The following is a 72089-nucleotide window of genomic DNA, read 5'->3' as shown; positions in this document are numbered from 1 at the left end:
CTTCAAACACTCTTTTCCTCTGGTGGCCGAAGGCTGCACTGGCGCACTGGAGGCGGTGTTGAATCTCCGCATCAACATCTGCTTTTGCTGATAAGAGGCTCCTGAGGTAAGGGAAATGGTCCAGGTTGTCGGGGGCCGCGCCATGGAACTTGATGACTGGGGGACAGTGCTTTGTGGCAAGGAGGGCGTTTATCTACCACCAAGCTCATGCTCTACAGGGCTGTAGTGATACCCTCCAGTCTGGCTTAGGGGCATGGACGATGTACAGAAGACACCTCAATTCGCTGGAGATATATCACCAACGATGTCTCCGGAAGATCCGACAAATCCACTTGGAGGACAGGTGCACCAACATTAGCGTCCACGTCCAGGCTAACATTCCCAGCACTGAAGTACTGATCACACTCGGTCAGCTTCGCTGGGCTGGCCACATAGTTTGCATGTCAGACACGAGATTCATTCAGCAAGTGAACTATGCGGAGCTCCTTCACGGCAAATGAGCCAAAGGTGGGCAGCGGAAACGGTGCAAGGACACCCTCAAAGCCTCCCTAATAAAGTGCGACATCATCACTGACCCCTGGGAGTCCCTGGCCAAAGACCGCCCTCAGTGAAGAAAGTTCATCAGGAGGGTGATGAGCACCTCGAGTCTCAACGCCAAGAGCATGCGGAAATCAAGCGCAGACAGCGGAAAGAGCATGCGGCAAACCAGGCCCACCCAGACTTCCCCTCAATGACTATCTGTCCCACCTGTGACAGAGTCTGTGGCTCTCTTATTGGACTACTCAGCCACCAAAGTACTCACTTCAGGAGTGGACGAACGTCTTCCTCTATTCCGAGGGACTGCCGATGATGATGATGTCCACCCTGGCCAAATGTGGCAGCAAGAGTGTCACCCCGTCGTTCAAGCACCAATGGGAAGCAACACGTCAACTTGACAGAGGGACCCAGGAGGGGGTCCCAGACTGAAGAAATACCCGACTACTGTCATACAGTCTGTCTGTAGACATGCTGACTTGCCCCTCACCGAGTCTGAAAGTGTACACTGTCCTATTGTACCATTCACACCCCGAGACTGCTGATCACTGCTCGGGGAGGTGGAGCTTGACAGGGTATCAAAGGTTACTGTCCTGCATTCCCGGTCCTTATCGGGAATGATGGGCTAGCATGGTGCAAAGGACATTACGGTCCGGATAAAGCCTTGGAAAGGCTAATGGAGGTGAATGATTACATCGGATTACAGCACAGACACAGGCCATTCGGCCCAACCAGTCCATGCTAGCATTTATACTCCACTCGAGCCTTGCCCTGTCTCCCCTCATCTAACTCTCAGGATAACCCTCTATTCACTTCTCCCTTATATGCTCCTCAATCAAACATAATAGGCAGTTCCTCGAAACGAGGATGACTTGATTCCACAACAAAAAAGGATGCGTTCACAGGTGTTTCAATGAAGAACTCGAACTATATCCTCAAGGGTGAATGATGCCTCTGCAGGGATGTTTTTAACATCTGGTGGCCGCTGCACACCAGCCACCACACGGGCTCGACAGAGCTAGGTCTTGTCCAATGGCAAGGGTTAACCAAGACGACTGGAGTCCAGCTCTGCTGCACGGACCTAGTGCGCACACATATCTCATCTAGCCTCCCCTTAAATACATCGATACTATTTGCCTCAACTACTTCTTGTGGGTAGTGAGTTCCACATCTCACCATTCTCTGGGTAAAGAAGTTCCTTCTGAATTCCTAATTGATTTGTGGGTGACTATCTTATATTGATGCCCTCTAGTTATGCTCTACTAGTGAAAACATTCTCTCTGTATCTATTCTATCAAAACCTTTCATCATTTTAAAGACCTATATTGGTTACCCCTCAGCCTTCTTTTATCACGCAAAAAGAGACCCAGCCTGTTCATCCCTTTCTGATAGGTTTACCCTCGCATTTCAATATCATCCTTGTAAGTCTTCTCTGCACCCGCTCCAGTGCCTCTATATCCTTTCTGTAATATGGTGACCAGAATTGTACGCAGTGCTCCAAGTGTGGTCTAACCAAGGTTCGATACAAGTTTAGCATAACTTCGCTACTTTTCAATTCTGCCCCTGAAGAAATAAACCCCAGTGCCTGGTTTGCTTATTTTATGGCCTTGTTACCCTGTGTCACTACTTTCATCAATTGGTGTATTTGTACTCCGAGATCCCTTTGTTCCTCTACCCCACCCAGACTCGCATGATCCAAATAATAAGTGACCTCCTTATTCTTCCGACCAAAATGTAATACCTCACATTTTTCTGTGTTGAAATTCATTTGCCAATTATATGCCCATTCTGCAAGTTTATTAATGTCCTCCTTTATAATTTGTTGCGGTCCTCCTCAGTATTGACTACCCTCCAGTTTATTGTCATCGGCAAATTTAGAAATTGTGTTTTTGATTCCAAAGTCTAAATCATTAATATAAATTGTGACCAACATTGGTCCCAGCACTGACCCTTGTAGAACACCACTCCCCACATTCTGCTACTGTCAATAGCTACCCTTTACCCCGACTCTCTGCTTTCTGTCTTGAGGCCAGCCAGCTATCCAATCTGTTTCTTGTCTCCTGACTCCACCTTCTCTGATCTTATATTTTAGTCTATTTTGTGGTACCTTATTGAAGGCTTTTTGAAAATCTAGTTAAATCACATCTACTGCATTCCCCTTATCTACTCTCTCTGTTACCTTTTCAATGAGGCTGGTCAAGCAAGACATTTCCTTTTGAAATCCAGGCTGCTATTCATTATTATATTTTTGTTTTCTAGATGTGCTTCTATTTTCTCCTTTAGTAGGGATTGCATTATTTTTCCTACCCCCGATGTTAAGCTGACTGATCTATAGTTCCCTGGACATGTTTCATCTCCCTCCTTAAATATAAGAAAGGATTGGTGATGGTGAGTGGAAGGGGCCTATAGATGGGGTGGGCTACAACATCGAGAGGAGGAAGGTTTAGAAACAAGTAGCTTTACATTTCCCGGGCTTAGGTCACCCACATTCTGGCGGTTTCCATACAGCCGGAGCCATGCTCGGAGCACCACCTGGTGTGGGCAGAGCTCGCTCCGCTCCGTGAATGGGTGTGGGGTCTGCGCATTGGCATTTTTAAAACCTGCTGCTTGAGGGTGAGCGGTTTTGGGATTCATTCCATCAATTCTGGGAATGATGAAGGTTCTGCTGCAGCACCTCCTTGGGTCATGGAGCCTCATGTTGCATGGCCAAGCCCATTGGTGATGCAAGACCCACTGGATGATAGACCTTGCTCCTACATTGAGGGCACACACACAGCTTGTTGCTGCAGTAGATGCTCTCTGAAGGTGGTCCTCACTCTGACAGGGATTGCTCCCTCAACTCACCTGCGAAGCATTAGACTGCTGGTCAGTAAAGCCGGCCCCAGTGATGGTGGGGAATTCGGGACATGCACCAAACCCTGCAGACCAGGACTAGTTTCACTGGGCAGTGAACTTCCTTCTGATACCTTCTCGACTGAAGTTCACCAGATAACAGTAAACTGCAAGGTGTGAAAGCAGGGTCGGGGAGACACTATGGATGCTGTCTACCTTGGCCTTAACTGAAGGGTGCACATTAAGTCTACCCGAACTGCCCTGGAAATTGGTCAGATAAATACAGCAACAGCCTGAGTAAACCCCAAGTAAAGACTCAACCCCCAAGTGAAGGGACTTCTGGAACCCACAGTTTCAGACTCCTCACCCTTGTGTTAAATACATGAAAAAGCCCAAACGACTGGAGGTTCTGGTCCGACTCAGGCTCCCAGCTTGGCTTCCGAAGGTGGGATGCCTCCGGGTATCTTCCTTGGCCTGAACTGAGAAGGAAAGTTGAGAGTGAGGCCCTGGGAACAGAGATGAGGGCCTCACTATCAACCTTCCCTGTCGGTTCAGCCCGAGGAAGCTTCTTGGAGGCATCCCGCCTTTGGAAACGATTAGCTAAGAGCTCATGAATATGAAGGCCGATTGAGTTCGACCCTCCAGACATGAGCCCCAGCATCTTGGGGGAGGTGCCACTGAGGCACACATCGCCCCTCCCTGGGAGTGACAGCCCTTGGAACCTAGATGTCCCTCAGGAATTGGGAGAGATCCTGTCACCAGTCGGCACGGACTCCTCCGAGCCAGCTGGTGCCAGGGGACGACACTTTCTCTTAATTCTGGGAAGTCTCAGGGCAACAACCAGAGCGTCCCTTCTTGAGACTTTCCTGTTTAGTCCTGAGGTGGACCCCTGGCCGGCACTGGTTGGAGCAGACTGGGCTTTACCCGGTGCAATGCACTTAACCCCGAGCAGTGCCGGACTGAGCCTGGAGTTGGAGCAGGGTTGGTGCTTGATGCCAATGCAGGGACATGAGGGCTAGATGGATCTTGGTGAGGTGGGGAGGAAGGGGAGGGGGGTTATTGGGCGACAAATTAAAAGAAATTAAAAGATGTGGAGTAGGCACTGAGAAATGGATGGGACACAGAGGGATGGCGTGAGGAGAATTTCAGTTGCAGCGCTCCCTCCTTTTGTGCCATCTCTGCTGACATTGATTTAATTTCTGTCGCGATGTGCTCTCTCTCTTGTGTGTCTGATCCACTTGTCCTCGTGGTTTAGTTACTCACAACTTTCATCTGTAGGTAGTTTGATCAAACCGCCTGTTTCCTCTCTGTCATCCTGACCCCATCCGTCTACCTCGAGCAGAAGAAGAAATTACAGATTTAAAAAATCACTGAATCGCAACAAGACAACTACAGATACTATCGAGCTACCCTTGTATAGTAAACCATTTAAGCTGTAAATGCTTAATGCAGATTCTGGGTGTAAAACATATCGACTAGTTTCTTTTCATGTAATGTTACTGGCCACACATTCTGATGCCAGCTGAGTATTAAAGGTTCTGGATCTTCGAACACTCTCTTCGTCAGGTAGCTGAAGGCTGTGCTGCCAAACTGGAGGCAGAGTTGAGCCTTCAGCCGCCTGAGGAAGAGAGTGTTCGAAGATCAGGCCCTCAAATATGGCACCAAGCTCATGGTCTACAGGGCTGTAGTAATAGCCACCCTCCTGTATGGCTCGGAGACATGGACCATATACAGTAGATTCCTCAAGTCGCTGGAGAAATACCACCAACGATGTCTCCACAAGATCCTACAAATCCTCTGGGAGGACAGAAGCAGCAACATCAGTGTCTTCGATCAGGCCAACATCCCCAGCATCGAAGCACTGACCACACTCGACCAGCTCCGTTGCGTGGGTGACATTGTTCGCATGTCTGACACAAGACTCCCAAAACAAGTGCTCTACTCAGAACTCCCAGACGGCAAGCGAGCCCCAGGTGGGCAGAGGAAACATTTCAAGGTCATCCTCAAAGCCTCTTTGATAAAATACAACATCCCCACCGACACCTGGGAGTCTCTGGCCAAAGAGCAACCTAAGTGGAGGAAGAGCATCCGGGAGGGCACAGAGCACCTCGAGTCTCATCGTCAAGAGCATGCAGACAGCAAGCACAGGCAGTGGAAGGAGCGTGCGGCAAACCAGTCCCACCCACCCTTTCCTTCAACCACTGTCTGTCCTACCTTTGACAGAGACTGTAATTCCCGTATTGAACTGTTCAGTCACCTGAGAACTCACTTTTAGAGTGGCAGCAAGTCTTTCTCTATTTCGAGGGCTGCTCATGATGGTGAAAGATTCTGGAGTTGGGCAATGTACACCTTCTTCAGAATCAGAGAGATGGTCCAGAATGGCTGCAATGCCATCAGGTGAACCAGGATCACTGGCAAAAAGAGCTACTCTGACATAATCGGAGGGATTTTGGTGGCAGTACCTGAGCCAGCTGACACCTGGGAGGAGGTCCTTGGCAAGCACCCAGGGATTGGCTCGGTCAGAGGGCACCAGTAACACCTGGGACAAGAGTTTCTCACCGACTCCTTGTCCCACAGATTATCCCAGGGTCCAGGACCGTCTGATCAGAACAACTTGCGTTTACTGAACTGTTCTCAGTTTCCAGGATTTGAGCATTGATGTCTGCATGGTCACTGCTGTTCCCCACTCTGGCTCTCACGGGCAATTATACAAGCTGGAATAAACAAACCTCTACAGCAACACCCTTCCGACTGTCATAGAAACATAGAAACATAGAAACATAGAAAATAGGTGCAGGAGTAGGCCATTCGGCCCTTCGAGCCTGCACCACCATGCAATATGATCATGGCTGAACATACAACTTCATTCCTGCTTTCTCTCCATACCCCTTGATCCCTTTAGTCGGACTGGCCTCAACAGCTTTCTGTGGTCGAGAATTCCACAGGTTCACAATTCTCTGAGTGAAGAAGTTGCTCCTCATCTTGGTCCTTAATGGATTGTCCCTTATCCTTAGAGTGTGACCCCTGGTTCTGGACTTCCCCAACATCGGACACATTCTTCCTGCATCGAACCTGTCCAATCCCCTCAGAATTTTCTATGTTTCTATGAGATCCCCTCTCATTCTTCTAAATTCCAGTAAATATAAGCCTAATCGATCCAGTCTTTCTTCATATGTCAGTACTGCCATTCTGGGAATCAGTCTGGTGAACCTTCGCTGCACTCCCTCAATAGCAAAAATGTCCTTCCTCAGATTAGGAGACCAAAACTGTGCACAATATTCAAGGTGTGACCTCACCAAGGCCCTGAACAACTGCAGTAAGACCTCCCTGCTCCTATACTCAAATCCTCTCGCTATGAAGGCCAACATGCCATTTGCCTTATTCACCGCCTGCTGTATCTGCAGGCCAACTTTCAAAAACTGACACCCAAGTCTCGTTGCACCTCCCCTTTTCCTAATCTGTCACCATTCAGATAATATTCTGCCTTCCTGTTTTTGCCACCAAAGTGGATAACCTCACATTTATCCACATTATACTGCATCTGCCATGCATTTGTCCACTCATCTAACCTGTCCAAGTCATCCTGCAGCCTCTTCGCATCCTCCTCACAGCTCACACTGCCACCCAGCTTAGTATCATCTGCAAACTTGGAGATATTACATTCAATTCCTTCGTCAAATCATTATAGTCTATTGTAAATAGCTGGGGTCCCAGCACTGAACCTTGCGGTATCTCACGAGCCACTGCCTGCTATTCTGAAAAGGAACCATTTATTCCGACTATTTGCTTCCTGTCTGCCAACCAGTTCTCTATCCACGTGAATACATTACCCCCAATACCATGTGTGCTAATTTTGCACAATAATCTATTGTGTGGGATCTTGTCAAAAGCCTTTTGAAATTCCAAATATACCACATCCACTGGTTCTCGCTTGTCCACTCTCCTAGCTACCTCCTCAAAAAATTCTATAAGATTTGTCAAGCATAATTTCCCTTTCATAAATCCATCTGATCCTGTCACTGCTTTACAAATTTGCTGCTATTACATCTTTAATAATTTATTCCAACATTTTCCCCATTACCGATGTCAGGCTAACCGGTCTATAATTTCCTGTTTTCGCTCTCCCATATTTTTTAAAAAGTGGGGTTACATTAGCTACCCCTGTCCACAGGAATTGATCCAGAGTCTATAGAATGTTGGAAAATGACCACCAATGTACCACTATTTCTAGGGCCACTTCCTTAAGTACTCTGGGATGCAGACTATTAGGCCCTGGGGATTTATTGGCCTTCAATCCCATCAATTTCCCTAACACAATTTCCTGACTAATAAGGATTTCCTTCAGTTCCTCCTTCTCGCTAGGCCCTCGGTCTCCGAGTATTTCCGGAAGGTTATTTGTGTCTTCCTTCGTGGGGACAGAACCAAAGTATATGTTCAATTGGTCTGCCATTTCTTTGCTCCCCATTATAAATTCACCTGATTCTGACTACATTTGTCTTCACTCATCTTTTTTTCTTCACATATTTATAGAAGCTTTTGCAGTCAGTTTTTATGTTCCCTGCAAAGCTTATTGTCATTCTCTATTTTCTCACTCCTAATTAAACCCTTAGTCCTCCTCTGCTGAATTCTAAATTTCTCCCAGTCCTCAGGTTTGCTGCTTTTTCTGGCCAATTTATATGCCTCTTCCTGGGATTTAACTTAATTTCCCTTGTTAGCCACGGTTGAGCCACCTTTCTCATTTTATTTTTACGCCAGACAGGGATGTACAATTGTTGAAGTTCATCCATGTGATCTTTAAATTTCTGCCATTGCCTATTTACCGTCAACCCTTTGAGTATCATTTGCCAGTCCATCCTAGGCTATTCACGTCTCATACCATCGAAGTTTCCTTTCTTTAAAAGTTCAGGACTCTAGTCTCTGAATTAACTGTGTCACTCTCTATCTTAATGAAGAATTCTACCATATTATGGTCACTCCTCCCCAAAGGGCCATGCACAACAAGATTGCTAATTAATCCTCTCTCATTACACAACACCCAGTCTAGGATGGCCAGCTCTCTAATTGGTTCCTCAACATATTGGTCTTGTAAACCATCCCTTATACACTCCAGGAATTCCTCCTCCACCGTATTGCTACCAGTTTGGTTATCCTACTCTATAAGTAGATTAAAGTCACCCATGATAATTGCTGTAACTTTATTGCACACATTTCCTGTTTGATGCCATCCCCAACTTCACGACTACTGTTTGGTGGTCTGTACACAACTCCCATGAGCGTTTTCTGCCCCTTGGTGTTCCGCAGCTCTACCCATACAGATTCCACATCATCCAAGCTAATGTCCTTCCTTGCTATTGTGTTAATCTTCTCTTTAAGCAGTAACGTTACCCCACCTCCTTTTCCTTTCTGTCTATCCTTCCTGAATATTGAATATCCCTGGATGTTGAGTTCCCAGCCTTGGTCACCCTGGAGCCATGTCTCCATAATTCCAATTACATCATATCCGTTAACAGCTATCAGCGCAGATAATTCATACATTTTATTACGAATGCTCCTCGCATTGAGACACAGAACCTTCAGGCTTGTTTATTTAACACTCTTTGTCCTTTTAGAATTATGTTGTAATGTGGCCCTTTTTGATTTTTGCCCTTGATTTTTCTGCCCTCCACTTTTCCTTATCTCCTTTCTAACTTTTGCTTCTGGCCCCATTTTACTTCCCTCTGTCTCCCTGCATAGATTCCCATCTCCCTGCCTGATTTGTTTAAACCCTCCCCAACAGCACTCGCAAACACTCGCCCTAGGACATCAGTTCCGGTCCTGCCCAGGTGCAGACTGTCCGGTTTGTACTGCTCCCACCTCCCACAGAACCAGTTCCAATGTCCCAGAAATTTGAATCCCTCCCTCTTGCACCATTCCTCAAGCCACATATTCATCTGAGCTATCTTGCTATTTCTACTCTGACTAACACGTGGCACTGATAGCAATCCTGAGATTACTACCTTTGAGGTCCTACTTTGTAATTTAACTCCTAGCTCCCTAAATTCAGCTTGTAAGACTTCATCCCGTTTTTTACCGATACTTTTGGTACCTATATGCACCACAATAACTGGCTGTTCGCCCTCCTTCTCCAGACTGCCGTGCAGCCACTCTGAGACATCCTTAACCATTGCACCAGGGAGGCAACATACTTTCCTGGAGTCTCGATTGCGGCTGCAGAAACGCCGATCTACTTGCCTTACAAGAGAATCCCCGACCACTATAGCTCTCTCACTCTTTTTCCTGCGTTCCTGTGCAGCAGGACCACCCATGGTGCCATGAACTTGGCTGCTGCTGCCTTCTCCTAATGAGCCATCTTCCCCAACAGTATTCAATCTGTTTTGGAGGGAGATGACAGCAGGGGACCCCTGCACGACCTTCCTTCTCCTGCTCTGACTGATGGTCACCCATTCCCTATCTGCCTTTGTAACCTTTATCTGTGGTGTGACCAACTCATTAAACGTGCTATTCATGACATCCTCAGCATCGTGGATGCTCCAGAGTGAATCCATGCGCAGCTCCAGTGCCGCAATGCGCTGCCGGAGCTGCAGCTGGACACACTTCCTGCACACATAGTAGTCAGGGACACTGGAAGTGTCTCTGATTTCCCACATAGCACAGGAGGAACATGACATGACATGGGTGTGGGCTCTCCTACCATGACTTAACCCGAAAATTAACTTAATTTGGCAACAATGCCGACCGAGAGGAAAAAGAAAAACACTCACCAATCCACCAGCCAATCACTTACCCGCTTGTTTGTGACGCACACTTTGATTTTGATTATTGTCAAACTTTTTGTCCCTGCTCCTGTGGCTCCTCCGACTCTCGGCTCTCGGGTCCCTTTTCTGAGCCTCTCGATCCTCCCGCTCCTGCTCCTGTGGCTCCTCCGACTCTTGGGCTCCTGATATGGGCCTCACATTCTTCCCGCTCCTGCTCCTGTGGCTCCTCCGACTCTCGGGCCCCTTTTCTGAGACTCTCGATCCTCCCGCTCCTGCTCCTGTGGCTCCTCCAAATCACGGACCCTTTTATTGGCCTCTCATTCCTCCCGCTTCTGCTCCTGTGGCTCCTCCGACTCTTGGGCTCCTGATTTGGGCCTCACATTCCTCCCGCCCCTGCTCCTGTGGCTCCTCCGAGTCTCGGGCCCCTTTTATGGGTAGCTGGGTAGCGATGATTCTATTGTTCACGCTCTGTTTATCAGGTTTTCTAGCCGACCACATTCACTCCTAGAGAGATCAGCCAGTTAGTTCACAGTCACCTTTCCTTCACTTAAACTGGTTGTCCAGCATCCTGCCTCAAATTGAGCCAGATTACAAACCTATTGTGATGTCTAATTTCACAGTGATGAGTTGTGAGAGGGTCAGGTTTGCAATGTGATGTCATGGTTTGAGCTGTCCAGTTAAAGGGGCCTCACCTTGATGCAATTGTGTTCTGCCAAAATCCCTTGGGCCCTAGTTTTCAATGACTGGATATGCTAGAATACAACAACAGGTTTCCACGTGGTTATAAACTAGAGAATTGTGTGTGCGGGCGATGGGCAGAGATGGCATTGTTTGCCTTCTCCGTGCCCCCTTCTCTCAGCGGGGCCCAGTTACATTTGTGACTATTGCTCACCCTGCAGACTGTCCTGAGCAATGGGTGATCTACCTGTGATAAATAGTTGTCTACATTTACAGAACAGGGAGTGAGCACCAAACTCAAGGGCTGGGAGGAGCTGGTCAGTGAGGGACCAGAGCGTGAGGCTCAGAAACCATCTGTAAGCAGGCTGCAGGCCCCAGACTACCTATTAACAACACCATGGAAGACCTACCAATAACAAAATGAACTATTCCACCCTCCTGTATATCAGTATCACTGTATCTGTTTTATCCAGCAAGGATTCTGACCTCTTGTGCATCCCCGATTTTAATCACTCCAACACTGGCGACCTTGCCTTCAGCTGGTGCAGTCCTAAGCTCTGGAATTCTTTCCTTAAACCTCTCTGCCCATCTATCTCTCTCTCCCCCTTGAAGACCCTCCTTAAAACCTGCCTTTTTACCCAAGGTATGGGTCATCTGTCCTCATGTCCCCTTATGTGGCTCAGTGTCAAATTTTGCTTGATAACACTCCTGTGAAGGGACATTTTATCACATTAAAGGCGCTATATAAATCCAAGTTAGTGTTGTTGATTCAAGGTCTTGTGGAGAGGAGAGGAGGTGAAATGATTGGTGAGAAATAAAAATATTGATATTGTTGATAATTCAAAAGCACTTGCGTCAAAAGAAAGCGTTGCTGTCCGTGAGTTACTCGTGAACTTCTCCCGAGAGAGCAGGAGAATGGACAGCCTCCACCAATGTTGTCGGGAAAATGGCAGCAAGGAGGTGCTCCAGAGCATGATGTATTCCATCCGTCTTTCCCCTTCTCCCTGTGTGGAAGGTGGGATCGGGCCTGTTTGCAGCACATCTCCTCGCCCTCTTCCCAAGTACTGCCGCTGAGATGGAATGGAAGTAATGTGTGAATCCTGACCTTGACCCCCAGACCCACTTCTCTCAGGTGCTGTGTTTTGGGGCCACCATGGTTTATGGTTTTACAATTTATTTTTGCCGAAACCTCAAAGGAAAAAATAACATATCTGTCCAAATCAAAATGGGATGGAGAAGTGTTTAGGCAGAATACTGACATTTCAGTGCACTGTATGGTTGCAGATGCAGATCCCAACTAGCCAAGGAGCACTCAAGATAGGCTCAGAGTGTTTAATACTGTGTCAGGTTCGTTAACATATATTAGCATGGATAGTGGATTGGCTAACTAATAGAAAACAGAGAATCGGGATAAATGGGTCATTATCAGGCTGGCAAATTGTATCTAGTGGGGTGCCACAGGGATCAATGATGGGGCCTCGACTATTTACAATCTATATTAATGACTTGGATGAAGGAACCAAGTGCAATGTAGCCAAATTTGCTGATGATACAAAGATGGGTGGGAAAGCAAGTTGTGAGGAGCACGCAAAGAATCTGCAAAGGGATAGAAACAGGCAAAAATTTGGCAGATGGAGTATAATGTGAGAAACTGTGAGGTTATCCATGTTGGTAGGAAAAATAAAAAAAGCCAATTATTACTCAAATGGGGAAAGGGATCGGGGGGTCCTTGTACATTAAACACAAAATGTTCGCATGCCGGTACAGCAAGTAAGTTGGAAGGCAAATGGAATGTTTTATTGCAAGGGGGATGGAACATAAAAGTGGAGAATTCCTGCTGCAACTTTAGGTTAGACCACACCTGGTGTACTGCGTACAGTATCAACTGGGTTGATTCCTGAGATGAAGTGGTTGTCTTCTGAAGAAAGGTTGAGCAGGTTGGGCCTGTACTCATTGAAGTTTAGAAGAATGAGAGATGATCTGATTGAAACATATCATTCTGAGGGGGCTTGACAAGATAGATGCAGAGATTCGTGGGGGAATCTAGAACTAGGGTCGATTGTTTCAGAATAAGGGGTCGCCCATTGAAAATGGAAATGAGGAGGTATTTCTTCTCTCAGAGGGTCGTGAATCTTTGGAATTCTCTGCCCCAGAGAGCTGTGGTGGCTGGTCATTGAATATATTTAAAATGGAGATAGACAGATTTTTGAATGATAAGGGAGACAAGGGTTATGGGGAGCGCACAGGGAAATGGAGATGAATCCAAGATTAGATCAACCATGAATTAATTGAATGGCAGAGCAGTCTCGAGAGGCCAAATGGCCTACTCCTTCTTCTATTTTTTATGTTCTCCCAGATCTACTGCTCTTCCTCAATGGTGTCTCAGTGACTGCAGTAAGGCTGATACAAGGTCGATGTTTTGGCTTCGTTGCCCCGAGCAGGATGTTCCACAACAGCACGGAGCCTGGACGGACTGGCTGCTGACTACATCACCTCAGCATGGGCGGTAGCACTCTGTGGTGGATGGGTTGCAGAGAGCGGCAGAGCAAGGGCGGAATGATGTCATCCTGAGAGAGGACATCAGGTTGCAACAGGCCCGACACACTGTTACTCCCCCGGGGCAGAGCCTCAGCAACTGGAGCTATCTGTCTGAGCACAGATTGCTGCCGTGCTTCACCAACGTTAGTTCCCCGTGCAACTGATAGAGCCACAGACACGATGGCAGTGGTCAGTGCCCGCGTGGATTCAAGCTGGCTCTGCATCAGGGCAGACTGGGACTGCAGCACACCACACGCACGCACTGACGACATGACAGTTTTCAGCCCTACTATAGCGTCGCCTGGTGCTCAATGGCTACTGCCACGTCAGCCATAGCCCGTGCCACCATGTCTAGGACCCCATAGTCACTTGATGCATTCAACATCTGTTAGTATTGACCAAGGATTTTCTTTTCTTTATCAGTAAGGAACCTTTAGCATTGTTGTTGCCAAATTAAGTTTATCTAAGGGTTAAGTCATGGCAGCACAGCTCGGATACATGTTATGCTCCTCCTGTACTATGTGGGAAGTCAGGGACGCTTCCGGTGTCCCTGACGACTACATGTGCGGGAAGTGTATCCGCCTCCAGCTCCTGACAGATGGCATTGCGGCACTGGAGCTGCGGGTGGATTCACTCTGGAGCATCCATGTTGCTGAGAATGAGGTGAATAGCACGTTTAGCGAGTTGGTCTTACCGCAAGTAAAGGGTACACAGCCAGATAGTAAATGGGCGACCAACAGGAAGAGCAGTGGAAGGAAGGTAGTGCAGGGGTCCCCTGCGGTCATCCCCCTGCAAAACAGGTACACTGCTTTGGGTACTGTTGAGTTGGATGACATTTCAGGGGGGAGCAGCAGCAGCCAAGTTCATGGCACCGTGGGTGGCTCTGCTGCACAGGAGGGCAGGAAAAAGAGTGGGAGAGCAATCATGATAAGGGATTCAATTGTAAGGGGAATAGATAGGCATTTCTGCAGCCGCAACCGAGACTCCAGGATGGTATGTTGCCTCCCTGGTGCAAGGATCAACGGTGTCTCGGAGCGGGTGCAGGACATTCTGAAAAGGGAGGGTGAACAGCCAGTTGTCGTAGTGCATATAGGTACCAACGATATAGGTAAAAAACTGGATGAGGTCCTACGAGACGAATTTAGGGAGCGAGGAGCTAAATTAAAAAGTAGGACCTCAAAAGTAGTAATCTCAGGATTGCTACCAGTGCCACGTGCTAGTCAGAGTAGGAATCGCAGGATAGCTCAGATGAATACGTGGCTTGAGGAGTGGAGCAAGAGGGAGGGATTCAAATTCCTGGGACATTGGAACTGGTTCTGAGTGCGGTGGGACCAGTTCAAACCGGACGGTCTGCACACTGGGCAAGACTGGAATCAATGTCCTGGGGGAAGTGTTTGCTAGTGCTGTTGGGGAGGAGTTAAACTAACATGGCAGGGGGATGGGAACCTATGCAGGGAGACAGAGAGAAATAAAATGGAGGCAGAAGCAAAAGATAGAAAGGAGAATAGTAAAAGTGGAGCTCAGAGAAACACAAGGCAAAAAGCAAAATGGGTGACATTAATGCAAAATTCTAAAGGGGCTAAGTGTATTAAAAAGACAAGCCTGAAGTCTCTGTGCCTCAATGCAAGGAGTATTCGGAATAAGGTGGACGAATTAACTGCGTAGACAGCAGTTAACAGATATGATGTAATTGGCATCACGGAGACATGGCTCCAGGGTGACCAAGGCTGGGAACTCAACATTCATGGGTATTCAACATTTAGGAAGGATAGGCAGAGAGGAAAATGGAGGCGGGGTGGCGTTGCTGGTTAAAGAGGAAATCAATGCAATAGTAAGGAGGGACATTAGCCTGGATGATGTGGAATCGGTATGGGTGGAGCTGTGGAATGCCAAAGGGCAGAAAACGCTAGTGGGAGTTGTGTACAGACCACCAAACAGTCGTAGTGAGGTTGGGGACAGCATCAAACAAGAAATAAGGGATGTGTGCAATAAATTAGTTATCATGGGCGACTTTAATCTACATATTGATTGGGCTAAGCAAACTGGTAGCAATGCAGTAGAGGAGGATTTCCTGGAGTGTATTAGGGATGGTTTTCTAGACCAATATGTCGAGGAACCAACTAGAGAGCTGGCCATCCTAGACTTGGTGATGTGTAATGAGAAGGGACTAATTAGCAATCTTGTTGTGTGAGGCCCCTTGGGGAAGAGTGACCATAATATGGTAGAATTCTTTATTAAGATGGAGAGTGACACAGGTAATTCGGAAACTCAGGTCCTGAACTTAAGGAAAGGTAACTTCGACGATATGAGGTGTGAATTGGCTAGAATAGACTGGCAAAGGATACTTAAAGGGTTGACGGTGGATAAGCAATGGCAAATATTTAAAGATCACATGGATGAACTTCAGCAATTGTACATTCCTGTCTGGAGTAAAAATAAAATTGAGAACTGGTTGGCAGACAGGAAGCAAAGAGTAGGAGTAAATGGGTACTTTTCAGAATGGCAGGCAGTGACTAGTGGGGTACCACTAGGTTCTGTGCTGGGGCCCCAGCTGTTTACATTGTACATTAATGATTTAGATGAGGGGATTAAATGTAGTATCTCCAAATTTGCAGAGGACACTAAATTGGGTGGCAGTGTGAGCTGCGAGGAGAATGCTTTGAGGCTGCAGAGTAACTTGGATAGGTTAGGTGAGTGGGCAAATGCATGGCAGATGAGGTATAATGTGGATAAATGTGAGGTTATCCACTTTGGTGGTAAAAATATAGAGACAGACTATTATCTAAATGGTGCCAGATTAGGAAAAGGGGAGGTGCAACGAGACCTGGGTGTCATGGTACATCAGTCATTGAAGTTTAGCATGCAGGTACAGCAGACGGTTAAGAAAGAAAATGGCATGTTGGCCTTCATAGCGAGGGGATTTGAGTACAGAGGCAGGGAGGTGTTACTACAGATGTACAGGGCCTTGGTGAGACCACACCTGAAGTATTGTGTACAGTTCTGGTCTCCTAACTTGAGGAAGGACATTCTTGCTATTGAGGGAGTGCCAGACTGATTCCCGGGATGGCGGGACTGACATATCAAAAAAGACTGGATCAACTTGGCTTGTATTCACTGGAGTTCAGAAGAATGAGAGGGGATCTCATAGAAACGTTTAAAATTCTGACGGGTTTAGACAGGTTAGATGCAGGAAGAATGTTCCCAATGTTGGGGAAGTCCAGAACCAGGGGTCACAGTCTAAGGATAAGGGGTAAGCCATTTAGGACCGAGATAAGGAGCAACTTCTTCACCCAGAGAGTGGTGAACCTGTGGAATTCTCTACCACAGAAAGTTGTTGAGGCCAATTCACTAAATATATTCAAAAAAGAGTTAGATGTAGTCCTTACCACTAGGGGGATCAAGGGGTATGGCGAGAAAGCAGGAATGGGGTACTGAAGTTGCATGTTCAGCCATGAGCTCATTGAATGGCGGTGCAGGCTCGAAGGGCCGAATGGCCTACTCCTGCACCTATTTTCTATGTTTCTATGTTTCTGTGTAAAATGGGGAAGGTGGCTCAACCATGGCTAACAAGGGAAATTAAGGATTGTGTTAAAACCAAGGAAGAGGCATATAAATTGGCTAGAAAAAGCCACAAACTTGAGGACTGGGAGAAATTTAGAATTCAACAAAGGAGGACTAAGGGTTTAATTTAGAGGGGGAGAATAGAGTACGACAGGAAGCTTGCAGGGAACATAAAAACTGACTGCAAAAGCTTCTATAAATATGTGAAGAGAAAAATATTAGTGAAGACAAACGTAGGTCCCTTGCAGTCGAATTCAGGTGAATTTATTATGGGGAACAAAAAATGGTAGATCATTTGAACAAATACTTCGGTTCTGCCTTCATGAAGGAAGACACAAATAACCTTCCAAATGTACTAGGGGACAGTGGGTCGAGTGAGAAGGAGGAACTGAAGGATATTCTTATTAGGCGGGAAATTGTGTTCGGGAAATTGATGGGATTGAAGGCCAATAAATCCCTGGGGCCTGATAGTCTGCTTCCCAGAGTACTTAAGGAAGTGACCCTTGAAATAGTGGATGGATTGGTGATCATTTTCCAACAGTCTATCGACTCTGGATCAGTTCCTATGGACTGGAGGGTAGCTCATGTAACACCACTTTTTAAAAAAAGAGGGAGAGAGAAAACAGGTAATTATAGACCGGTTAGCCTGACATCAGTAGTGGGGAAAATGTTGGAATCAATCATTAAGGATGAAATAACAGCGCATTTGGAAAGCAGTGACAGGATCAGACCAAGTCAGCATGGATGTATGAAAGTGAAATCATGCTTGACGAATCTTCTGGAATTTTTTGAGGATGTAACTAGCAGCGTGGACAAGGGACAACCAGTGGATGTGGTGTATTTGGACTTTCAAAAGGCTTTTGACAAGGTCCCGCACAAGAAATTGGTGTGCAAAATCAAAGCGCATGGTATTGTGGGTAATGTACTGACGTGGATAGAGAACTGGTTGGCAGAAAGGAAGCAAAGAGTCGTGATAAACGGGTCCAGAATGGCAGCCAGTTACTAGTGGAGTGCCGCAGGGCTCAGTGCTGGGAACCCAACTCTTTACAATATACATTCAGATTTAGATGAAGGAATTGAGTGTAATATCTCCAAGTTTGCAGATGACACTAAACTGGATGGCGGTGTGAGCTGTGAGGAGGACGCTAAAAAGCTGCAGGATGACTTGGACAGGTTAGGTGAGTGGACAAATGCATGGCAGATGCAGTATATGGTGGATAAATGTGAGGTTATCCATTTTGGGGGCAAAAACACGAAGGCAGAATATTATCTGAATGGTGGCAAATTCGGAAAAGGGGAGGTGCAACGAGACCTGGGTGTCATGGTTCATCAGTCATTGAAAGTTGGCATGCAGGTACAGCAGGCAGTGAAGAAGGTAAACGGTATGTTGACCTACATGGCTAGGGGATTTGAGTATAGGAGCAGGGAGGTCTTACTGCAATTGTACAGGGCCTTAGTCGGGCCTCACCTGGAATATTGTGTTCAGTTTTAGTCTCCTAATCTGAGGAAGGACATTCTTGCTATTGAGGGAGTGCAGCGAAGGTTCACCAGACTGATTCCAGGGATGGCTGGACTGACATATGAGGAGAGACTGGATCAACTGGGCCTTTATTCACTTGAATGTAGAAGGATGAGAGGGGATCTCATCGAAACATAGAAGATTCTGACGGGACTGGACAGGTTAGATGCGGGAAGAATGTTACCGATGTTGGGGAAGTCCAGAACCAGGGGACATACTCTTAGGATAAGGGGTAGGCCATTTAGGACTGAGATGAGGAGAAACTTCTTCACTCAAAGAATTCCCTGCCACAGAGAGTTGTTGATGCCAGTTCATTGGATATATTCAAGAGGGAGTTAGATATTGCCCTTATGGCTAAGGGGATCAAGGGGAATGGAGAAAAGGCAGGAAATGGGTACAGAGGGAATGATCAGCCATGATCTTATTGAATGGTGGTGCAGGCTCGAAGGGCCGAATGGCCTACTCCTGCACCTATTTTCTATGTTTCTATAGCTACATTAAGGATGGGTTCGATGGGCTGCTGACACACAAATGCAACCATTCAAGCGGTCTCCACAACACTAAAAGCAAGTACATCGACACTCTCGGGCACCCTCGACAAAACAGCCAGCAGATCACTGTGCATCTGCAATGACTGCCTGGCGTGATCCTCTAACTCGGCCTCATCACCAGAGTGTTGCTGACCATCACTCAGGCCGCACTCACCCTCCGGGGAGCTGGTTCCCTGATCTCCCCTCCCCCCGTGGTGTTGCTGCAGGTCACTGGGTCACGGAGCATCACCCACCTCCATCTCCCCGACCTCGCCTTCCGACACAAAGCTGCTGGCCCCGCTCTGTGGGGACACTGGATCCTCTGTCACATCCAGAGAGGTGTCCTCCACCTCCTCGTCCTCTCCACCGCCGCCCACAGTGGAAGGCCCACGTGCAGGACCCTGGCCGTCTGAGTCATCATCTGAAAGCACAAAGCCAGAGAAGGGTGGTTACAGACAGGGAAGGGGGCCAGGAGCGGCAGTCTCATGGAAAGAGCTGAAGGATTGTGGTGTCAGGCCGAAGTGGCCTGCCGGATGCTGCAAAGGAACTGAACACACCGTCACTGTCCCCGGGACCGGGGGTCGGCCTCACCCACCGCCATGGCAACAACTTGATCGCCCATCAGGGCCGAGACACGTTCCTCCAACGGACTCAGGTCCTGGAGTTCAGAGTCCCCTCCTGCAGTCCACATCTGCTCCCTACGGTTGTGGGCGAGCTTCTCCTGCAAGATTAAAGAGAACGTCTGAGTTAGAGTTAGAAACATAGAAACATAGAAAATAGGTGCAGGAGTAGGCCATTCGGCCCTTCTAGCCTGCACCGCCATTCAATGAGTTCATGGCTGAACATTCAACTTCAGTACCCCATTCCTGCTTTCTCGCCATACCCCTTGATCCCCCTAGCAGTAAGGACCTCATCTAACTCCTTTTTGAATATATTTAGTGAATTGGCCTCAACAACTTTCTGTGGTAGAGAATTCCACAGGTTCACCACTCTCTGGGTGAAGAAGTTCCTCCGCATCTCGGTCCTAAATGGCTTACCCCTTATCCTTAGACTGTGACCCCTGGTTCTGGACTTCCCCAACATTGGGAACATTCTTCCTGCATCTAACCTGTCTAACCCTGTCAGAATTTTATATGTTTCTATGAGGTCCCCTCTCATTCTTCTGAACTCCAGTGAATCCAAGCCCAGTTGATCCAGTCTTTCTTGATAGGTCAGTCCCGCCATCCCGGGAATCAGTCTGGTGAACCTTCGCTGCACTCCCTCAATAGCAAGAATGTCCTTCCTCAGGTTAGGAGACCAAAACTGTACACAATACTCCAGGTGTGGCCTCACCAATGCCCTGTACAACTGTAGCAACACCTCCCTGCCCCTGTACTCAAATCCCCTTGCTATGAAGGCCAACATGCCATTTGCTTTCTTAACCGCCTGCTGCACCTGCATGCCAACCTTCAATGACTGATGTACCATGACACCCAGGTCTCTTTGCACCTCCCCTTTTCCTAATCTGTCACCATTCAGATAATAGTCTGTCTCTCTGTTTTTACCACCAAAGTGGATAACCTCACATTTATCCACATTATACTTCAGCTGCCATGCATTTGCCCACTCACCCAACCTATCCAAGTCGCTCTGCAGCCTCACAGCATCCTCCTCGCAGCTCACACTGCCACCCAACTTAGTGTCATCCGCAAATTTGGAGATACTACATTTAATCCCCTCATCTAAATCATTAATGTACAATGTAAACAGCTGGGGCCCCAGCACAGAACCTTGCGGTACCCCACTAGTCACTGCCTGCCATTCTGAAAAGTACCCATTTACTCCTACTCTTTGCTTCCTGTCTGACAACCAGTTCTCAATCCATGTCAGTACACTACCCCCAATCCCATGTGCTCTAACTTTGCACATCAATCTCTTGTGTGGGACCTTGTCGAACGCCTTCTGAAAGTCCAAATATACCACATCAACTGGTTCTCCCTTATCCACTCTACTGGAAACATCCTCAAAAAATTCCAGAAGATTTGTCAAGCATGATTTCCCTTTCACAAATCCATGCTGACTTGGACCTATCATGTCACCTCTTTCCAAATGCACTGCTATGACATCCTTAATAATTGATTCCATCATTTTACCCACTACCGATGTCAGGCTGACCGGTCTATAATTCGCTGTTTTCTCTCTCCCTCCTTTTTTAAAAAGTGGGGTTACATTGGCTACCCTCCACTCCATAGGAACTGATCCAGAGTCAATGGAATGTTGGAAAATGACTGTCAACGCATCCACTATTTCCAAGGCCACCTCCTTAAGTACTCTGGGATGCAGTCCATCAGGCCCTGGGGATTTATCGGCCTTCGATCCCATCAATTTCCCCAACACAATTTCCCGGCTAATAAGGATTTCCCTCAGTTCCTCCTCCTTACTAGACCCCCCGACCCCTTTTATAACCGGAAGGTTGTTCGTGTCCTCCTTCGTGAATACCGAACCAAAGTACTTGTTCAATTGGTCCGCCATTTCTTTGTTCCCCGTTATGACTTCCCCTGATTCTGACTGCAGGGGACCTACATTTGTCTTTACTAACCTTTTTCTCTTTACATATCTATAGAAACTTTTGCAATCCGTCTTAATGTTCCCTGCAAGCTTCTTCTCATACTCCATTTTCCCTGCCCTAATCAAACCCTTTGTCCTCCTCTGCTGAGTTCTAAATTTCTCCCAGTCCCCAGGTTCGCTGCTATTTCTGGCCAATTTGTATGCCACTTCCTTGGCTTTAATACTATCCCTGATTTCCCTTGATAGCCACGGTTGAGCCACCTTCCCTTTTTTATTTCTATGCCAGACAGGAATGTACAATTGTTGTAGTTCATCCATGCGGTCTCTAAATGTCTGCCATTGCCCATCCACAGTCAACCCCTTAAGTATCATTCGCCAATCCATCTCAGCCAATTCACGCCTCATACCTTCAAAGTTAGCCTTCTTTAAGTTCTGGACCATGGTCTCTGAATTAACTGTTTCATTCTCCATCCTAATGCAGAATTCCACCATATTATGGTCACTCTTCCCCAAGGGGCCTCGCACAACGAGATTGCTAATTAATCCTTTCTCATTACATAACATCCAGTCTAAGATGGCCTCCCCCCTAGTTGGTTCCTCGACATATTGGTCTAAAAAACCATCCCTTATGCACTCCAGAAAATCCTCCTCCACCGTATTGCTTCCAGTTTGGTTAGCCCAATCTATGTGCATATTAAAGTCACCCATTATAACTGCTGCACCTTTATTGCACGCACCCCTAATTTCCTGTTTGATGCCCTCCCCAACATCACTACTACTGTTTGGAGGTCTGTACACAACTCCCACTAACGTTTTTTGCCCTTTGGTGTTCTGCAGCTCTACCCATATAGATTCCACATCATCCAAGCTAATGTCCTTCCTAACTATTGCCTTAATCTCCTCCTTAACCAGCAATGCTACCCCACCTCCTTTTCCTTTTATTCTATCCTTCCTGAATGTTGAATACCCCTGGATGTTGAGTTCCCAGCCCTGCTCATCCTGGAGCCACGTCTCCGTAATCCCAATCACATCATATTTGTTAACATCTATTTGCACAGTTAATTCATCCACCTTATTGCGGATACTCCTTGCATTAAGACACAAAGCCTTTAGGCTTGTTTTTTTAACACCCTCTGTCCTTTTAGAATTTTGCTGTACAATGGCCCTTTTTGTTCTTTGCCTTGGGTTTCTCTGCCCTCCACTTTTCCTCATCTCCTTTCTGTCTTTTGTTTTTGCCTCCTTTTTGTTTCCCTCTATCTCCCTGCATTGGTTCCCATCCCCCTGCCATATTAGTTTAACTCCTCCCCAACAGCACTAGCAAACACTCCCCCGAGGACATTGGTTCCGATTCTGCCCAGGTGCAGACCGTCCGGATTGTATTGGTCCCACCTCCCCCAGAACCGGTTCCAATGCCCCAGGAATTTGAATCCCTCCCTGCTGCACCATTGCTCAAGCCACGTATTCATCTGAGCTATCCTGCGATTCTTCTATCACTGTGTCCCTCGTGCCTTACATAGTTTATTAGATGTTACTGTATGAGAGTCTTCACAGCTCGATGTAACTTCCATTCACTGCGTGGACTTGCTGTGGCAATGCTTGAATTAGGGGGCCAGGACTTAACAGTAACGGGGAGGTTAATGTCTTTGAGACACATATGAATCATAGAGTCATAGAAGTTTACAGCACGGAAGGAGGCCATTTCGGCCCAACGTATCTGCACCAGCCAACAAGAGGCTATCCAGCCTCATCCCACTTTCCAGCTCTAGGTCCGATTGAGGAGTCAACAACATCAGGGGTGGGTCTGCAGAACCCAGTACCAAGGTCAAGAGCACTTGCAGGCCCTTGCAGTGGGTGAGGCTTCAAATGGGACCCTTGCCTCTGGCCTCACCCACGTAGAGCATGGATTCCCAAACACTACATTGAGCAGAGAGTGCACATTGAGCTCAGAGCATAGCATCTTGACCTTTCACATTTAAGGTACTCACCCTCACCAGGCGTGTCAACACTTTCCACTGTTTTCGGCATTGAGTGGATTAGAGTTTTGTGTGTTTGGGGCCGTTTCTCATTCATAATAATGGGAACTCCAACTTACGGAGTTCCAATTATGATGGCTGAGAACATACTTTACCTGATTGGCTGCCCAGAGCCATGTGACTGCAGCTCCAGCCCTGCGCACGTCCTGACGTGTACGTGCTGCGACGCGCAGTCAGTGGAGGCCTCAGGACCAGGAACTCACGTGGGCCCAGCAGGAACAGGTAGGTGCGAATTGTCATGTATGTAACCTCTGTGTAACACCACTGTAATACTGTATATACTTAAACAATGCACACCTTGACCACAGGGGGTGAACTTGTGGGAGACACTCCTTACCTGGTCATCCAGGTATATAAAGGGAGGTCCCACGCAGGGTCATCACTTCTTGGTCCTGTGAATAAAGGTTCAGGTCATAGAGTGACCTTGTCCGTAGAATGTGCCTCGTGTGGGTTTTGAGCCTTTGAGTAAGGACTTTACACGCATCTTTTTTAACTTTTTTACCCGATCGCACGCGGGAAGCAGCCGACCGGGATTTCTGGCCCACTATCTCTCTTGGGCCTCAGTACTTGGCCTCCATAAGGCTGCCATGAGCCACGTCTTCAGTGGATAGCCCTTGTCTCCAAGCCGCGAGCCGGAAAGTGTGTTTGGAGGAGCGAAGAGCTGAGGGAGGGTGAACTGGCGCAGCACAAAAGAGTCCTGGCAGCTGCCAGGGAATTTGGCACACACCGTGCATGATGAGCGATCTCCCTGTGGTCGCAGACCAGCTGCAAATTGAGGGAGTGGAAGCCCTTGCGATTGACAAACCTTCCTGGGTAACGGTGGGGTGCCAGATTCTGGCCACATGTGTGCAGTCGATGACGCCCTGCACTCGTGGGAAGCCACCAAGCATGGCAACTCCAGCGTCCGCCCAGGAACACTGGTGTAACCGGCGGCAACGTTGATCTAATTGGCTGACTTGCTGAAGAGGGCATCGGTGAGCTGGGTGTTGCATCTGTGGGCGGCCGACTGCGAGATGCCACAAATGCCTGCTGAAGATCCCTGGAAGGAGCCTGAGGTGGAGAAGTTGAGGGTGCTGGTGATTTTGACAGCCACTGGTAAGGATTGTCCACCAGGTCCTCTGGGTCTGGGCTGCAGGACTTGCTCCAGCAAACTGTAAATTGTCTGCGACGACCTGGCGTGATAGCCTGAGCTTCCTTTGGCACTGCTGCTCAGGCATGTTGAGGAAGCTCATCCTCTGCCTGTATACCCTGTGTTGGGGGTATCGCCTCCGGCACGGTGCAGCACTGCGCTGATGCTCTCTGTCCTGTGGAGCATCAGGTGGTTGAGGAGAAGGTTGGTGGTGGTGTTGTTGGTGTTGCTGGTGTTGTTGGTGTTGCTGGTGTTGGGGCTCATCGTGGTCCGATTCTGAGGACCAATCGTAACCGACCTGATAGGGAGCATTCCAGCATCCGCGACCACATTTACGGTGCTGGATATATCGAACGGGTTCTGGTCAATTCCCCTCAGAAGAGAGGACAGTTTGAGCGCAGTACTGCTCCAGGCGCGGCACGGCAAACTGTGACCCGTGGTGTACTCCTCAAGAGTCCTCACAGATGTAGAACGGGGATACTCCAATTGCGAGAGGTATCTCCTTGCCACGCATTGGGCCGTGAAGCACTCCCAGCTCTTCATGGGGTCATCCCAGATCATTCTACTGACCCATCATACCCCACTCAGACGTTATTAGATGGGAGGATAAAGGACGGCACGGTGAGCAGTGCTCACATTGCTCACTGGACTTTATCGCTCTCACAAATGTATCTGAGAGTGCAAGGCCTGTGTGAGCCCAAGCTGGCAGCTAACATGATGTATGCAGGGGCGGCCCATAAGTGTACGGTGGAGGGAGTATGGGACGTAGACACAGGATTTCAGGCCGGGTTACACCCCACGGGCCGAGGAATATATGTCGACGGATCCAGTTCGGTGGTAGCAGGGAAGCTCTAAGCAACCAAACCACAGTTACAAAGGATCTTCGAGACCACAGGAACCCAGGGAAGCCATTACATTGATAAAGTAAAGGCCCATTCCAAGTCAGAGCCCAGAGGGGAAGGCAAGCAAAAGGCTGATGGGTTAGCCAAGGAGGGAGCCAAAACAGGAGAGTTTTGGCACCCATACGGGTCCAGCCCAGTAGCAGCGATCCGGGACAAAGGGGGAACACAAGGGAGTGTCGGGGTAGCATTGGATCCGGACTTGAGGAAAGTCCAGGCTCAGGATCCCGTCCTCAAGGTTGTCCTGGAGTAGCTGGCTCGGGGAGAAAAGGTCGAAGGCCCGTTCGGGGTAGTGGGCATTACTTTAAAGGAGGGAAAGCTTTTCAGGGGAGATCAGTGGATGGTTCCAGAACAGCACCAGAGGGAATTCCTCCAGATAGCCCACAGGGGCCCAGGAGCGGGACACCCTGGGCTGGAGACTACCTGGCAGAGGGTAGAACAGGCAGGGTGGTGGCCACAACTGAGGGAGGATGTCCGCCATTTTTGCGCAGACTGCCTGGTGTGCGCAGTGAACATCCTCAATCACCAGAAAGGAAAGGTTCCCATGGGACATATGAGAAGGGTAGAGGGACCATGGCAGTCAGTACAGGTCGATTACATCGGGCCAATGCCCACCAGAAAGGTGGGTTACAAGTACTGTTTGGTCCTAGTGGACGTTTTCTCGAAGTGGGTTGAAGCCTTCCCTTGTCGATCAGCCACGGCGTTGGTGACAGCAAGGATCTTGGTGAGGGAAGTGTTCTCTAGGTGGGGACTGCCACAGATTGTGGAGTCTGACCAGGGGAGCCACTTCACAGGGCAGGTCATGCAGGCTACCTTGTAAGTGCCAGGGATAGAAGGGAAATGGCATGTGGCTCACAACCCACAGTCATCGGGGGTTGTGGAGCGACTTAATCGGACCATCAAAGAAAGGCTGCAGAAGGAAACAGGACAGTCCCTGAAAAAGTGGTTTGAGGTCCTGCCGTTTGTCCTGATGGGGGTCCGAGCCAGCCTCTCCAGAAGCACAGGGTATTCCCCGCATGAGCTCATGACTGGTCGGGTCATGCGCACGCCCACCCATGTTCTGGTGCTGGTTCTCACAGCGGGGCAGGTGAGGGAGGTAAACCGGGACAAGTTTGTCAAGGGTCTGTTCGAACACTTGAAACAGATTCATTGGCAAGCTGCCAGCAACATGGGGAAGCAGCACTGGAGCAATCGGTTGTTGCTGGAGCCCCGGAGAACCCACGAGGGGAAGGTCGGGGATCAGGTCATGGTCCACAATTACGTTCAGGTGGGCACGTGTGAGCCTTTGTACCTGGGACCCTACAGCATCATTGATAAGGCCAGTCCCATGGTGTACGCGGTTAAGCTTCCGAAGCGCACAAAGTGGTTCCATGTGAACCAGGGCAAGTTGTTTAACCCGGGGGAAAGAGCGAGAAACAGAAAGAAGCACCAAGGCGCTATAAACAGCATGGTGGACACGGGTCTTCCTCCCATAGTTTGGGACAGTGAGGAGTCCGATGTGGTGGTGGTTAGGAGGAGTAGCAGGATCCCACGGCCGAGAACGCCGTGGTCACCTCCTTACACACCACCGAGGAACCATAAAAGGCCCAGGTCGGAGAGACCGAGCGGGGCCACCCAGAGACGGGTGGCGGTGTATATAGTTTCCTTCTCAGTTTCGTGTTTTACAAAGTGTGTTTTGATGAAGCCAGACATGTGGAGGTCTACCCTCTCACAGAAAGGTTGTTGTTTCTTTGTATCTTCACAGGAAGCCGAGAGAAAGATGGAGACAACCCTGGTAATCGTTCTTTGGAGCTTGGCCGGAACAGGGTACAGCAGGAGGGGAGTCACCGAGTTGTCCTTCCTCTACGGATGTACTGGGGGGAACAGACCCACCCTCACACAGGGGGGTCGGACAGGGGACACGGACCGGATGACAGCCTACTTCCACGAGGGAAGGAGGCCAGGGTGGCTGGGGTTGAATTCGACGAAATACTCCAGCCACGTCAGGTTCACATACGGTGAGGCTTCCATACCGTGTCCCAGACTGAAGGTCACAGCCACACGGGTTAGGGTGACCGAGGGCAAGCGCGTATGCTTGAAGTGCAAGGGACACATTACCCTGGGACAGTGGTGGTGGCTCAGGAAATTTAGTCAGGACACGGGGAACCAGACAGCGGACAGGGAACGACTGGGGAAACGATACGTACCGACAGATCACGGGGTCAAAGGGTGGAGTGGATGTGTGCTGAAACAAGTGGAGGAAGGAGGAACAGGGAATTTGTGTGTGTATGTGGGGGTCGGAGAGGATCTGCCCAGCGGGTGTGTCGATTGCCTTTTCGAGGCAATGGCAGGACGCCCTGGTTGGGATCAGATGGGATCGGAGTATGGACTCCTGCGTCATCCCAACACAATAAAAGCCACTGAACGTGTAGCACACAAGAGGAAGCCCCTGCCCACAGTCCCACCGGTACAGGTGACAGAAGTTAGGTGTCCCACCACCACACCAGGCCCAGGGAATGGTTTAGTTTTAGTCCTGACCGGAAAGGTTTTATTCCAGGAGTTGCATTACACAGTCGCGTCGATCATGTTAAACCTAACCGCGGTACATCTGCCCGACTGGTGTCTAAAATAAACTGAGCAGCTGTATGAGGCACTCATTAGAGAAATGTTCCGCCAGTTCTTTGAACTCAGTTACGGGGATGTGAGTCGGGGAAGATTGTATGATATGGGAGTGAGGGATAACGTTAGTCCGGGGAGGCAGAGGCGAGGGGTGCTCAATGAGGTCACTACTGCGTTTAGCGCGGGTACATCTCTGGTCAACAGCATGGACACCGTGCAGCTGCAGATCAGTGGTTTAAAGGACCAGCTGTGGAAAATCCTGGGGAAGGGAACGCGGTGGTAGGGTCGGAGTTAGAGGAGGACCAGGCAATGACTGTCCATTTAAAGGTTATCGCAGAGCTGGAGACACACGCAGAGACTGTAACTGCATTAATACGGGAGGACAGGAATCCCTCGGTGCAGGCAGCATGAAACGAAGTGTGCGTGTTGTACGGTGCCTGGTTGCTGAGCGAGGGGCGCAGTAATTTAGAGGACCTCCAGCAAGGTCACGTCCCGTCATGGATCAGCAACCAGCACCTCGCAGCGCTCAGCCCGTACAGTAATTCGATGAGCCCGTGTCAGCTGTGTCTAGCCTCTGAAGCCTACTCAGTCCCAGTGGATTGTGGTCAGTCCAACCACTCAATCATGGGGATAGTGTTGTGTATGTCGGTAATGGGTGGGACATCACAACCAGCGCCGGTATACAGGGTGGAGAACATTGGGGGCGTACGGGATGGGGTGCACGTGCGGTATCATGCAGTCCCACCATTTGTTATAAAGTGGGAGCACGCCATGACCGGCACTGACCACAAGGGGTGCCAGAGCAGGGGTGCACACGTCATATTGTGTCCCCAGCATTTGAACGTGTTCGATCGGCCAGAGTGTGGGTTTGAATCCAAGAGTCGAGAGCTCATCAATTGCCCCATGGAGGTGAGGGCCCAGAGACACGTCCCACCTCAGGTAGCATATGTGGGCGACAGGACATACTGCGTAACCACGAGTGTGGGCCGGTATCGAGTGCACCGGGACACTTGGTGTCCGGCAATGACAGCACTTTCTGCTTCAAACCCCACGCCGAAGTTCAAGTGGCACAGGAACGTATTATTCCGATCCCAGAGCCATCCACGGTACACATTACGGTAAACAACACGATCCCGAACCTGCAACAGTACATTACCCAGTTCGGGAATCAGATTCCTTTTCTGTCGGAACACCTAACAATGTTATTAAAGGCCGTCGAGCTAACCCCAAAAACATTATTTGACGCTGGAACAAACAAACCGGGACACAGGGGAAAGAATTAAAGGGATAAATGCCCCGCCCTGGTGGGACCTTGGTATAAGTGTGGAGGTGTCTCCGTGGATCCAGATATGCTCACATGCTCTCGTCATTGTACAGTGTTTGATTGTGATATACCTGTTGTGTATTTCTTGTAAAAAGAGAAGTCAGAGGCTCCGGAGTCGATGGGAGGCTGTAGTTAACGAACCGTAAATGTAACGATCTGTATCTCCATGGTAACAGTGCGATGCACGGTTGTATTTCAGGGATGTATATTCGGGGTGTTTTAAAAGTAAAAAGGGATAGGATTGGTTGGGAACCACGAGGCTTGCTCACCAGCGGACGTTGATATGTTCCAGAAGAGTCTTGAAATATCATAGCGGGGACTGTAAGGACTGTAAGCAACGAATCCCCAAGGGTCTGGACATTGTGTTTTAATCCCCAAGAATTTGCGTTTTAATATTTTTCTCACCACAGAAAAAGCTGGAAGCTGTTTGTGGGAGGGGCCCAGGTGCGGCTCCATGATGGACTTAGAATGATGGGCAGGGGTTCTGGGAAGACAATGGCCAAGCTAAGGCAATTCATCGCAGGTGATGAGCAAATGGACAGTGTTTTGTTGAGCAATGTGAACTCGTCAAGTGAACTGATCAGTGATCGAGCTATTACCTGGATGAGATACCAGAACAATAGGAAGCCATTAAGCCCAGACTGCTCGGAAATGAAACCCATCACTGGAAAAACAGGGAACCTCGAAATAAAGGAAGAAAACTTTATTGAGCTAAAAGCAGAAGACATACCCACAGGAAGTCTCACCTCGAAACAAACTTTATTCGGCCTGAAAGTACGGACAGACATAAAAGAGGCCGTGTGGCCACTCTCTCTCTCTCTTGCCTTGCTGCTTTGCCTCGACAAATATCCAACCCTTCATGTGGAACGGAGAGAAGAAACCAGAAGAGACATCTTTTCATCGGAAGCAGCAGCAAGTGAGCCAGCGAATCGATGAGCATCACATCTGCACACACATCTTTTAATATCACAACCACGATGTGAGGGGGTATCGTGCGTTCTCCCAACCAATATCCTAGGCCTTTTCAGGGGAGGTGTTTTAGACGTGGGTACTTTACGTTCGGGGTCTGTTTAGACAGGTCAGACTGTGTGTTGTACTGTGTTTGTTTGTATTACATTACCAGGGTGTATTTCTACTGGGTGCAGTACCAAGGTAACCAGCCCTGACTCATCCATCTGTTCAGTGCAGTAATAATTCCCAGTGTTAGAACTATTGCAAAGTGGGGGTGCTTCGAAAACACCTAAGGGAAACCACTTACAGCTGGGAGGGAAGGGTTGGTGGGAGCCATGTGCGGGGCTGTGGGGAGGGAGCAGGGGAATGGGATTGTTGTGTGGCTCATGCAAAGATCCAGCACAGACACAATGGGCCGAATGGCCTCCTTCCGTGCTGTCTGAGTCCATGGCTTGTCACAGAGTTATCACCCTCTGGAACAAACGAGTGCAACATATGGTGAGTAACAGGGTGAGTGTTGGGGCACTACAGTCATTTAACAGGGGAAGTTGAAAGGTTTCTGAGTGGACATTAGCAGTTACAGGGAGTGAGTGGTCACTTTAGATTGTGATGGTACTGGAGCAGCAATGCTCTCCCTGGAGCCTCAGGGAGTTGTAGAGCAATTGGCCAGATTTTTTTTTCCTGAATTGGCCACGTTCCTTTGTATGTGCCAAGAGATAGCGTTACTGGAGGTGGGACAGGAGCAGGCGAGGTTATGCTGTCTGAGAGTCTTTATCTACTGATGGTCTTTTTGTAGGTTTGTATGTGCAGACTGAGGATTGTCTCTGGGCCCTGTCTGGTGTGTGACTCAGAGAGTTCACCCAGTCAGTGGCTCAGCCCAAGGACAATCCCCCGTCTGTAACCCCCCCATCGGAGAACGCATCTCTCCCTCTTTGTTCCTTGCTATGATCTGTGCACAAATCAGGAAACACACAGTAAGTTTGTTAATCTTCATTGCACCTTTATTTCCAGATGTTAAACTTCTCACATTTCAGTTGTTGAAATAACGTGACTTGAAACATAAATGACGGACAGGAAAAGACCCGCTGCTCCATCCAGCCTGTCCCACACAACTGCGATGCTCTGAACCCACAGCCAACATTCGACGATGACTTGAAACCAGTCAGCGGCTTGTCCCCAGTTCTCACTTTTGTGTTGCTTCGGTTTGCACAAACTCTGTCGCCAATCTGTTTTTGAAAGCGCTAACTGTGATCCCTTTCATTTGCCATTCCTTTGGGCCCTGCCATACTCAGTGGATTGGAATTGAGTTAAAGAGCCAGCATTGATTGGATGAAACATCAGCTCCTAAACATTAATGGGACAAATGGGAGGGTTGAAGGGCGGATGCGGTTGGGGATGGGGACCTAATTATCGGGATGCATCGGCACAATTTACCCAGCTCCCGTGCCTGTGTAAACTTTTAGCACACTCCAGAACTCAGTTTGTTGACATCCAAAGACAACCCAGAATGAGGAGAATCCATTCACTTCCCTCGCAACAAGACACAAGAGACAACCAGGTGGCTTGAAAATGCTGTCACTTGAAGAATGACGAGGAGCTTACAAGGGAACAGCTTACAAGGGAGCTGACCTTCAGTCGGGCGTTCTCCACACACTGCTGGCCACTCACCAAGTGGACGAGGACGATGAGAAAGGAGGCTTAAGTGACCAGACAGACGTTGACTGTGCTGACTGTGGTATTGTCCACCCCGACCGAAGGGACTCAGAACTACTGCTCAATACACCCAGCTTGCGCTCAGGCCCCCAGTGGCATCCAGGCCTCACCCCAGTGACGTCTGGGCCTCTCCCCGGCGGAGTCCGGTAATTCGGGCCCACTTTGGGGACGACTGGGCCTCTACTTCCCCACGGTGCTCCGGGTGTGGTCTGTCCAGGGCTTTGCGCAGCTGCAGAGGGCTGGCAGTGCCCATGGAGCAGTGCCAAGGGAGTCACCTACTACTGACTTACATCTTAAACTTTTGATAAACTTTTAATCAACTTTTAAACTTTTAATCAACTTGAGAAACTTTTAAAGCAATTTGTGAAAACTTTTAAACTTTTAAACAACTTGGAGAAATTAGTTTAAAACCTCTGGAGAAAGTTTTAAATAATTTTGGAAAACTTATTTTTTAAACTTTGGAAGAAACTTTTTAAAACATCCCTCGGAACTCCAGCGGACAACTGACCTTCCTGATGCCTGCCCCCAACCAAGCCTCGGGACACCTACAATCAAGGGCGCTACTCGGCGCCGAGCTTGCGACCAACATCTCGCCACAGGCAATTATGCTCATACAGCAGGGCCTGGTCTCCAGTCGTATTAGATCCCTTTGCCACTGGACCAAGCCCTTTCTCAGCTAAGCCCGTGAGGTAGCCGATGTGCAACGACCACCCCACGTTAAAAGAACTCACACACAGGCAGCTTTCACTTTGTTAACATGAAGTTCGGGACCTGAAACGTCAGGACCCTCATGGAGAACTCCAACAGCGACAGGCCAGAACGTCTCACCTCCATAGTTGTCCGAGAGCTTAGGCACTTTGACAACGACATCGCCATCCTAAGCGAGACCCGGCGGGCAGGGGAAGCCCAGCTCAAGGAACAAGGTGGAGGTTACACCTTTTTCTGGAAAGGTAAACCAGAGGAAGAACGTCGCCTTCACAGAGTCGGTTTCACCATCAAAAGTGAGCTGGTCGGCCGCCTCAAAGACTCCCCCTGCGGGGTTAACGAACGCCCCATGACTCTTCGACTCACCCAATCCCGGAACCGATGCACCATGGTCATCATTGCGTAGGCCCCTACACTCGATGCAACGGATGAGACCAAAGAGGGTTTTTATTCCAACCTCGAAACATCCCTGTCCCGCGTCCCCGCGGGCGACAAACTGATCCTCCGAGGTGACTTCACGCCAGGGTCGGCAAAGACACAGCCCTCTGGGATTGGCAGAGAGGGGGTAGAGAAAGCCAGCGGTACCCTACTCCTGACAAAATGTCCAGAACATGAACTTCTCATCACCAACACCCTGTTCCGCTAGAGGGACAAATACAAGGCATCATGGCAACACCCTCGCTCCAAACACTGTCACCTGCTCGACTGTCATCGTCCGAGCCAGGGATTGCAAGTATGTGCGCATCACCCGCGCCTTGACAGGAGCTGACGACTGCTGGATGGATCACCGCCTAATCCGATCCATCATCGACATTAAAAAGCCCCAAAGCAGAGGGGACAGCAGAAGTAGTGCCACAAAAAAGTCAATGCAGGGGCACTTAAAGACCCAGCTAAGAGAGACCTATACAGCCAGCACCTCACAGCTAACCTGGCATGCCTTGATGACCCTGAGATGCTGAATGCCCACAGCACTTGGTCTGCCCTCCTGGCCTTCATAAGCAGTGCCTGTGAAGAGACACTTGGTCACTCAACCAGAAAACACCAGGACTGGTTTGATGAGAATGATCAGGAGATGCAAGAACTAATAGATCGCAAGCGCAGAGCATTTCTGAGCCTCAAGCAACAACCCAACATGGGAGCAGTAAAGCAACATTACAGACGGCTCAAGGCTGAGGTCCAACAAAAAACCCGGGACCTAACAAAAAGGTGGTGGATGGAGAAAGCACAGGAGATACAGCAGCTGGCCGATAGTCATGATATGCGAGGATTCTTCATCGCAGTCAAGACCAACTACGGTCCAAACTGCCAAGGCCCCATAATCATCATCATAGGTAGTCCCTCGGAATCAAGGAAGACTTGTTTCCACGACTAAAGTGAGTTCTTTAGTGGCTGAACAGTCCAACACGGGAGCCACAGACCCTGTCACAGGTGGGACAGACATTCGTCGGGGGAAGGGTGGGGTGGCACTGATTTACCACACGCCCCTTCCGCTGCCTGCGCCTGACCTCTTCACACTCGCAGCGTTGAGATTCGAAGAGCTCAACACCCTCCCGAATGCACTTTCTCCACCGAAGGTTGCCTTCAGCCAGGGTCTCCCAGGTGTCAGTGGTGATGTCACATTTCACCAGGGAGGCTTTGAGGGTGTCTTTGTAACGTTTCCGCTGCCCACCTTTGGCCCGTTTGCCATGTAGGAGCTCCACATAGAGCGCTTGCTTTGGGAGTCTCGTGTCGGCATGTGAACTAAGTGGCCTGCCCAGCGAAGCTAAGCTGGGGATGTTAGCCTGGGCGAGGACGCTGATGTTGGTGCGTCTGTCCTCCCAGGTGATTTGAAGGATCTTGCGGAGACATCGTTGGTGATATATCTACAGAGACTTGAGGTTTCTTGTGTACATCGTCCATGCCCCTGAGCCATACAGATGGGCGGGAATTACTATAGTCATGTAGACCATGAGCTCGGTGGTAGATTTGAGGGCCTGGTCTTCGAACACTCTTTTCCTGAGATGGACGAAGGCTGCACTGGCGCACTGGAGGCGGTGTTGAATCTCCGCATCAAAGCCTGCTTTTGTTGATAAGAGGGTCCCGAGGTAAGGGAAATGGTCCACGTTGTCGAGGGCCGCATCGTGGATCTTGATGATTGGGGGACAGTGCTTTGCGGCGAGGACAGGCTGGTGGAGAACGTTCGGCCGCCTGAGAAAAAGACTGTTCGAAGACCAGGCCCTCAAATCTACCACCAAGCTCTTGGTCTACAGGGCTGGAGTAATACCCAACCTCCTGTATGAATTAGGGGCATGGACGATGTTGGGAAGACAACTCAAGTCGCTGGAGACATATCATCAACGATGTCCCCGCAAGATCCTACAAATCCCCTCGGAGGACAGGAGCACCAACATTAGCGTCCTCGTCCAGGCTAACATCCCCGCATTGAAGCACTGACCACACTCGATCAGCTTTCCTGGGGAGACCACATAGTTCGCATGTCAGAAACGAGACTCCCAAAGCAAATGATCCATGTGGAGCTCCTTCATGGCAAATGAGCCAAAGGTGGACAGCGGAAACGTTGCAAGGACACCCTCAAAGCCTCCCTGATAAAGTGCGACATCGTCACTGAAACCTAGGAATCCCTTGCCAAAGACCGCCCTCAGTGGAGAAAGTGCATGAGTAGGGCGTTGAGCACCTCAAGTCTCAACGCCGAGAGCGTGCGGAAATCAAGCACAGACAGCGGAAAGAGCATGCGGCAAACCAGGCCCACCCTCCCTTACCCTCAACGACTATCTGTCCCACCTGTGACAGACTCTGTGGCCCTCATATTGGACAATTCAGCCAGCAAAGTACTCACGTCAGGAGTGGACGAACATCTTCCTCTATTCCGAGGGAATGCCTATGATGATGATGTCCACCCCGGCCAAATGTGGCAGCAAGAGTGTCACCCCGTCGTTCAAGCACCAATGGGAAGCAACACGTCAACTTGACAGAGGGATCCAGGAGGGGGTTCCACACTGTAGAAATACCCGACTACTGTCATACAGACTGTAGACATGCTGACTTGCCCCTCACCGAGTCTGAAAGTGTACACTGTCCTATTGTACCATTCACACCCCGAGGCTGCTGATCACTGTTTGGGGAGGTGGAGCTGGAACGGGTTTCGAAGGTTACTGCCCTGCATTCCAGGTCCTAATCAGGAATGATCGGCGAGCATGGTACAAAGGACATTACGGTCTGGATAAAGCCTTGTGAAGGCTTATGGAGGTGAATGATAACATCTGATTACAGCACAGAATCAGGCCATTCGGCTCAACCAGTCCATGCTAGCGTTTATACTCCCCTCGAGCCTTCCCCTGTCTCCTCTCATCTAACTATCAGGATAACTCTCTATTCACTTCTCCCTTTTATGCTTCTCAATCAATCATCATAGGCAGCCTCTCGGAATCGAGGAAGACTTGCTTCCACGACTAAAGTGAGTTCTTTTGTGGCTGAACAGTCCAACACGAGAGCCACAGACCCTGTCACAGGGGGAAGGGTGGGGTGGCACTGATTTACCACACGCCCCTTCCGCTGCCTGTGCCTGACCTCTTCACACTCGCAGCGTTGAGATTCGAAGAGCTCAACGCTCTCCTGGATGCACTTTCTCCACCGAGGACGGTCTTCGGCCAGGGTCTCCCAGGTGTCGGTGGTGATGTCACACTTCACCAGGGAGGCTTTGAGGGTGTCCTTGTAACGTTTCCGCTGCCCACCTTTGGCTCGTTTACCATGAAGGAGCACCGCATAGAGCGCTTGCTTTGGGAGTCTCGTGTCTGGCATGCGAACTAAGTGACCTGCCCATGCTGGGGATGTTAGCCTACGCAAGGACACTGATGTTGGTGCGTCTGTCCTCCCACGGGATATGAAGAATCTTGCGGAGTCATCATTGGTGATATATCTCCAGCGACTTGAGGTGTCTTCTGTACATCGTCCATGCCCCTGACCCATACAGGAGGGCGGGTATTACTACAGCCATGTAGACCATGAGCTTAGTGGTAGATTTGAGAGCCTGGACTTCGAACACTCTTTTCCTCAGGTGGCCGAAGGCTGCAGTGGCGCACTGGAGGCAGTGTTGAATCTCCGCACCAACATCTGCTTTTGTTGGCAAGAGGCTCCTGAGGTAAGGGAAATGGTCCAGGTTGTCGGGAGCCACGCCATGGAACTTGATGACTGGGGGACAGTGCTTTGTGGCAAGGACAGGCTGGTGGAGGGCCTTTATCTACCACCAAGCTCATGCTCTACAGGGCTGTAGTAATACCCTCCTGTATGGCTTAGGGGCATGGACGATGTACAGAAGACTCCTCAATTCGCTGGAGATATATCACCAACGATGTCTCCGGAAGATCCGACAAATCCACTCGGAGGACAGGTGCACCAACATTAGCGTCCACGTCCAGGCTAACATTCCCAGCACTGAAGTACTGACCACACTCGGTCAGCTTCGCTGGGCTGGCCACATAGTTCGCATGTCAGACACGAGATTCCTTAAGCAAGTGAACTATGCGGAGCTCCTTCACGGCAAATGGGCCAAAGGTGGGCAGCGGAAACAGTGCAAGGACACCCTCAAAGCCTCCCTGATAAAGTGCGACATCATCACTGACACCTCGGAGACCCTTGCCAAAGACTGCCCTCAGTGGAGAAAGTGCATCAGGAGGGCATTGAGCACCTCAAGTCTCAACGCCGAGAGCATGCGGAAATCAAGCACAGACAGCGGAAAGAGCATGCGGCAAACCAGTCCCACCCTCCCTGACCCTCAACGACTATCTGTCTCACCTGTGACAGAGTCTGTGGCCCTCATATTGGACTATTCAGCCAGCGAAGTACTCAGGTCAGGAGTGGACGAACATCTTCCTCTATTCCGAGGGACTGCCGATGATGATGATGTCCACCCCGGCCAAATGTGGCAGCGAGAGTGTCACCCCGTCGTTCAAGCACCAATGGGAAGCAACACGTCAACTTGACAGAGGGACCCAGGAGGGGGTCCCACACTGTAGAAATACCTGACTACTGTCATACAGTCTGTCTGTAGATATGCTGACTTGCCCCTCACCGAGTCTGAAAGTCTACACTGTCCTCTTGTACCATTCACACCCCGAGGCTGCTGATCACTATTTGGGGAGGTGGAGCTGGAACGGGTTTCAAAGGTTACTGCCCTGCATTCCAGGTCCTAATCGGGAATGATGGACTAGATGGTACAAAGGACATTATGGTCTGGATAAAGCATTGTAAAGTCTTATGGAGGTGAATGATTACATCGGATTACAGCACAGAATCAGGCCATTCGGCTCAACCAGTCCATGCTAGCGTTTATACTCCACTCGAGCCTCTCCCTGTCTCATCTCATCTAACTATCAGGATAACTCTCTCTTCACTTCTCCCTTATATGCTTCTCAATCTATCATCATAGGCAGCCCCTCGGAATCGAGGAAGACTTGCTTCCACAACTAAAGTGAGTTTATTTGTGGCTGAACAGTCCAACACGGGAGCCACAGACCCTGTCACAGGTGGGACAGACATTCGTCGGGGGAAGGGTGGGGTGGCACTGATTTACCACACGTCCCTTCCGCTGCCTGTGCCTGACCTCTTCACACTCGCAGCGTTGCGATTCGAAGAGCTCAACGCTCTCCTGGATGCACTTTCTCCACCGAGGACGGTCTTCGGCCAGGGTCTCCCAGGTGTCGGTGGTGATGTCACACTTCACCAGGTAGGCTTTGAGGGTGTTCTTGTAATGTTTCCACTGCCCACCTTTGGCTCGTTTACCATGAAGGAGCACCGCATAGACCGCTTTCTTTGGGAGTCTCGTGTCTGGCATGCGAACTAAGTGACCTGCCCATGCTGGGGATGTTAGCCAACGCAAGGACACTGATGTTGGTGCGTCTGTCCTCCCACGGGATATGAAGAATCTTGCGGAGACATCATTGGTGATATATCTCCAGCGACTTGAGGTGTATACTTTACATCGTCTATGCCCCTGAGCCATTCAGGAGGGCGGGTATTACTACAGCCATGTAGACCATGAGCTTAGTGATAGATTTGAGGGCCTGGACATCGAACACTCTTTTCCTCAGGTGGCCGAAGGCTGCAATGGCGCACTGGAGGCGGTGTTGAATCTCCGCATCAACATCTGCTTTTGTTGATAAGAGGCTCCTGAGGTAAGGGAAATGGTCCAGGTTGTCGGGGGCCGCGCCATGGAACTTGATGACTGGGAGACAGTGCTTTGTGGCAAGGACAGGCTGCTGGAGGGCGTTTATCTACCATCAAGCTCATGCTCTACAGGGCTGTTGTAATACCCTCCTGTATGGCTTAGGGGCATGGACGATGTACAGAAGACACCTCAATTCGCTGGAAAAATATCACCAACGATGTCTTCGCAAGATCCGACAAATCCACTCGGAGGTCAGGTGCACCAACATTAGAGTCCACGTCCAGGCTAACATCCACAGCACTGAAGTACTGACCACACTCGGTCAGCTTTGCTGGGCAGGCCACATAGTTTGCATGTCAGACACGAAATTCCTTAAGCAAGTGAACTGTGCGGAGCTCCTTCACGGCAAATGGGCCAAAGGTGGGCAGCGGAAACAGTGCAAGGACACCCTCAAAGCCTCCCTGATAAAGTGCGACATCATCACTGACACCTCGGAATCCCTGGCCAAAGACCGCCCTAAGTGAAGAAAGTGCACCGGGAGGGTGATGAGCACCTCGAGTCTCAATGCCACGAGCGTGTGGAAATCAAGCGCAGACAGCGGAAAGAGCATGCGGCAAACCAGGCCCACCCAGACTTCCCCTCAACGACTATCTGTCCCACCTATGACGGAGTCTGTGGCTCTCTTATTGGACTACTCAGCCACCAAAGTACTCACTTCAGGAGTGGACGAACATCTTCCTCTATTCCGAGGGATTGCCGATGATGATGATGTCCACCCTGGCCAAATGTGGCAGCAAGAGTGTCACCCCGTCGTTCAAGCACCAATGGGAAGCAACACGTCAACTTGACAGAGGGACCCAGGAGGGGGTCCCAGACTGAAGAAATACCCGACTACTGTCATACAGTCTGTCTGTAGACATGCTGACTTGCCCCTCACCGAGTCTGAAAGTGTACACTGTCCTATTGTACCATTCACACCCCGAGGCTGCTGATCACTGTTTGGAGAGGTGGAGCTGGAATGGGTTTCGAAGGTTACCTCCCTGCATTCCAGGTCCGAATCGGGAATGATGGACTAGATGGTACAAAGGACATTACGGTCTGGATAAAGCATTGTAAAGTCTTATGGAGGTGAATGATTACATCGGATTATAGCACAGAAACAGGCCATATGGCTCAACCAGTCCATGCTAGCGTTTATACTCCACTTGAGCCTCCCCCTGTCTCATCTCATCCAACTATCAGGATAACTCTCTCTTCACTTCTCCCTTATATGCTTCTCAATCAATCATCATTGGCAGTCCCTAGGAATCGAGGAAGACTTGCTTCCACAACTAAAGTGAGTTTTTTTGTGGCTGAACAGTCCAACACTGGAGCCACAGACCCTGTCACAGTGGGGCAGACATTCGTCGGGGGAAGGGTGGGGTGGCACTGATTTACCACACGCCCCTTCCGCTGCCTGTGCCTGACCTCTTCACACTCGCAGCGTTGAGATTCGAAGAGCTCAACGCTCTCCTGGATGCTCTTTCTCCACCGAGGACGGTCTTCGGCCAGGGTCTCCCAGGTGTCGGTGGTGAGGTCACACTTCACCAGGGAGGCTTTGAGGGTGTCCTTGTAACGTTTCCACTGCCCACCTTTGGCTCGTTTACCATGAAGGAGCGCCGCATCGAGCGCTTGCTTTGGGAGTCTCGTGTCTGGCATGCGAACTAAGTGACCTGCCCATGCTGGGGATGTTAGCCTACGCAAGGACACTGATGTTGGTGCGTCTGTCCTCCCACGAGATATGAAGGATCTTGCGGAGACATCATTGGTGATATATCTCCAGCGACTTGAGGTGTCTTCTGTACATCGTCCATGCCCCTAAGCCATACAGGAGGGCGGGAATTACTACAGCCATGTAGACCATGAGCTTAGTGGTAGATTTGAGGGCCGGGACTTCAAACACTCTTTTCCTCTGGTGGCCGAAGGCTGCACTGGCGCACTGGAGACAGTGTTGAATCTCCGCATCAACATCTGCTTTTGTTGATAAGAGGCTCCTGAGGTAAGGGAAATGGTCCAGGTTGTCGGGGGTCACGCCATGGAACTTGATGACTGGGGGACAGTGCTTTGTGGCAAGGACAGGCTGGTGGAGGGCATTTATCTACCACCAAGCTCATGCTCTACAGGGCTGTAGAAATACCCTCCAGTCTGGCTTAGGTGTATGGACGATGTACAGAAGACACCTCAATTCGCTGGAGATATATCACCAACGATGTCTCCGGAAGATCCGACAAATCCACTTGGAGGACAGGTGCACCAACATTAGCGTCCACGTCCAGGCTAACATTCCCAGCACTGAAGTACTGATCACACTCGGTCAGCTTCGCTGGGCTGGCCACATAGTTCGCATGTCAGACACGAGATTCATTCAGCAAGTGAACTATGCGGAGCTCCTTCACGGCAAATGAGCCAAAGGTGGGCAGCGGAAACGGTGCAAGGACACCCTCAAAGCCTCCCTAATAAAGTGCGACATCATCACTGACCCCTGGGAGTCCCTGGCCAAAGACCGCCTTAAGTGAAGAAAGTTCATCAGGAGGGTGATGAGCACCTCGAGTCTCAACGCCAAGAGCATGCGGAAATCAAGCGCAGACAGCGGAAAGAGCATGCGGCAAACCAGGCCCACCCAGACTTCCCCTCAATGACTATCTGTCCCACCTGTGACAGAGTCTGTGGCTCTCTTATTGGACTACTCAGCCACCAAAGTACTCACTTCAGGAGTGGACGAACGTCTTCCTCTATTCCGAGGGACTGCCGATGATGATGATGTCCACCCTGGCCAAATGTGGCAGCAAGAGTGTCACCCCGTCGTTCAAGCACCAATGGGAAGCAACACGTCAACTTGACAGAGGGATCCAGGAGGGGGTCCCACACTGTAGAAATACCCGACTACTGTCATACAGTCTGTCTGTAGACATGCTGACTTGCCCCTCACCGAGTCTGAAAGTGTACACTGTCCTATTGTACCATTCACACCCCGAGACTGCTGATCACTGCTCGGGGAGATGGAGCTTGACAGGGTATCAAAGGTTACTGTCCTGCATTCCCGGTCCTAATCGGGAATGATGGGCTAGCATGGTGCAAAGGATATTACGGTCCGGATAAAGCCTTGGAAAGGCTAATGGAGGTGAATGATTACATCGGATTACAGCACAGACACAGGCCATTCGGCCCAACCAGTCCATGCTAGCATTTATACTCCACTCGAGCCTTGCCCTGTCTCCCCTCATCTAACTCTCAGGATAACCCTCTATTCACTTCTCCCTTATATGCTCCTCAATCAAACATAATAGGCAGTCCCTCGAAACGAGGATGACTTGATTCCACACCAAAAAAGGATGCGTTCACAGGTGTTTCAATGAAGAACTCGAACTATATCCTCAAGGATGGAAGATGCCTCTGCAGGGATGTTTTTAACATCTGGTGGCCGCTGCACACCAGCCACCACACGGGCTCGACTAGTTAGGTCTTGTCCAACGGCAAGGGTTAACCAAGACGACTGGAGTCCAGCTCTGCTGCACGGACCTAGTGCGCACACATATCTCATCTAGCCTCCCCTTAAATACATCGATACTATTTGCCTCAACTACTTCTTGTGGGTAGTGAGTTCCACATCTCACCATTCTCTGGGTAAAGAAGTTCCTTCTGAATTCCTAATTGATTTGTGGGTGACTATCTTATATTGATGCCCTCTAGTTATGCTCTACTAGTGAAAACATTCTCTCTGTATCTATTCTATCAAAACCTTTCATCATTTTAAAGACCTATATTGGTTACCCCTCAGCCTTCTTTTATCACGCAAAAAGAGACCCAGCCTGTTCATCCCTTTCTGATAGGTTTACCCTCGCATTTCAATATCATCCTTGTAAGTCTTCTCTGCACCCGCTCCAGTGCCTCTATATCCTTTCTGTAATATGGTGACCAGAATTGTACGCAGTGCTCCAAGTGTGGTCTAACCAAGGTTCGATACAAGTTTAGCATAACTTCGCTACTTTTCAATTCTGCCCCTCTAGAAATAAACCCCAGTGCTTGGTTTGCTTATTTTATGGCCTTGTTACCCTGTGTCACTACTTTCATCAATTGGTGTATTTGTACTCCGAGATCCCTTTGTTCCTCTACCCCACCCAGACTCGCATGATCCAAATAATAAGTGACCTCCTTATTCTTCCGACCAAAATGTAATACCTCACATTTTTCAGTGTTGAAATTAATTTGCCAATTATATGCCCATTCTGCAAGTTTATTAATGTCCTCCTTTATAATTTGTTGCGGTCCTCCTCAGTATTGACTACCCTCCAGTTTATTGTCATCGGCAAATTTAGAAGTTGTGTTTTTGATTCCAAAGTCTAAATCATGAATATAAATTGTGACCAACATTGGTCCCAGCACTGACCCTTGTAGAACACCACTCCCCACATTCTGCTACTGTCAATAGCTACCCTTTACCCCGACTCTCTGCTTTCTGTCTTGAGGCCAGCCAGCTATCCAATCTGTTACTTGTCTCCTGACTCCACCTTCTCTGATCTTATATTTTAGTCTATTTTGTGGTACCTTATTGAAGGCTTTTTAAAAATCTAGTTAAATCACATCTACTGCATTCCCCTTATCTACTCTCTCTGTTACCTTTTCAATGAGGCTGGTCAAGCAAGACATTTCCTTTTGAAATCCAGGCTGCTATTCATTATTATATTTTTGTTTTCTAGATGTGCTTCTATTTTCTCCTTTAGTAGGGATTGCATTATTTTTCCTACCCCCGATGTTAAGCTGACTGATCTATAGTTCCCTGGACATGTTTCATCTCCCTGCTTAAATATAAGAAAGGATTGGTGATGGTGAGTGGAAGGGGCCTATAGATGGGGTGGGCTACAACATCGAGAGGAGGAAGGTTTAGAAACAAGTCGCTTTACATTTCCCGGGCTTAGGTCACCCACATTCTGGCGGTTTCCATACAGCCGGAGCCATGCTCGGAGCACCACCTGGTGTGGGCAGAGCTCGCTCCGCTCCGTGAATGGGTGTGGGGTCTGCGCATTGGCATTTTTAAAACCTGCTGCTTGAGGGTGAGCGGTTTTGGGATTCATTCCATCAATTCTGGGAATGATTATGGTTCTGCTGCAGCACCTCCTTGGGTCATGGAGCCTCATGTTGCATGGCCAAGCCCATTGGTGATGCAAGACCCACTGGATGATAGACCTTGCTCCTACATTGAGGGCACACACACAGCTTGTTGCTGCAGTAGATGCTCTCTGAAGGTGGTCCTCACTCTGACAGGGATTGCTCCCTCAACTCACCTGCGAAGCAGTAGGCTGCTGGTCAGTAAAGCCGGCCCCAGTGATGATGGGGAATTCGGGACATGCACCAAACCCTGCAGACCAGGACTAGTTTCACTGGGCAGTGAACTTCCTTCTGATACCTTCTCGACTGAAGTTCACCAGATAACAGTAAACTGCAAGGTGTGAAAGCAGGGTCGGGGAGACACTATGGATGCTGTCTACCTTGGCCTTAACTGAAGGGTGCACATTAAGTCTACCCGAACTGCCCTGGAAATTGGTCAGATAAATACAGCAACAGCCTGAGTAAACCCCAAGTAAAGACTCAACCCCCAAGTGAAGGGACTTCTGGAACCCACAGTTTCATACTCCTCACCCTTGTGTTAAATACATGAAAAAGCCCAAACGACTGGAGGTTCTGGTCCGACTCAGGCTCCCAGCTTGGCTTCCGAAGGTGGGATGCCTCCGGGTACCTTCCTCGGCCTGAACTGAGAAGGAAAGTTGAGAGTGAGGCCCTGGGAACAGAGATGAGGGCCTCACTATCAACCTTCCCTGTCGGTTCAGCCCGAGGAAGCTTCTTGGAGGCATCCCGCCTTTGGAAACGATTAGCTAAGAGCTCATGAATATGAAGGCCGATTGAGTTCGACCCTCCAGACATGAGCCCCAGCATCTTGGGGGAGGTGCCACTGAGGCACACATCGCCCCTCCCTGGGAGTGACAGCCCTTGGAACCTAGATGTCCCTCAGGAATTGGGAGAGATCCTGTCACCAGTCGGCACGGACTCCTCCGAGCCAGCTGGTGCCAGGGGAGGACACTTCCTCTTAATTCAGGGACGTCTCAGGGCAACAACCAGAGCGTCCCTTCTTGAGACTTTCCTGTTTAGTCCTGAGGTGGACCCCTGGCCGGCACTGGTTGGAGCAGACTGGGCTTTACCCGGTGCAATGCACTTAACTCCGAGCAGTGCCGGACTGAGCCTGGAGTTGGAGCAGGGTTGGTGCTTGATGCCAATGCAGGGACATGAGGGCTAGATGGGTCTGTGGGGGCGGGGGAGTGGGGGCGGGGGGTTTGTTTATTGGCCATCAAATTAAAAGAAATTAAAAGATGTGGAGTTGGCACTGAGAAATGGATGGGACACAGAGGGATGGCGTGAGGAGAATTTCAGTCGCAGCGCTCCCTCCTTTTGTGCCATCTCTGCTGACATTGATTTAATTTCTGTCGCGATGTGCTCTCTCTCTTGTGTGTCTGATCCACTTGTCCTCGTGGTTTAGTTACTCACAACTTTCATCTGTTGGTAGTTTGATCAAACCGCCTGTTTCCTCTCTCTCATCCTGACGCCATCCGTCTACCTCGAGCAGAAGAAATTACAGATTTAAAAATCACTGAATCGCAACAAGACAACTACAGATACTATCGAGCTACCCTTGTATAGTAAACCATTTAAGCTGTAAATGCTTAATGCAGATTCTGGGTGTAAAACATATCGACTAGTTTCTTTTCATGTAATGTTACTGGCCACACATTCTGATGCCAGCTGAGTATTAAAGGTTCTGGATCTTCGAACACTCTCTTCGTCGGGTAGCTGAAGGCTGTGCTGGCAAACTGGAGGCAGAGTTGAGCCTTCAGCCGCCTGAGGAAGAGAGTGTTCGAAGACCAGGCCCTCAAATATGGCACCAAGCTCATGGTCTACAGGGCTGTAGTAATAGCCACCCTCCTGTATGGCTCGGAGACATGGACCATATACAGTAGATTCCTCAAGTCGCTGGAGAAATACCACCAACGATGTCTCCACAAGATCCTGCAAATCCTCTGGGAGGACAGAAGCAGCAACATCAGTGTCTTCGATCAGGCCAACATCCCCAGCATCGAAGCACTGACCACACTCGACCAGCTCCGTTGCGTGGTCCACATTGTTCACATGTCTGACGCAAGACTCCCAAAGTAAGTGCTCTACTCGGAACTCCTAGACGGCAAGCGAGCCCCAGGTGGGCAGAGGAAACATTTCAAGGTCATCCTCAAAGCCTCTTTGATAAAATGCAACATCCCCACCGACACCTGGGAGTCCCTGGCCAAAGAGCACCCTAAGTGGAGGAAGAGCATCCGGGAGGGTGCTGAGCACCTCGAGTCTCATCGCCGAGAGCGTGCAGACAGCAAGCACAGGCAGCAGAAGGAGCGTGCGGCAAACCAGTCCCACCCACCCTTTCCTTCAACCACTGTCTGTCCCACCTGTGACAGAGACTGTAATTCCTGTATTGGACTGTTCAGTCACCTAAGAACTCACTTTTAGAGTGGAAGCAAGTCTTTCTCTATTTCGAGGGCTGCTCATGATGGTGAAAGATTCTGGAGTTGGGCAATGTACACCTTCTTCAGAATCAGAGAGATGGTCCAGAATGGCTGCAATGCCATCAGGTGAACCAGAATCACTGGCAAAAAGAGCTACTCTGACATAATCGGAGGGATTTTGGTGGCAGTACTTGAGCCAGCTGACACCTGGGAGGAGGTCCTTGGCAAGGACCCAGGGATTGGCTCGGTCAGAGGGCACCAGTAACACCTGGGACAAGAGTTTCTCATCGAATCCTTGTTCTACAGATTATCCCAGGGTCCAGGACTGTCTGATCAGAACAACTTGCGTTTACTGAACTGTTCTCAGTTTCCAGGATTTGAGCATTGATGTCTGCATGGTCACTGCTGTTCCCCACTCTGACTCTCACGGGCAATTATACAAGCTGGAATAAACAAACCTCTACAGCAACACCCTAGAAACATAGAAATATAGAAAATAGGTGCAGGAGTAAGCCATTCGGCCCTTCGAGCCTGCACCACCATGCAATATGATCATGGCTGAACATGCAACTTCATTCCTGCTTTCTCTCCATAACCCTTGATCCCTTTAGTCGGACTGGCCTCAACAACTTTCTGTGGTCGAGAATTCCACAGGTTCACAATTCCCTGAGTGAAGAAGTTCCTCCTCATCCTGGTCCTTAATGGATTGTCCCTTATCCTTAGAGTGTGACCCCTGGTTCTGGACTTCCCCAACATCGGGCACATTCTTCCTGCATCGAACCTGTCCAATCCCCTCAGAATTTTCTATGTTTCTATGAGATCCCCTCTCATTCTTCTAAATTCCAGTAAATATAAGCCTAATCGATCCAGTCTTTCTTCATATGTCAGTACTGCCATTCTGGGAATCAGTCTGGTGAACCTTCGCTGCACTCCCTCAATAGCAAAAATGTCCTTCCTCAGATTAGGAGACCAAAACTGTGCACAATATTCAAGGTGTGACCTCACCAAGGCCCTGAACAACTGCAGTAAGACCTCCCTGCTCCTATACTCAAATCCTCTCGCTATGAAGGCCAACATGCCATTTGCCTTCTTCACCGCCTGCTGTATCTGCAGGCCAACTTTCAAAAACTGACACCCAAGTCTCGTTGCACCTCCCCTTTTCCTGATCTGTCACCATTCAGATAATATTCTGCCTTCCTGTTTTTGCCACCAAAGTGGATAACCTCACATTTATCCACATTATACTGCATCTGCCATGCATTTGTCCACTCATCTAACCTGTCCAAGTCACCCTGCAGCCTATTCGCATCCTCCTCACAGCTCACACTGCCACCCAGCTTAGTATCATCTGCAAACTTGGAGATATTACATTCAATTCCTTTGTCAAATCATTATAGTCTATTGTAAATAGCTGGGGTCCCAGCACTGAACCTTGCGGTATCTCACGAGCCACTGCCTGCTATTCTGAAAAGAAACCATTTATTCCGACTCTTTGCTTCCTGTCTGCCAACCAGTTCTCTATCCACGTGAATACATTACCCCCAATACCATGTGTGCTAATTTTGCACAATAATCTATTGTGTGGGATCTTGTCAAAAGCCTTTTGAAATTCCAAATATACCACATCCACTGGTTCTCGCTTGTCCACTCTCCTAGCTACCTCCTCAAAAAATTCTAGAAGATTTGTCAAGCATAATTTCCCTTTCATAAATCCATCTGATCCTGTCACTGCTTTACAAATTTGCTGCTATTACATCTTTAATAATTTATTCCAACATTTTCCCCATTACCGATGTCAGGCTAACCGGTCTATAATTTCCTGTTTTCTCTCTCCCATATTTTTTAAAAAGTGGGGTTACATTAGCTACCCCTGTCCACAGGAATTGATCCAGAGTCTATAGAATGTTGGAAAATGACCACCAATGTACCACTATTTCTAGGGCCACTTCCTTAAGTACTCTGGGATGCAGACTATTAGGCCCTGGGGATTTATTGGCCTTCAATCCCATCAATTTCCCTAACACAATTTCCTGACTAATAAGGATTTCCTTCAGTTCCTCCTTCTTGCTAGGCCCTCGGTCTCCGAGTATTTCCGGAAGGTTATTTGTGTCTTCCTTCGTGGGGACAGAACCAAAGTATATGTTCAATTGGTCTGCCATTTCTTTGCTCCCCATTATAAATTCACCTGATTCTGACTACATTTGTCTTCACTCATCTTTTTTTCTTCACATATTTATAGAAGCTTTTGCAGTCAGTTTTTATGTTCCCTGCAAAGCTTATTGTCATTCTCTATTTTCCCACTCCTAATTAAACCCTTAGTCCTCCTCTGCTGAATTCTAAATTTCTCCCAGTCCTCAGGTTTGCTGCTTTTTCTGGCCAATTTATATGCCTTTTCCTGGGATTTAACTTAATTTCCCTTGTTAGCCACGGTTGAGCCACCTTTCTCATTTTATTTTTACGCCAGACATGGATGTACAATTGTTGAAGTTCATCCAAGTGATCTTTAAATTTCTGCCATTGCCTATTTACCGTCAACCCTTTGAGTATCATTTGCCAGTCCATCCTAGGCTATTCACTTCTCATACCATCGAAGTTTCCGTTCTTTAAAAGTTCAGGACTCTAGTCTCTGAATTAACTGTGTCACTCTCTATCTTAATGAAGAATTCTACCATATTATGGTCACTCTTCCCCAAAGGGCCATGCACAACAAGATTGCTAATTAATCCTCTCTCATTACACAACACCCAGTCTAGGATGGCCAGCTCTCTAATTGGTTCCTCAACATATTGGTCTTGTAAACCATCCCTTATACACTCCAGGAATTCCTCCTCCACCGTATTGCTACCAGTTTGGTTATCCTACTCTATAAGTAGATTAAAGTCACCCATGATAATTGCTGTAACTTTATTGCACACATTTCCTGTTTGATGCCATCCCCAACTTCACGACTACTGTTTGGTGGTCTGTACACAACTCCCATGAGCGTTTTCTGCCCCTTGGTGTTCCGCAGCTCTACCCATACAGATTCCACATCATCCAGGCTAATGTCCTTCCTTGCTATTGTGTTAATCTTCTCTTTAAGCAGTAACGTTACCCCACCTCCTTTTCCTTTCTGTCTATCCTTCCTGAATATTGAATATCCCTGGATGTTGAGTTCCCAGCCTTGGTCACCCTGGAGCCATGTCTCCGTAATCCCAATTACATCATATCCGTTAACAGCTATCAGCGCAGATAATTCATACATTTTATTACGAATGCTCCTCGCATTGAGACACAGAACCTTCAGGCTTGTTTATTTAACACTCTTTGTCCTTTTAGAATTATGTTGTAATGTGGCCCTTTTTGATTTTTGCCCTTGATTTTTCTGCCCTCCACTTTTCCTTATCTCCTTTCTAACTTTTGATTCTGGCCCCATTTTACTTCCCTCTGTCTCCCTGCATAGATTCCCATCCCCCTGCCTGATTTGTTTAAACCCTCCCCAACAGCACTCGCAAACACTCGCCCTAGGACATCAGTTCCGGTCCTGCCCAGGTGCAGACTGTCCGGTTTGTACTGCTCCCACCTCCCCCAGAACCAGTTCCAATGTCCCAGGAATTTGAATCCCTCCCTCTTGCACCATTCCTCTAGCCACATATTCATCTTAACTATCCTGCTATTTCTACTCTGACTAACACGTGGCACTGATAGCATTCCTGAGATTACTACCTTTGAGGTCCTACTTTGTAATTTAACTCCTAGCTCCGTAAATTCAGCTTGTAAGACTTCATCCCGTTTTTTACCTATACTTTTGGTACCTATATGCACCACAATAACTGGCTGTTCGCCCTCCTCCTCCAGAATGCCGTGCAGCCACTCTGAGACATCCTTAACCATTGCACCAGGGAGGCAACATACTTTCCTGGAGTCTCGATTGCGGCTGCAGAAACGCCGATCTACTTGCCTTACAATAGAATCCCCGACCACTTTCGCTCTCCCACTCTTTTTCCTGTGTTCCTGTGCAGCAGGACCACCCATGGTGCCATGAACTTGGCTGCTGCTGCCTTCTCCTAATGAGCCATCTTCCCCAACAGTATTCAATCTGTTTTGGAGGGAGATTACAGCAGGGGACCCCTGCACGACCTTCCTTCTCCTGCTCTGACTGATGGTCACCCATTCCCTATCTGCCTTTGTAACCTTTATCTGCGGTGTGACCAACTCATTAAACGTGCTATTCATGACATCCTCAGCATCGTGGATGCTCCAGAGTGAATCCTTGCGCAGCTCCAGTGCCGCAATGCGCTGCCGGAGCTGCAGCTGGACACACTTCCTGCACACATAGTAGTCAGGGACACTGGAAGTGTCTCTGATTTCCCACATAGCACAGGAGGAACATGACATGACATGGGTGTGGGCTCCCGTACCATGACTTAACCCGAAAATTAACTTAATTTGGCAACAATGCCGACCGAGAGGAAAAAGAAAAACACTCACCAATCCACCAGCCAATCACTTACCCGCTTGTTTGTGATGCACACTTTGATTTTGATTATTGTCAAACTTTTTGTCCCTGCTCCTGTGGCTCCTCCGACTCTCGGCTCTCGGGTCCCTTTTCTGAGCCTCTCGATCCTCCCGCTCCTGCTCCTGTGGCTCCTCCGACTCTTGGGCTCCTGTTATGGGCCTCACATTCCTCCCGCTCCAGCTCCTGTGGCTCCTCCGACGCTTGGGCTCCTGTTATGGGCCTCTCATTCCTTCCGCTTCTGCTCCTGTGGCTCCTCCGACGCTTGGGCTCCTGTTATGGGCCTCACATTCCTCCCGCTCCTGATCCTGTGGCTCCTCCAAATCACGAACCCTTTTATTGGCCTCTCATTCCTTCCGCTTCTGCTCCTGTGGCTCCTCCAAATCACGGACCCTTTTATGGGCCTCTCGATCCTCCCGCTCCTGCTCCTGTGGCTCCTGCAACTCTTGGGCTCCTGATATGGGCCTCACATTCCTCCCGCTCCAGCTCCTGTGGCTCCTCCGAGTCTCGGGTCCCTTTTATGGGTAGCTGGGTAGCGATGATTCTATTGTTCACGCTCTGTTTATCAGGTTTTCTAGCCGACCACATTCACTCCTAGAGAGATCAGCCAGTTAGTCACAGTCACCTTTCCTTCACTTAAACTGGTTGTCCAGCATCCTGCCTCAAATTGAGCCAGATTACAAACCTATTGTGATGTCGAATTTCACAGCGATGAGTTGTGAGAGGGTCAGGTTTGCGATGTGATGTCACGGTTTGACCTGTCCAGTTATAGGGGCCTCACCTTGATGCAATTGTGTTTTGCCAAAATCCCTTGGGCCCTAGTTTTCAATGACTGGATATGCTAGAATACAATAACAGGTTTCCACGTGGTTATAAACTAGAGAATTGTGTGTGTGGGCGATGGGCAGAGATGGCATTGTTTGCCTTCTCCGTGCCCCCTTCTCTCAGCGGGGCCCAGTTACATTTGTGACTATTGCTCACCCTGCAGACTGTCCTGAGCAATGGGTGATCTACCTGTGATAAATAGTTGTCTACATTTCCAGAACAGGGAGTGAGCACCAAACTCAAGGGCTGGGAGGAGCTGGTCAGTGAGGGACCAGAACGTGAGGCTCAGAAACCATCTGTAAGCAGGCTGCAGTCCCCAGACTACCTATTAACAACACCATGGAAGACCTACCAATAACAAAATGAACTATTCCACCCTCCTGTATATCAGTATTACTGTATCTGTTTTATCCAGCAAGGATTCTGACCTCTTGTGCATCCCCGATTTTAATCACTCCAACGCTGGCGACCTTGCCTTCAGCTGGTGCAGTCCTAAGCTCTGGAATTCTCTCCCTAAACCTCTCTGCCCATCTATCTCTCTCTCCCCCTTGAAGACCCTCCTTAAAACCTGCCTTTTTACCCAAGGTATGGGTCATCTGTCCTAATGTCCCCTTATGTGGCTCAGTGTCAAATTTTGCTTGATAACACTCCTGTGAAGGGACATTTTATCACATTAAAGGCGCTATATAAATCCAAGTTCGTGTTGTTGATTCAAGGTCTTGTGAAGAGGAGAGGAGGTGAAATGATTGGTGAGAAATAAAAATATTGATATTGTTGATAATTCAAAAGCACTTGCGTCAAAAGAAAGCGTTGCTGTCCGTGAGTTACTCGTGAACTTCTCCCGAGAGAGCAGGAGAATGGACAGCCTCCACCAATGTTGTCGGGAAAATGGCAGCAAGGAGGCGCTCCAGAGCATGATGTATTCCATCCGTCTTTCCCCTTCTCCCTGTGTGGAAGGTGGGATCGGGCCTGTTTGCAGCACATCTCCTCGCCCTCTTCCCAAGTACTGCCGCTGAGATGGGGATGGAAGTAATGTGTGAATCCTGACCTTGACCCCCAGACCCACTTCTCTCAGGTGCTGTGTTTTGGGGCCACCATGGTTTATGGTTTTACAATTTATTTTTGCCGAAAACTCAAAGGAAAAAATAACATATCTGTCCAAATCAAAATGGGATGGAGAAGTGTTTAGGCAGAATACTGACATTTCAGTGCACTGTATGGTTGCAGATGCAGATCCCAACTAGCCAAGGAGCACTCAAGATAGGCTCAGAGTGTTTAATACTGTGTCAGGTTCGTTAACATATATTAGCATGGATAGTGGATTGGCTAACTAACAGAAAACAGAGAGTCGGGATAAATGGGTCATTATCAGGCTGGCAAATTGTATCTAGTTGGGTGCCACAGGGATCAATGATGGGGCCTCGACTATTTACAATCTATATTAATGACTTGGATGAAAGAACCAAGTGCAATGTAGCCAAATTTGCTGATGATACAAAGATAGGTGGGAAAGCAAGTTGTGAGGAGCACGCAAATAATCTGCAAAGGGATAGAAACAGGCAAAACTTTGGCAGATGGAGTATAATGTGAGAAACTGTGAGGTTATCCATGTTGGTAGGAAAAATAAAAAAAGCAAATTATTACTCAAATGGGGAAAGGGATCTGGGGGTCCTTGTACATTAAACACAAAATGTTAGCATGCCGGTACAGCAAGTAAGTTGGAAGGCAAATGGAATGTTTTATTGCAAGTGGGATGGAACATAAAAGTGGAGAATTCCTGCTGCAACTTTAGGTTAGACCACACCTGGTGTACTGCACACAGTATCAACTGGGTTGATTCCTGAGATGAAGTGGTTGTCTTATGAAGAAAGGTTGAGCAGGTTGGGCCTGTACTCATTGGAGTTTAGAAGAATGAGAGATGATCTGATTGAAACATATTATTCTGAGGGGGCTTGACAGGGTAGATGCAGAGATTCGTGGGGGAATCTAGAACTAGGGTCGATTGTTTCAGAATAAGGGGTCGCCCAGTGAAAATGGAAATGAGGAGGTATTTCTTCTCTCAGAGGGTCGTGAATCTTTGGAATTCTCTGCCCCAGAGAGCTGTGGTGGCTGGTCATTGAATATATTTAAAATGGAGATAGACAGATTTTTGAATGATAAGGGAGTCAAGGGTTATGGGGAGCGCACAGGGAAATGGAGTTGAATCCAAGATTAGATCAACCATGAATTAATTGAATGGCAGAGCAGTCTCGAGAGGCCAAACGGCCTACTCCTGCTTTAATTTCTTATGTTCTCCCAGATCTACTGCTCTTCCTCAATGGGGTCTCAGTGACTGCAGTAAGGCTGATACAAGGTCGCTGTTTTGGCTTCGTTGCCCCAGCTGATGGCCGAGCAGGATGTTCCACAACAGCACGGAGCCTGGACGGACTGGCTGCCGACTGCATCACCTCAGCATGGGCGGTAGCACTCTGTGGTGGATGGGTTGCAGAGAGCGGCAGAGCAAGGGCGGAATGATGTCATCCTGAGAGAGGACATCAGGTTGCAACAGGCCCGACACACTGCTACTCCCCCGGGGCAGAGCCTCAGCAACTGGAGCTATCTGGCTGAGCACAGATTGCTGCCATGCTCCACCAACGTTAGTTCCCCGTGCAACTGATAGAGCCACAGACACGATAGCAGCGGTCATTGCCCGCGTGTATTCAAGCTGGCTCTGCATCAGGGCAGACTGGGACTGCAGCACACCACAGAGCTGATTGATGTCACCACGCACTGACGACATGACAGTTTTCAGCCCGACTATAGCGTCGCCTGGTGCTCAATGGCTACTGCGACGTCAGCCATAGCCCGTGCCACCATGTCTGGAACCCCATAGTCACTTGATGCATTCAACATCCGTTAGTATTGACCAAGGATTTTCTTTTCTTTATCAGTAAGGAACCTTTAGCATTGTTGCCAAATTAAGTTTATCTAAGGGTTAAGTCATGGCAGCACAGCTCGGATACATGTTATGCTCCTCCTGTACTATGTGGGAAGTCAGGGACGCTTCCGGTGTCCCTGACGACTACATGTGCGGGAAGTGTATCCACCTCCAGCTCCTGACAGACGACATTGCGGCACTGGAGCTGCAGGTGGATTCACTCTGGAGCATCCATGTTGCTGAGAATGAGGTGAATAGCACGTTTAGCGAGTTGGTCTTACCGCAAGTAAAGGGTACACAGCCAGATAGTAAATGGGCGACCAACAGGAAGAGCAGTGGAAGGAAGGTAGTGCAGGGGTCCCCTGCGGTCATCCCCCTGCAAAACAGGTACACTGCTTTGGGTACTGTTGAGTTGGATGACATTTCAGGGGGGAGCAGCAGCAGCCAAGTTCATGGCACCGTGGGTGGCTCTGCTGCACAGGAGGGCAGGAAAAAGAGTGGGAGAGCAATCATGATAAGGGATTCAATTGTAAGGGGAATAGATAGGCGTTTCTGCAGCCGCAACCGAGACTCCAGGATGGTATGTTGCCTCCCTGGTGCAAGGATCAACGGTGTCTCAGAGCGGGTGCAGGACATTCTGAAAAGGGAGGGTGAACAGCCAGTTGTCGTAGTGCATATAGGTACCAACGATATAGGTAAAAAACGGGATGAGGTCCTACGAGACGAATTTAGGGAGCGAGGAGCTAAATTAAAAAGTAGGACCTCAAAAGTAGTAATCTCAGGATTGCTACCAGTGCCACGTGCTAGTCAGAGTAGGAATCGCAGGATAGCTCAGATGAATACGTGGCTTGAGGAGTGGAGCAAGAGGGAGGGATTCAAATTCCTGGGACATTGGAACTGGTTCTGAGTGCGGTGGGACCAGTTCAAACCGGACGGTCTGCACACTGGGCAAGACTGGAATCAATGTCCTGGGGGAAGTGTTTGCTAGTGCTGTTGGGGAGGAGTTAAACTAACATGGCAGGGGGATGGGAACCTATGCAGGGAGACAGAGAGAAATAAAATGGAGGCAGAAGCAAAAGATAGAAAGGAGAATAGTAAAAGTGGAGCTCAGAGAAACACAAGGCAAAAAGCAAAATGGGTGACATTAATGCAAAATTCTAAAGGGGCTAAGTGTATTAAAAAGACAAGCCTGAAGTCTCTGTGCCTCAATGCAAGGAGTATTCGGAATAAGGTGGACGAATTAACTGCGTAGACAGCAGTTAACAGATATGATGTAATTGGCATCACGGAGACATGGCTCCAGGGTGACCAAGGCTGGGAACTCAACATTCAGGGGTATTCAACATTTCGGAAGGATAGGCAGAGAGGAAAATGGAGGCGGGGTGGCGTTGCTGGTTAAAGAGGAAATCAATGCAATAGTAAGGAGGGACATTAACCTGGATGATGTGGAATCGGTATGGGTGGAGCTGTGGAATTCCAAAGGGCAGAAGACGCTAGTGGGATTTGTGTACAGACCACCAAACAGTCGTAGTGAGGTTGGGGACAGCATCAAACAAGAAATAAGGGATGTGTGCAATAAATTAGTTATCATGGGCGACTTTAATCTACATATTGATTGGGCTAAGCAAACTGGTAGCAATGCAGTAGAGGAGGATTTCCTGGAGTGTATTAGGGATGGTTTTCTAGACCAATATGTCGAGGAACCAACTAGAGCGCTGGCCATCCTAGACTTGGTGATGTGTAATGAGAAGGGACTAATTAGCAATCTTGTTGTACGAGGCCCCTGGGTGAAGAGTGACCATAATATGGTAGAATTCTTTATTAAGATGGAGAGTGACACAGTTAATTCGGAAACTAGGGTCCTGAACTTAAGGAAAGATATCTTCGACGATATGAGGCGTGAATTGGCTAGAATAGACTGGCAAAGGATACTTAAAGGGTTGACGGTGGATAAGCAATGGCAAACATATAAAGATCACATGGATGAACTTCAGCAATTGTACATTCCTGTCTGGAGTAAAAATAAAATTGAGAACTTGTTGGCAGACAGGAAGCAAAGAGTAGGAGTAAATGGGGACTTTTCAGAATGGCAGGCAGTGACTAGTGGGGTACCACTAGGTTCTGTGCTGGGGCCCCAGCTGTTTACATTGTACATTAATGATTTAGACGAGGGGATTAAATGTAGTATCTCCAAATTTGCAGAGGACACTAAATTGGGTGGCAGTGTGAGCTGCGAGGAGGATGCTTTGAGGCTGCAGAATAACTTGGATAGGTTAGGTGAGTGGGCAAATGCATGGCAGATGAAGTATAATGTGGATAAATGTGAGGTTATCCACTTTGGTGGTAAAAATATAGAGACAGACTATTATCTGAATGGTGGCAGATTAGGAAAAGGGGAGGTGCAACGAGACCTGGGTGTCATGGTACATCAGTCATTGAAGTTTAGCATGCAGGTACAGCAGACGGTTAAGAAAGAAAATGGCATGTTGGCCTTCATAGCGAGGGGATTTGAGTACAGAGGCAGGGAGGTGTTACTACAGATGTACAGGGCCTTGGTGAGACCACACCTGGAGTATTGTGTACAGTTCTGGTCTCCTAACTTGAGGAAGGACATTCTTGCTATTGAGGGAGTGCCAGACTGATTCCCGGGATGGCGGGACTGACATATCAAAAAAGACTGGATCAACTGGGCTTGTATTCACTGGAGTTCAGAAGAATGAGAGGAGATCTCATAGAAACGTTTAAAATTCTGACGGGTTTAGACAGGTTAGATGCAGGAAGAATGTTCCCAATGTTGGGGAAGTCCAGAACCAGGGGTCACAGTCTAAGGATAAGGGATAAGCCATTTAGGACCGAGATAAGGAGCAACTTCTTCACCCAGAGAGTGGTGAACCTGTGGAATTCTCTACCACAGAAAGTTGTTGAGGCCAATTCACTAAATATATTCAAAAAAGAGTGATATGTCGTCCTTACCACTAGGGGGATCAAGGGGTATGGCGAGAAAGCAGGAATGGGATACTGAAGTTGCATGTTCAGCCATGAGCTCATTGAATGGCGGTGCAGGCTCGAAGGGCCGAATGGCCTACTCCTGCACCTATTTTCTATGTTTCTATGTTTCTGTGTAAAATGGGGAAGGTGGCTCAACCATGGCTAACAAGGGAAATTAAGGATTGTGTTAAAACCAAGGAAGAGGCATATAAATTGGCTAGAAAAAGCAACAAACTTGAGGACTGGGAGAAATTTAGAATTCAACAAAGGAGGACTAAGGGTTTAATTTAGAGGGGGAGAATAGAGTACGACAGGAAGCTTGCAGGGAACATAAAAACTGACTGCAAAAGCTTCTATAAATATGTGAAGAGAAAAATATTAGTGAAGACAAACGTAGGTCCCTTGCAGTCGAATTCAGGTGAATTTATTATGGGGAACAAAGAAATGGTAGATCATTTGAACAAATACTTCGGTTCTGTCTTCACGAAGGAAGACACAAATAACCTTCCGAATGTACAAGGGGACAGTGGGTCGAGTGAGAAGGAGGAACTGAAGGATATTCTTATTAGGCGGGAAATTGTGTTCGGGAAATTGATGGGATTGAAGGCCAATAAATCCCTGGGGCCTGATAGTCTGCTTCCCAGAGTACTTAAGGAAGTGACCCTCGAAATAGTGGATGCAATGGTGATCATTTTCCAACAGTCTATCGACTCTGGATCAGTTCCTATGGACTGGAGGGTAGCTCATGTAACACCACTTTTTAAAAAAAGACGGAGAGAGAAAACGGGTAATTATTGAACGGTTAGCCTGACATCAGTCGTGGGGAAAATGTTGGAATCAATCATTAAGGATGAAATAACAGCGCATTTGGAAAGCAGTGACAGGATCAGACCAAGTCAGCATGGATGTATGAAAGTGAAATCATGCTTGACGAATCTTCTGGAATTTTTTGAGGATGTAACTAGCAGAGTGGACAAGGGACAACCAGTGGATGTGGTGTATTTGGACTTTCAAAAGGCTTTTGACAAGGTCCCGCACAAGAGATTGGTGTGCAAAATCAAAGCGCATGGTATTGTGGGTAATGTACTGACGTGGATAGAGAACTGGTTGGCAGAAAGGAAGCAAAGAGTCGGGATAAACGGGTCCAGAATGGCAGCCAGTGACTAGTGGAGTGCCGCAGGGCTCAGTGCTGGGAACCCAACTCTTTACAATATACATTAAGATTGAGATGAAGGAATTGAGTGTAATATCTCCAAGTTTGCAGATGACACTAAACTGGGTGGCGGTGTGAGCTGTGAGGAGGACGCTAAAAGGCTGCAGGGTGACTTGGGCAGGTTAGGTGAGTGGACAAATGCATGGCAGATGCAGTATATGGTGGATAAATGTGAGGTTATCCATTTTGGGGGCAAAAACACGAAGGCAGAATATTATCTGAATGGTGGCAAATTCGGAAAAGGGGAGGTGCAACGAGACCTGGGTGTCATGGTTCATCAGTCATTGAAAGTTGGCATGCAGGTACAGCAGGCAGTGAAGAAGGTAAACGGTATGTTGACCTACATGGCTAGGGAATTTGAGTATAGGAGCAGGGAGGTCTTACTGCAATTGTACAGGGCCTTAGTGGGGCCTCACCTGGAATATTGTGTTCAGTTTTAGTCTCCTAATCTGAGGACGGACATTCTTGCTATTGAGGGAGTGCAGCGAAGGTTCACCAGACTGATTCCAGGGATGGCTGGACTGACATATGAGGAGAGACTGGATCAACTAGGCCTTTATTCACGTGAATGTAGAAGGATGAGAGGGGATCTCATCGAAACATAGAAGATTCTGACGGGACTGGACAGGTTAGATGCGGGAAGAATGTTACCGATGTTGGGGAAGTCCAGAACCAGGGGACAGACTCTTAGGATAAGGGGTAGGCCATTTAGGACTGAGATGAGGAGAAACTTCTTCACTCAAAGAATTCCCTGCCACAGAGAGTTGTTGATGCCAGTTCATTGGATATATTCAAGAGGGAGTTAGATATTGCCCTTATGGCTAAGGGGATCAAGGGGGATGGAGAAAAGGCAGGAAATGGGTACAGAGGGAATGATCAGCCATGATCTTATTGAATGGTGGTGCAGGCGCGAAGGGCCGAATGGCCTACTTCTGCACCTATTTTCTATGTTTCTATAGCTACATTAAGGATGGGTTCGATGGGCTGCTGACACACAAATGCAACCATTCAAGCGGTCTCCACAACACTAAAAGCAAGTACATCGACACTCTCGGGCATCCTCGACAAAACAGCCAGCAGATCACTGTGCATCTGCAATGACTGCCTGGCGTGATCCTCTAACTCGGCCTCATCACCAGAGTGTTGCTGACCATCACTCAGGCCACACTCACCCTCCGGGGAGCTGGTTCCCTGATCTCCCCTCCCCCCGTGGTGTTGCTGCAGGTCACTGGGTCGCGGAGCATCACCCACCTCCATCTCCCCGACCTCGCCTTCCGACACAAAGCTGCTGGCCCCGCTCTGTGGGGACACTGGATCCTCTGTCACATCCAGAGAGGTGTCCTCCACCTCCTCGTCCTCTCCACCGCCGCTCACAGTGGAAGGCCCACGTGCAGGACCCTGGCCGTCTGAGACATCATCTGAAAGCACAAAGCCAGAGAAGGGTGGTTACAGACAGGGAAGGGGGCCAGGAGCGGCAGTCTCATGGAAAGAGCTGAAGGATTGTGGTGTCAGGCCGAAGTGGCCTGCCGGATGCTGCAAAGGAACTGAACACACCGTCACTGTCCCCGGGACCGGGGGTCGGCCTCACCCACCGCCATGGCAACAACTTGATCGCCCATCAGGGCCGAGACACGTTCCTCCAACGGACTCAGGTCCTGGAGTTCAGAGTCCCCTCCTGCAGTCCACATCTGCTCCCTGCGGTTGTGGGTGAGCTTCTCCTGTAAGATTAAAGAGAACGTCTGAGTTAGAGTTCTTCTATCACTGTGTCCCTCGTGCCTTACATAGTTTATTACATGTTACTGTCTGAGAGTCTTCACAGCTCGATGTAACTTCCATTCACTGCGTGGACTTGCTGTGGCAATGCTTGAATTAGGGGGCCAGGACTTAACAGTAACGGGGAGGTTAATGTCTTTGAGACACATATGAATCATAGAGTCATAGAAGTTTATAGCACGGAAGGAGGCCATTTCGGCCCAACGTGTCCGCACCGGCCAACAAGAGGCTATCCAGCCTCATCCCACTTTCCAGCTCTAGGTCCGATTGAGGAGTCAACAACATCAGAGGTGGGTCTGCAGAACCCAGTACCAAGGTCAAGAGCACTTGCAGGCCCTTGCAGTGGGTGAGGCTTCAAATGGGACCCTTGCCTCTGGCCTCACCCACGTAGAGCATGGATTCCCAAACACTACATTGAGCAGAGAGTGCACATTGAGCTCAGAGCATAGCATCTTGACCTTTCACATTTAAGGTACTCACCCTCACCAGGCGTGTCAACACTTTCCACTGTTTTCAGCATTGAGTGGATTAGAGTTTTGTGTGTTTGGGGCCGTTTCTCATTCATAATAATGGGAACTCCAACTTACGGAGTTCCAATTATGATGGCTGAGAACATACTTTATCTGATTGGCTGCCCAGAGCCATGTGACTGCAGCTCCAGCCCTGCGCATGTCCTGACGTGTACGTGCTGTGACGCGCAGTCAGTGGAGGCCTCAGGACCAGGAACTCACGTGGGCCCAGCAGGAACAGGTAGGTGCGCATTGTCATGTATGTAACCTCTGTGTAACACCACTGTAATACTGTATATACTTAAACAATGCACACCTTGACCACAGGGGGTGAACTTGTGGGAGACACTCCTTACCTGGTCATCCAGGTATATAAAGGGAGGTCCCACGCAGGTTCATCACTTCTTGGTCCTGTGAATAAAGGTTCAGGTCATAGAGTGACCTTGTCCGTAGAATGTGCCTCGTGTGGGTTTTGTGCCTTTGAGTAAGGACTTTACACGCATCTTTTTTAACTTTTTTACCCGATCGCACGCGGGAAGCAGCCGACCGGGATTTCTGGCCCACTATCTCTCTTGTGCCTCAGTACTTGGCCTCCATAAGGGTGCCATGAGCCACGTCTTCAGTGGATAGCCCTTGTCTCCAAGCCGCGAGCCGGAAAGTGTGTTTGGAGGAGCGAAGAGCTGAGGGAGGGTGAACTGGCGCAGCACAAAAGAGTCCTGGCAGCTGCCAGGGAATTTGGCACACACCGTGCATGATGAGCGATCTCCCTGTGGTCACAGACCAGCTGCACATTGAGGGAGTGGAAGCCCTTGCGATTGACAAACCTTCCTGGGTAACGGTGGGGTGCCAGATTCTGGCCACATGTGTGCAGTCGATGACGCCCTGCACTCGTGGGAAGCCACTGTCGAAATCTCGACCTCAGAAAAGAATCGACTCCGACACTTACAGCTCCGATGGAAGTTTCCCTTTTAATTTACTTGCTCGCAAGGGGTAGGTTTCACTCAGTCAAGGGCCAAATGAACACCTCCGCAATGGTACAGCTTCACAAGATATTTATACAGTAAAACCCAAGTTCTGGCCTCTCCCTGTGTATTGCTCTGTCTCACAGTCAGTGAATACAGATAAAGAGTTAATTACTATATCCTGGTACTGAAATGGTGTCAAGATATTCCCTTTTGTCAGGGTTATCAGAAAGCCAAACGGCCATTACTCCATGAGTCATAGGTAATGGGCTATCACCTGTCTTGTATTGTATCAGGATTATCCAATTTCCTGGTCAGTTTACCTGTTTGCTTCAAATGGATGAGGTAAAGGAAAGAGATAATGGCTAGAAGATAAGGGTGGGGTGACATGGAACTCCTGTTGTGTAGACAATAGGAGAGCACCATGGGGGGGGGTTACTTGTCTCAGCATGACTTGTCTCCTAGCTGTCTGATAACCATCAGCCATCTAACAGCAGGTTTAGCTGTTCATAATAAGCTGGCTGCTAAAATGCAGAAAGTTCTGGAAGGGCCAGGACTCCATTTTAATCAAAAGGCACACAAATACCGTATGGTATCAGCTTAGATAAAAATACATTTCCACATTCCCCCATTTTGTCCTTCACAAGGACAACTCAATCCATTCTGATCTTGTACAGTCTCTCCATTTCCATTTCTTTTAGTTTCATTACTCACTAGGCATATTATACCCTCAGGATTTCCTATTCTGGGAGTAATGCTTAGGAAGGGAGGCTGATGGTTATTATCATAATTGGGCTGGTACCATCCCTGGAAGGCTGTAAGATTATACCCTGCCGACCTCCATTCTGTTTGCTCCTTTGTTTCTGGCCCCTTAGTTAGTTTTGTCCTGTTTTGCACTGTCAACCATTCTACCATTTCTGATTCGTTAAAGGGGACAGATCTCAGGGGAATACCCCCCTGGAGTGGACAGGTACATGGGAACATATCCAACAACTCGACAAGTTTCTTTCTTGAGCATACCTATAACTCAGTGCCATAAATACGTTTACGTGCAATTCCCTTCGGTGGTGGGTCTGTACCCCTGGTGTAATCAATAATGTGAAGTAAAACCCTGTCAATCCCAGCACCATCAGTCCCCATAGTCCATACAGTTCTTTATTCAGTCTTCCTTTTTCTGTTCCTCTGATTCCTTCGTCCCTTCCTCCTGGTCGGGTGCCCGTTTGCAATGGGATGCGTGGATCCATGTTGGTCTTTCCTTTACCTTGATTGCAGTATTGGTCGCCAGCAGGACCTGGTATGGTCCTTCGAATCTTGGCTGTAGACTGCTTTTCCTTTTAAAAATCTTGATGTAAACGAATTCCCCTGGGTCCAGGTTATGACACTTCCCTTCCGCTGGCTTGACTTGGGCTTCCTTTACCTGTGAATGAAAGCTGGAAATACATTTGGTTAGTGCAATACAATAATTCTACATATTTTCCTCCATTTTGTGGATGTCCATCTGTTTTGCAGTAAATGGTGCTGTAAAAGGTAGTCGTTGGGGACGTCCCATAACTATCTCATGTGGTGACAAGCCTGTTGTTCTGTTGGTTGCAGATCGCATTACCATCAAAGCTAAGGGCAGCAGTTCTGTCCATTTCAGTCCAGTGTCATTGCATAGTTTTGCCAGCTTATTTTTAAGCATTCCATTATATCTTTCAACAAGTCCAGCTGATTGTGGATGATAACTGCAATGAAAACGTTGATTAATCTGTAAAGCTTTACACATTTCTCTTATGACAGTTCCCGTGAAATGTGACCCGTTATCACTGGAAAGCTTAGCAGGGATTCCGAAGCGCGGTCCAATTTCTTTTAACAAACATTTAGCAACCGTAGTGGCATCGGCCTTTTTACATGGAAAGGCTTCAATCCATCTAGAGAACACATCTACAATAACTAATACATACTTGGATCCCATACACATAGGTAATTCAATAAAATCCATTTGTAAATGTACAAAAGGCCCGACTGGATTTGGGTGGGAGGCAGATTCTACTTTTTCCGTCTTACCCGGATTCATTGTCTGACAGGTAACACAATTTTCACAGATTTGTTTTGCAATTGCCGAAATACCTGGTGCATACCAAGTTGCCAAAATATAATCTGCCAATCCCCCTTTGCCTGCATGTGTGAATGTATGAACACATCGGGCAATCCATGGAAGTAAGGATCTAGGGGCCACCACGCGGCCGTCATGGTGAACCCATATTCCTTCTGGATTTTTATAACATTGATCCTTCGTCCAGGTCACCACCTCCTCCGTACTGGCCTGTGTCTGAAAGGCCAGCACGTCATTAATAGTGGGTGGCAGGTCTGAGCAATTATTTTTCCTCAGTGGGAACAATGACACCTGCATCCCCCCTTTCGACAGAGCTGCTGACTTAGCTGCATTATCAGCTCTGGCATTCCCAAGTGCCACCTCATTCGACTGGCCTGTATGTGCCTGGCATTTGATAATGGCAAGTTTTAAGGGGCATTAAATGGCTCGCAGGAGATTTTCCACTTGTTCTGCATTTTTGATTGTCTGAGCCTGTTGCATAGCATAATAAGCTGCTGCCAACGAAGGAAGACATCCCGATAGTCCGCGTGCCACTGGGTCTAGTTGGGTACTGAAATGCCTGTCCCCATGTAACTGAGTCAAAACAGATTGTGCAAAACCCAACTTGTGATGCACAAATAAGTTGAATAGCTTAGTGTAATCTGGTAATCCCAAGGCTGGTGCTGAAGTGAGGGACTGCTTAAGGTTCTGGAAAGCATTCCGGGATACTTCATTCCACATCCTTTAAGCATTGTGAGAATATAGTAGATTCATTCACAGCTCGTAGGTCATGGACAAACCTCCATTTGTGTGGGCTTCTGAACTGGACAAATCTGTGTGTTACACGGACTTCTCATTTATGCTTATAGTGATTCACAGATCACAGAATGTAAAGTACTTGTTTTCTAATCTTATTAAAAGGCCTCCAAACCCAAGATTTTTCCAATACACTCAAAATGTTGATCAAGGAGATCACCTGAAATATCTCAAAATCCCAATTCAATTATTGTACTGCCACTCTTTATCCAAAAAAATTTCCCCCTACTGAGTTAGAAGCTTTTGTACCAAGATTTTACACCAAGGACAATGAGAGTGTACTCCCCCAGCCTGCACCTCGAGAGACCCACAAAGGCTTTTTAAAAAAAAAGCATTACAACTTTTAACCACCGGGACCATGTCTCAACAAACCTATCCCTTTGTGCATTTCCTAGCTCCGTAACCTCTCATCCGAATAAATCCACACCTGCGCTTCTAACTTAAAATGTCTTAAACTTCCCACATACAGGACAACACTATGAAGGGTTAAAAAACTTCACTTTGTTTGAAAAAGTGGGCGGAGCTAAAACAAACAGGCAGCTCCACAACTTTTCCAAACAGGTTTCCAGACACAAGGAAAAAAGACAGAAGCACTCTCATTCAAAGACAAGACATTCACAAGTCTCTCTCCATTCAATAAAGCTTTTTCTTTTACTAGCTTCATTTTTTTTTCATAAGTCACGATCAGGTTCTCTTTTTTTTTTACATTCGATTTACTTCCTCTGTTAATTTTACATGGGCTTGAAGAATCGGAACCCAGGCCTTTTCTATTACTTTCCTTTTTTTTTTTTGGATCTCTGTTTATAAGACACTCCTGGAGACAAGTTGTTCTCTCTAAATTAAATGAACCATCGGGTGGAAATGGCCTGTTTTCACCCTTAGTCCACTTTACTGGTTTTTGTTTCTTTGGTCAATTGAAGACTGACCACAATTCTGGAGCATGACATAGGCTGGTGTGCCTTTTGTGGTGTTTTAACTTGCTCCGGCACCCATTCTGGATGATTAAGATTTTCCCACAGTTTCTGATCTCACAATCCTTTCGGCCAACCGAGTTCTCTACGCCCACTTCTCCTGGCCGTTACGTGGCCTGAAAAGGCTCTTAATTCGGGCTCAGTCTGGGTGTGTGAGATATGTTGGCACGAACCAACCGTAGTTGATCAATCAGTTACTGTTTCTTTTCTTAATCAATCCTTGTGGTTTTTTTTTTTCGAATCACAATTTTCCCTAGTGACTCTTCCCGTTTCTCTAATGGCAATGACTCACAAAGGTATTGCAACCAACAGTAATACAAGGACAACAAACAATATTCCCGTGAGTACACAAATCATAACCTCTAAACAAATTCTCAGTCTGCGTTGTACGCCACTACAGACCGAGTCCTTAACTTATCCTAATAACAGCTGATAAAACTTAAGGTTCCGTACCCAAACTCTTTGATCGATTGCGCTCTTTTTTTTTAATAGTCTTATCACATAAGAACCCCTTCCGAATTAAAAACAATAAAAATCTTATCACATAAGAACCTTCGATCGATTATTAGCGCTTTCTTTTTTTCTTTTCTTTTAATAGTCTTATCACATAAGAACCCCTTCCGAATTAAAAACAATAAAAATCTTATCATATAAGAACCTGGAACCCTTTTCGATCGACTAGCGCTTTCTTTTACCTACTGAAACCTTCCCCGGGCTGTCTCGAGATTTTTTCCAGAACCTGTTCTCTTCTGCTGGCGAGCTGAGAAAGAAATGGTTATAAAAAAAATACCTTTAACTTTTAAATGCCGAGTCTTGTAGATGCAGTACCTCAGCTGTGGACAACAGATTACATCTGCGATTCAACAGTGAAGAAACCTCTTGTGAGCAAAGGCTCACCTTGTTTGGCCACCGAAGCCTTTCACTGGAGAGGCACTATGCCTGTATCCGTTTTACTCACAGAACAGAGAGTATGCATCTCGGTGGAACCTCCAATACCACCAAGCATGGCAACTCCAGCGTCCGCCCAGTAACACTGGTGTAACCGGCGGCAACGTTAATATAATTGGCTGACTTGCTGAAGAGGGCATCGGTGAGCTGGGTGTTGCATCTGTGGGCGGCCGACTGCGAGATGCCACAAATGCCTGCTGAAGATCGCTGGAAGGAGCCTGAGGTGGAGAAGTTGAAGGCGCTGGTGATTTTGACAGCCACTGGTAAGGAGTGTCCACCAGGTCCTCTGGGTCTGGGCTGCAGGACTTTGCTCCAGCAAACTGTAAATTGTCTGCGACGACCTGGCGTGATAGCCTGAGCTTCCTTTGGCACTGCTGCTCAGGCATGTTGAGGAAGCCCATCCTCTGCCTGTATACCCTGTGTTGGGGGTATCGCCTCCGGCACAGTGCAGCACTGCGCTGATGCTCTCTGTCCTGTGGAGCATCAGGTGGTTGAGGAGAAGGTTGGTGGTGGTGTTGTTGGTGTTGCTGGTGTTGTTGGTGTTGTTGGTGTTGGGGCTCATCGTGGTCCGATTCTGAGGACCAATCGTAACCGGCCTGATAGGGAGCATTCCAGCATCCGCGACCACATTCACGGTGCTGGATATATCGAACGGGTTCTGGTCAATTCCCCTCAGAAGAGAGGACAGTTTGAGCGCAGTACTGCTCCAGGCGCGGCACGGCAAACTGTGACCCGTGGTGTACTCCTCAAGAGTCCTCACAGATGTAGAACGGGGATACTCCAATTGCGAGAGGTATCTCCTTGCCACGCATTGGGCCGTGAAGCACTCCCAGCTCTTCATGGGGTCATCCCAGATCATTCTACTGACCCACCATACCCCACTCAGACGTTATTAGATGGGAGGATAAAGGACGGCACGGTGAGCAGTGCTCACATTGCTCACTGGACTTTATCGTTCTCACAAATGTATCTGAGAGTGCAAGGCCTGTGTGAGCCCAAGCTGGCAGCTAACATGATGTATGCAGGGGCGGCCCATAAGTGTACGGTGGAGGGAGTATGGGACGTAGACATAGGATTTCAGGCCGGGTTACACCCCACGGGCCTAGGAATATATGTCGACGGATCCAGTTCGGTGGTAGCAGGGAAGCTCTAAGCAACCAAACCACAGTTACAAAGGATCTTCGAGACCACAGGAACCCAGGGAAGCCATTACATTGATAAAGTAAAGGCCCATTCCAAGACAGAGCCCAGAGGGGAAGGCAACCAAAAGGCTGATGAGTTAGCCAAGTAGCAGCGATCCGGGACAAAGGGGGAACACAAGGGAGTGTAGGGGTAGCATTGGATCCGGACTTGAGGAAAGTCCAGGCACAGGATCCCGTCCTCAAGGTTGTCCTGGAGTAGCTGGCTAGGGGAGAAAAGGTAGAAGGCCCGTTCGGGGTAGTGGCCATTACTTTAAAGGAGGGAAAGCTTTTCAGGGGAGATCAGTGGGTGGTTCCAGAACAGCACCAGAGGGAATTCCTCCAGATAGCCCATGGGGGCCCAGGAGCGGGACACCCAGGGCCTGAGACTACCTGGCAGAGGGTAGAACAGGCAGGGTGGTGGCCACAACTGAGGGAGGATGTCCGCCATTTTTGCACAGACTGCCTGGTGTGCGCAGCGAACAACCCCAATCCCCAGAAAGGAAAGGTTCCCATGGGACACATGAGAAGGGGAGAGGGACCATGGCAGTCGGTACAGGTCGATTACATCGGGCCAATGCCCACCAGAAAGGTGGGTTACAAGTACTGTTTGGTCCTAGTGGACGTTTTCTCGAAGTGGGTTGAAGCCTTCCCTTGTCGATCAGCCACGGCGTTGGTGACAGCAAGGATCTTGGTGAGGGAAGTGTTCTCGAATGGGGACTGCCACAGATTGTGGAGACTGACCAGGGGAGCCACTTCACAGGGCAGGTCATGCAGGCTACCTTGTAAGTGCCAGGGATAGAAGGGAAATGGCATGTGGCTCACAACCCACAGTCATCGGGGGTTGTGGTGCGACTTAATCGGACCATCAAAGAAAGGCTGCAGAAGGAAACAGGACAGTCCCTGAAAAAGTGGTTTGAAGTCCTGCCGTTTGACCTGATGGGGGTCCGAGCCAGCCTCTCCAGAAGCACAGGGTATTCCCCGCATGAGCTCATGACTGGTCGGGTCATGTGCACACCCACCCATGTTCTGGTGCTGGTTCTCACAGCGGGGCAGGTGAGAGAGGGAAACCGGGACAAGTTTGTCAAGGGTCTGTTCGAACACTTGAAACAGATTCATTGGCAAGCTGCCAGCAACATGTGGAAGCAGCACTGGAGCAATCGGTTGTTGCTGGAGCCCCGGAGAACCCACGAGGGGAAGGTCGGGGATCAGGTCATGGTCCGCAATTATGTTCAGGTGGGCACGTGTGAGCCTTTGTACATGGGACCCTACAGCATCATTGATAAGGCCAGTCCCATGGTGTACGCGGTTAAGCTTCCGAAGCGCACAAAGTGGTTCCATGTGAACCAGAGCAAGTTGTTTAACCCGGGGGAAAGAGCGAGAAACAGAAAGAAGCACCAAGGCGCTATAAACAGCATGGTGGACGCAGGTCTTCCTCCCATAGTTTGGGACAGTGAGGAGCCCGATGTGGTGGTGGTTAGGAGGAATAGCAGGATCCCACGGCCGAGAACACCGTGGTCACCTCCTGACACACCACCGAGGAACCATAAAAGGCCCAGGTCGTAGAGACCGAGCGGGGCATCCCAGAGACGGGTGGCGGTGTATATAGTTTCCCTCTCAGTTTCGTGTTTTACAAAGTGTGTTCTGATGAAGCCAGACCTGTGGAGGTATACCCTCTCACAGAAAGGTTGTTGTTTCTTTGTATCTTCACAGGAAGCCGAGAGAAAGATGGAGACAACCCTGGTAATCGTTCTTTGGAGCTTGGCCGGAACAGGGTACAGCAGGAGGGGAGTCACTGAGTTGTCCTTCCTCTACGGATGTACTGGGGGGAACAGACCCACCCTCACACAGGGGGGTCGGACAGGGGACACGGACGGGATGACAGCCTACTTCCACGAGGGAAGGAGGTCAGGGTGGCTGGGGTTGAATTCGACGAAATACTCCAGCCACGTCGGGTACACATACGGTGAGGCTTCCATACCGTGTCCCAGACTGAAGGTCACAGCCACACGGGTTAGGGTGACCGAGGGCAAGCGCGTATGCTTGAAGTGCAAGGGACACATTACCCTGGGACGGTGGTGGTGGCTCAGGAAATTTAGTCAGGACACAGGGAACCAGACAGCGGACTGGGAACGACTGGGGAACGATACGTACCGACAGATCATGGGGTCAAAGGGTGGAGTGGATGTGTGCTGGAACAAGTGGTGGAAGGAGGAACAGGGAATGTGTGTGTGTATGTGGGGGTCGGAGAGGATCTGCCCAGCGGGTGTGTCGATTGCCTTTTCGAGGCAATGGCAGGACGCCGGGGTTGGGATCAGATGGGATCGGAGTATGGACTCGTGCGTCATCCCAACACAATAAAAACCACTGAATGTGTAGCACACAAGAGGAAGCCCCTGCCCACAGCCCCACCGGTACAGGTGACAGAAGTTAGGTGTCCCACCACCACACCAGGCCCAGGGAATGGTTTAGTTTTAGTCCTGACCGGAAAGGTTTTATTCCAGGAGTTGCATTACACAGTCGCGTCGATCATGTTAAACCTAACCGCGGTACATCTGCCCGACTGGTAAAATAAACTGAGCAGCTGTATGAGGCACTCATTGGAGAAATGTTCCGCCAGTTCTTTGAACTCAGTTACGGGGATGTGAGTCGGGGAAGATTGTATGATATGGGAGTGAGGGATAACGTTAGTCCGGGGAGGCAGAGGCGAGGGGTGCTCAATGAGGTCACTACTGCGTTTAGCGCGGGTACATCTCTGGTCAACAGCATGGACACCGTGCAGCTGCAGATCAGTGGTTTAAAGGACCAGCTGTGGAAAATCCTGGGGAAGGGAACGCGGTGGTAGGGTCGGAGTTAGAGGAGGACCAGGCAATGACTGTCCATTTAAAGGTTATCGCAGAGCTGGAGACACACGCAAAGACTGTAAATGCATTAATACGGGAGGACAGGAATCCCTCGGTGCAGGCAGCATGAAACGAAGTGTGCGTGTTGTACGGTGCCTGGTTGCTGAGCGAGGGGCGCAGTAATTTAGAGGACCTCCAGCAAGGTCACGTCCCGTCATGGATCAGCAACCAGCACCTCGCAGCGCTCAGCCCGTACAGTAATTCGATGAGCCCGTGTCAGCTGTGTCTAGCCTCTGAAGCCTACTCAGTCCCAGTGGATTGTGGTCAGTCCAACCACTCAATCATGGGGATAGTGTTGTGTATGTCGGTAATGGATGGGACATCACAACCAGTGCCGGTATACAGGGTGGAGAACATTGGGGGCGTACGGGATGGGGCGCACGTGCGGTATCATACAGTCCCACCATTTGTTATAAAGTGGGAGCACGCCATGACCGGCACTGACCACAAGGGGTGCCAGAGCAGGGGTGCACACGTCATATTGTGTCCCCAGCATTTGAACGTGTTCGATCGGCCAGAGTGTGGGTTTGAATCCAAGAGTCGAGAGCTCATCAATTGCCCCATGGAGGTGAGGGCCCAGAGCCACGTCCCACCTCAGGTAGCATATGTGGGCGACAGGACATACTGCGTAACCACGAGTGTGGGCCGGTATCGAGTGCACCGGGACACTTGGTGTCCGGCAATGACAGCACTTTCTGCTTCAAACCCCACGCCGAAGTTCAAGTGGCACAGGAACGTATTATTCCGATCCCAGAGCCATCCACGGTACACATTACGGTAAACAACACGATCCCGAACCTGCAACAGTACATTACCCAGTTCGGGTATTAGATTCCTTTTCTGTCGGGACACCGAACAACGTTATTAAAGGCCGTCGAGCTAACCCCAAAACATTATTTCACACTGGAACAGACAAACCGGGACACAG

This window comes from Pristiophorus japonicus, chromosome 3 (genome assembly GCF_044704955.1).
Source record: "Pristiophorus japonicus isolate sPriJap1 chromosome 3, sPriJap1.hap1, whole genome shotgun sequence".
Taxonomy (NCBI): Eukaryota; Metazoa; Chordata; class Chondrichthyes; family Pristiophoridae; genus Pristiophorus; species Pristiophorus japonicus.
Note: the sequence above shows the minus strand (reverse complement) of the source record.